We start from the raw sequence: 72,089 nt of genomic DNA on the forward strand, positions 1-72,089 counted from the left end.
AATTGGGGGGTAGCGGGGCCCGGGCGTTCTACCGCTGACAAGCGGCAGAACCCCGAAAGCGGCTTACCCCCTCAAGACCCTGCGTGAATAAGTGTGGTTAAAATTGTGGGTGGTGCAAAGTCGGGGGAGGACCCAGACCGCAGTTAAGTAGCCCGGACCCCCCACCTAGGCACCGCCCCACTGTTCCCTATTGTGGAGTAATATAAGGTGAGCTAAGGCAGGGAGGGTTCTGAGGGAGGGGGTCCCCCCGTCGCTAGGACCTTGGCCCAGCTGGACCCCCCGCGCTGCCCCACCCCACCCCCGAGCGGCCGGCCTAGGACCCGGGGAGCCACACCCCCCCCCCAACAAGGCGCCGTAAGGGGACCCGGGCAGAGAGCCCCCACCCCACCCAACGGCCAGACAGCAGAGTCTGAGACCCGCAGGGCCCAGTGCGAGCCCAGCCGGAGGCCAGTGGTCAGGGCACCCCCCCTCATTCGCCCACACAGCCCCACCCCCCAACACACACACACACACACACACACACACACACACACACACACACACACACACACACACACACACACACACACACACCAGGCCCTGGAGGTCACTCTCAGTCAACCGTCCATCATGCAGTTAGAACTCTTGTGGCCGTACGGAGGTACGATGGCAAAATGTAGCAGTTTGGTTGCTCCTTGTCTGTGTGTGTGAGCGTTTATCTAATCGCCATCGCTGAGGGTGACGAGTGTGTGCGTGCGGCGCGACGTTGGTAAAAGAGAGGAAAGGAGAGTTCTGATGAGAAAGTTCGGTTCTGATTCCCGGTTCCTTCACACAGAGATCGGAGTGGCTTTTGGGAGTTCACCTGGATCTCTGGTGTCTGAGGTGAAGAAACTGAGTTTCGTACTCGCGGTGGTGCAGGTGAACAAAGTTGACGTGCACGTGGGTCCACGTTGTGCTCTCTCTCCTCCGATGCGGCGGAGACGAGTGTCTCTCTGCGGTTCAGGGAAAGAGGCCCGGAGTGATAGCTGGAAGGGGGTTTCATCCAACTTTGAATTTCGGACACGCCAGGCTCTGTCTTCTGGACCGCTGGTCTCAGGTTCAGAGACAACCTCCTCCTCTAGGTGTGAGGAGTTGGTGAGGCCTCCTGGTGGTGAGGTGCAGGAGTGCAGCTTCCAGGAGGGGTCACGTGGCCAATGGCGTTTTTAACTATGTGGTCACCACTGTGTTTCCTTTGTTTTAGAAAAACAGGAGGGGGTGAACGATGGGGTTTTAGGCCCAACAGGTGCAGCTCTTCGAAAATGCTCCTACATCGCCATTGGGTAGAAGATGGAAACGTTGCTACTGCGCCTGCCCACCAGGGCAATAGTAAATAGTAGTTCTGCACATGCTCAGATGAGACAATCAGTATAAAGTTTCCTCCAGTGTCATGGCTCAGTCCATATTCTCCTGGACTTGGTAGTTTTATTTTGACAGTCACCATAATAACAATCCAACTTGGTAGTTTTATTTTGACAGTCCCCGTAATAGCAATCCAACCAGGTAGTTTTATTTTGACAGTCACTGTAATAACAGTCCAACTTTGTAGTTATATTTTGACAGTCACCGTAATAGCCATCCAACTTGGTAGTTTTATTTTGACAGTCACCGTAATAACAGTCCAACTTTGTAGTTTTATTTTGACAGTCACCGTAATAGCAATCCAACTTGGTAGTTTTATTTTGACAGTCACCATGCTAAAAATCCAACTTGGTGGTCTGTCCACTAGAATGTCCTGTTCTCCCAGTGTTATTGCATGTATTGTTCTCTGCGTGCATGTGTGTGTGGTTTCATTACAAAAACAAGAAGCAGCACCCACTACTGGCTCAACATGAACACTACATCATTTTCAGAACGTTGCAGTAAAAGTGCAAAACCATTTTTCTAATTTTCTGAAATGAAAAAGTCAGAACGCTGCGTTTCCACTTGAATGGTGTAAACGGGCCTCAGCCTCACCTCCTGCTGCAGAGGAGCTTCACATACATTTCTGTCTGGTACAGAAGTAATGAAACTCCTTCTTATCACCTGACACCTTTACAGCAGGAGAAAAGGTGATACGTTATAAAAAAATATTTTCCACACAAATATTTGTAACAGATCAAATAATGAAGAACACAGAAACAAGATATCAACTATTTTGTCTTCAAGCCTTAAAACACAAGAACAAGTTGGGCTGAAGTGAACCAGAGGAAAGAGAAGTGAGATTGTAACTGGATGTTTGAGGGTTCAAATCCAGTAAAACTACAATGGAAAGAAGAACGTTTCAACTCTGGAATCAGTCCGAGCTCAGGTGAGTTTTGTGTAGAAATCTCGATCTGGACTCTTCACACGGAAACAGGAAGCTGCTCTCATTCTGCTGCAGCTCCTGGGCCACGCGGTGGCGCTGTGCTCAGCGCTCTCGCCCTGGTTCAAATCCAGCGGGGCTCTTTCTGTGTGGAGTTTGCATGTTCAATAACACGAACCGTGGGGTCCTTGAGCAAGACGCTCGATCCCCAGCAGCTCCTCCCGGTGCTGCTCTGCGGCTGCTCCCTGCTCGTCCCCCCCCCCCCCCCCCCCCCCCCAACAAGGAGACCGAATTCAGAGGGATGCACATTTCAATTGCTTTTTCTTTCTTTCACTTTTAGGCCTTTTCTGTCTCACAATAAGTGTGAATGCACCTTTTCAGCAGGCAGGGCGGGTTTCAGATCTGGAGGATCGATGCACATGTTGTACAACCTGTTTATTCTCACTGCCACATTCACACTCGGAGTTTGGGAGGGATGCCTAATGGCACGTTGGAGACGTGCATGTTGTCGGGGAAAAAAATCATAAATGCACGAAATACACAATAAGAACATGCAAACGGCGCAGATCGAACTGGACGGCTGATGACGTCATTGCTAATTAAACCATTTGTTTTCTTTTCAAACTGATTTCCACTACAATTTCTAAGAAAACGTAAAAGATATGTACGATCCTGCAGCATGACGAGTCTCACTTTGTTCAGCGAACCACCGTCCTCACAATGTTTACTCGTTTTGCTTCCAGGAATAACTTTTCCTCCATAAAAACTTTGAATAAAATACAACAAACACGTTTATTTTCTTGCTTGGCAGAATTGAACTGTCCTGAGATCAGGTAGAGTCTCCCTACTTTCAAACAGGACAGGTATTTACTGTCCTCTTCTGGGGTTTTCCCTCTTAAACCTTCTTTCTCTCTCTGCGTGGCTGTTTTTGCCTTTCCCCCCGTTAGTTCTTTGCCTTGTTGCTGTTTCCGCTCTGGTGCGCACTTCCCCAGACCTTTGCGCTTTAATTGAAAACGCACTTCTCTGATATTCCTACAGAGACTCTCTCTCACACACCATGTAGTTGGATTACAAACTTACTGTGGGTTTTCCATCCCTTGTGTTTACTTGCTCCGTTTACTTCCTCACTTTTTCCCCTACTGACGGAATATAAATAAAAATATATAGACTACATATATACAGAGCGCAGCGGGCTGTAAATCACTGTGCGGAGCGCAGCACCGGGACAAATACACGTTTCTGTTTAAATCCACATCCCTGCGCGTAAAAACGTCTGTGCCTTTCATTTGAGCGCGACACCGGAACGCACGAGAGGAACAAGTCCAACCGGGTCGTAATGCGGATTATTACTATTATTCTATCAAATAAATCGCTGTTAATAAAAACAACTATAGTCCCGGAGCAGGAAAAAGAAAAAGTCCTTTTCTGTTCCTGCGCTGAGCAGCAGAAGAAACGAATCATCCTAAAACCTCCTCATCTCTGGACCTCACTTCATTATTGCCGCAGATTTTGAAGTCAAAGGTAAAAAAGGTCGGAGTGTTTTTATGTGACACATTCATGTGAAGAAATACTTTATTACTGCGTTTTCACCCAGGTCGCCATGTTTTTGGTTTTTGATTAGTCCATTCGAAACGAACAATAACATTGAAGGTAAATCTGGACTTTAAGGAAATCCTTCACCGTGGTTACTTCCCGTGATGTCGCTATACCAGTTGGCCCATTTGCTCTTTCGCTAAAGATGCTTTGGTCTTAAGATGAAAAACTGTGTTTAGATAACAACACTGTGCATTATTTATTCCCAAACACAAACCAAATAAGTCATATTAGTTGTATTAAAACGGTGTATGGATTCACATTGGTTGGTGTAAAAGCCACGTTTTCCATTGAAAATGAGGAATATGTGTGATTTTAGTCAGTTTTATGCGACATCAAAGTTTTGTAACTTATAATTGGGATTTAATTGTTTGTCTGCAGAGTCACCTTAAACTTTATAATATCCTTCAACAACACCTGCCGGCTCAAATGTTCTATTCTCAGGCCTCTAAAATTGCGCAGATCATGTAAAATCAGCATTTTTGTAATCAAACATTTTAAGTTGTGGTGCTCAAGTGGAGCTGATCAATTAATTGATGGTTTGATTGCTGAACTTGGAGATATTTTTGAAGCTTTAGAACATTTGACGTCATTATGGATGTAAATGTGAGTTGATTTCAGGGTGTTTGATTCGTGGGGGTGCGTTACATCTGGAGTGTGAAGGTTTTCTGCTGTGCAGGAGCTTCAATATAAAAACTGCACGTGTTTCACCTCCTTCACGTCTCCACCTTTCCTCCGACGCCGCACTTTTAGGCTGCTTAAGATCAGATCCGACTTCATGCTTGTGTCCTCCACCGCGTCTCTCTTCAGTCCTTTCAGCAACTCATTGCGATTTTTAAAATGACTTCCTTTGGCTTTCCAATAACGCGTGTTTTCCTGGAATATTGGACCCCAGATAAAAAGAAAGGCATAAAAAAACAGAAACAATATCTCTCCTTTTTACTCCTGGAGGCTGTAAAGGTTTCATCTGGGATGTTTTTCACACCTTATTATGAGATGATTGAAGCTCCAACCGAGAGCTGGAGATGTGGACAGCGTAACGCTCGTGTCTGCGCACAAAGGCTTTAAATGAACTCGTTCATTTTCTCTTTCTTTCGTGCCTCACTGCTGCATAGCGCAGGTCAGTTTTCACCCAGGCCAGGAATGCCTTCATAGTCATTATAATATTTAAATGGTAAATCTTACAATATCAAATGGATAATTAATCCTTATTGATCCCAAATAAATACTCTGCAAAGCATCCAGAGTGTATTATTGTAAGGCTACAACCAACGACATGGTTCGGCTAGTAAAACACGTTAAAACGTAACAGATGCATGTCAAATTGTTCCTTTTTTAAATTTTGAGTTTACCTACACTTTAACAGATACAGATTACAATTTTACAGGAAAAGCTTCCTTGTGAAAGAGCCTGTGACGTAAACAACTGTGACATTCTTAAGTCTTTATTTATTTCAATCCCTTTTAGTAAAAGTAATTTAATTTTAAAAAAGAAAAGAAAAACTCACATTTAGATAAAAAACAACAAAAAACAACAACAATTGGGTTCTTAAGTTTGAATTGGTTAATTTGGCTCCAGACAACATGTGGAAGTTAATCTGAAAAACTAAGAATCCAGATTGTTTATTTATATTTGAGCAGATTCTTCACTGTGCAAACAAATGGAACACGTGTTGGTTAATATTGCATTTCTGCTTGGAGTTAAAATACCCCACAGCGGTGAGATTTTAAATAATTTGTATTCTAGGTAAATAAAATAGACTGTTCCAAATAATAACTGTTGAAGGTTGAGTTGCTCCTTACAGGCACAGATCGAACATCCATGTCTTTGTTGGATAATAAAATAAAAAATGGCTGAATTTTGGAGACTCCATCAGGCCGCTATGTCTGACTCGATATGTCACTTAAATACAAGTTTTAATACATCCGAATAATTTTTTCTCAAATGATATGTTGTGTGGAGAATTTGTCTATAAAAACGAACAATTCACGAAATCCTGGAGGTGTAGTTTCTACAGAAGAACTCCCGGGAATTCTAAATAGATTGAATGCATTTTTTAAATATGTAAGAAGCTCCCTCGACATTGCGTCCTGATTTGATTTGATATATATTTTGACCATGACGCATCGTCTCCTGATGACCACTTGTTGGACTTCAAACGATGAACTCTGACCCTTGCTACACGTTGCCTCCTCGTTTCTGCTGTTGACTAAAATGTAAACGTCAGGTCAACTTTGGTTTCACCTTTTATTTTTCTTTCCAGTCACTTTGGCCCTCCGCACTATATTTAGCGCGGCGGCCCGCCGGCCTCCCTCCGCGGGTGACGCGCGCTCCTTGGCCTGCGCTGAGGCCGAGAGTCGCTGACTGTCAGCTTGGATGCTTTACTGCTCTCCGCGTGCTTCCTTCCCGAAGGTCAGGTGGAGGTCAAAAGCCTCTTTTACTAATTGAAAATTTAACGGCGCGTTTGACCGTTTCCACCTTGCGCGCATGAGACTGGGAGGGTGACGTGGAAACTGCAGGTTTCATGCCCGTTTTTACGCGCGGGGCTCTCCGTATCGCGATGAAGGCGAAATCTAAATAAAGGGGCAACTGCTTAATATTCTATTAATTAATAAACTGTTTACCAATAAATACGTTTAAAACGGTGCGATAGTATTGAAGAGAGACACGCGTGTTTCCTTCACGTCTCGGGTTTGTGTGAATGTGGCGCCATCGAGGCCATAGTGAGAACGTAAACAGCAAACACTTGGTTTTTAGCTTTCACTGCGGGTGTCAAACCGCGCGCACCGACACGCAAACACGCGGGGGATATCCACGTGTTTATACTGGACCAACTTTTACGCACCGAATCACCCGAAGAAAATACAGCAAAACAAAGAAAATACACACACTTTATGATAACTGTGGAGTTTTAACTCTCGGGCCATAACTGGACCTTTATTTGGATTTAAATCAAATACTTTCAGTCAGCTGTTTATCATTTAGAATGCAATAACTACATCAATTAGAAAATTATGGAAAATGCGATCTATCTATCTATCTATCTATCTATCTATCTATCTATCTATCTATCTATCTATCTATCTATCTATCTATCTATCTATCTATCTATCTATCTATCTATCTATCTATCTATCTATCTATCTATCTGGTCAGACGGGCCACCTTTCTCCCCTCTGTCACATTAAACCAGCTGCGACCATCTTCTCCTCGTTTCCCTCTGAGCGGCTGAAGGGTAAAGAGTGAAGTATTTCCCCGCCGAGGTGGAAGTTGATCAGCCCCTTTCTCCTCTCTGGCCTGTGCGCCTCTGCGGAGCATCACACTCGCAACCGACTTCTTTAAAAAGCAAGGTTTGATTAGAAACGGACACTTTATAAATATGTTATTCTTGGTTTTTTTTTTATGCTGTAAAATACAATTAGTAGACTGATTGTCAATTTAAGTTAAATGATGTGTAGACAAGTAAAATATAAATGTAGACGTTTTCTTGCAATCAGCCAAAATCTAAATATTTAATTTAAAACACCTCAATTAAAAATTAGACAGAAACAAATCAGTTTAAAATCATTTCAATGTCAATTAATTAACCATATAAATAATAAACAACTTTATCTGATGCATCATTTTTATTATCCAATTTCTGTGCGGAATAATACACATTCATATATATATATATATATATATATATATATATATATATATATATATATATATATATATATATATATAAAGTGTAAACAAAATACAGGTTGTAGATATCATTTTAAAACGGATCTTTAAATAAGACATGTTGTTAGTTTTTGAATTATAGTCCAACAATATAACCGTTAGGTGTGGATTATTTTTTGTGGCTGTAATGAAAAAGCTTTTTTTCTTTCTGTGCTACAGACCTGCAGAAGTGCTGAAATAAGCGGAGCGCGCTAATCTTCTGGTCCCACCACGCGGAGCCCACCTGTCCGGCCTCGGCTCGGCTCGGCTCGGCTCCGGCTCCTCAGCTGTCTGTCGGCTCGCGCTATGGAGCTGGAATGTGACTTTTCCTGCAAGTCCCTGGTAATGATGGACTCAGCGGCTCAGACACTTGGTGAAAGGAGAAATATTAAAATGAGTCCGGGGCGGCTGCGGGGAGGCCGCTGCACTCACACTCGTGAAAAAACAACCTGGACGCTCGAACCAACAAGCGAAGCTTGAGGGGAATCAGAACCACAGAGCGGCTGGTGAAGTCAGTAAAATGCATCGTTTGATTCATGTTTGTTTTGTTTTTTTGTTATATGATCAATCGAGCGCAGGAACTCTGCAGTCTAATTCAGAGCCTGGAAAAGGTGAGAGTAGGTTTCCATTATGGTTGATTGTGGAGTCACTTCATTAGGCTGCTGCGGCGCGAGCAATGGCCGCTCTTCCAGGACGCGCGTCTCCCTCCTGCTGCAATTGGATGAAAGGTTTCGTCTGGTTGTCTCTTCTTACGGCTGATTGGACGCGCCGGGGTGACAGAGCGCAGTGAGACCGCCCTCTGAGCCTGGAAAAAAAAGGAAACAAACTCCTCCAGAAGTGAGTATCAATCAGAGAGAAGTTCGGGGCGACAGAAAGAGAAAAAGAAAGAGACGGAGTGGAAGGACGAGGAGACGCGTGAAGCGGCAGCTAAACCATATCACCTCTCCAGGACTTGATTTGGTGCGCGTGCAGCCGGGATGGCACAGCCTGCCCACAAAACTTTGACGCGGCGTTACTAAGTCACAGTTGGGATTACTTTGGACACTTGGTGAGTTTTCGCCTCACTGTAAACACTGACTTGTGCGTTTTTATTTTTTTACTTTTTTATTTTTTTAAATTACTATTGTTTTGCTTCACCGCGTCGGACGGACTGAGTGGGTTTTTTGACGCGTCCCCTCCCACTTCGGGTGGATTTGAGAGAAATGAGTGAGAGGAGGCGATCTGCCGCAGCTCTGAGCTCGAGAGCCCACGCTTTTTCCGTGGAAGCCCTGATCGGCTCCAACAAGAAGAGGAAGCTCCGGGGCTGGGAGGAGAAGGAGCTGGAGTTGTCCATGGAGAGCCTCGCCACGGACGGAGAGGATCCGGCGCACTGTCTGGATATGGACCCGGGTCAGTGCGCAGACATGCACAACACCGCTCAAACCGCCCGGATCTCCGTTCTGTCACAACTGCGCGATGCAGACACACAAGTCTAGAGACAAACATGGCTCCACGATCAATGACGCGGCGTGTAAGAACTCAACAGTGTGCACGTGAACCCATGGCCTCTTTTCTTTAAAGCAAGCCACAGATCAATACGCACCATGAACGTGCGTCTTTCAGTTCCTAAACCTGCTTCCTGCAAGTCTCTGCAGTCATTTCTCAGACTGACTGACTCCGACCTGTCACGTCCCCCAAATCTAGTGACAAATAAACAAATCACACACTAAAAATAACAGTTAGGAACAAATTCAATATTTAGCTTTGGTATTTGGTTTGTCATGGCCAATTAGCACGTTTTGACTCCGTACTCGTGGGTTAGTCTGTTAAACAAAGTTTACACGAGTCACCAAACAACACACTAAAAACACAACCAAGCGTAAAGTTGTGCGGAAAGTTAAGAATGACTGCAGGCCTCCAGAGAGGCCCTGAAACACATCGCATCAAAACACTCCAGTCAATCTGACGTATTTCTTTCTCAAAGAGCATCGACTTTAACATAATTTCACTTCTATATATAATAAAAAACAAGTTTTGCTTTCTGTGCAGAAGTGCGCAAACAGCGCCCGCCGTGCGCCATGGCCGTTTCCCTGAGCGCATCCAGAGGCGGTGGTTGTTGTTGTTTTTTAACGCAGTGGCCAGAGGCTTGGATTTGTAAAAAGAAATAAATACATAAAAGTAACTGTAATACATGCCAACAATCACACAAGCTCTTCAATGTTACCACAAACGGCGGCGCAGAGGGAATTACAGGCTTCTCAATCTGAAAATATATGTGCAAAGACCGAAAATCTATTTTTATTGCAATTTATCGAAGTATTCCAAAAAATGACAATGAAACCGTTTTTTTCGCATCTAAAATAATTTGATATATACCACATTCAGTTTTTAAAAGCCTGTTAATTATTAACGTCAATTTTTTGGAATTTCTACTCCAGATTTGCCTTTTTCAGTTAAATCTCGCTCTTATCAGTTCCAATCTTTCCCCATTACTTGTGAAGCTCTTGTCTAGAAAATCACGATGTTTGCTTATATAGATAAATATCCAGGCTGACTCTTTGCATCGAGCGGATGGAGATCAACAAAACCGCTTCAGAAAATAACTTTACTGTCGGATCTTAGATTTTATTCTCTCAGTTCATACTTTACGTCTTTAAAAAAAATAATAATCAAAGATTATGGGTTGTGTCATATTTCACACCAACGTTGTTGGTAAATTAACATAAATGAATTTCAAACAAAATTCAAGCCATTTTTCATGTCACTCATCTTTTAAATGTTTTGGCTTTTGCGAATTGAATGATCTTTATAATTGGTAAAATCCATGAAATTGTAAAATCTTGATATTAAACATTCGTAGCACTGTAAATCTTCCTGGAGCGTTGGAGGCAGACAGGAGCGCTGCTGCTCAGGCGCTTTGAGGCCGACGCTGCTCCGCTGACCCCCGGGGCGCTGCGCCTTTACGCGCCGCTCCTCCCCGCTCTGGACAAACGTCCCACTTGATAGAAAAGCACAAGTGCGTAACAGAGAAGAGGGATAAGTGGATTACTTGGAGATTTTGAGGAGTGCGGTGGTTTTAACTTCAGGGAAGTCTCGCGTCGAGGTTGTTGTTAGTAAAATGGAGAACTTGTCTCCAGTGTGGTGAAACGAGGCGAAACTAAACGTTGATTACAATCAGCTCGTTTGAGGTTGTTTATTTAAAGGTTGGTGAAAATCAAAAGGTTGGACGCTGTTAAACAGGCATACTGTTTTCTGTAAAGTGGGAGAAAGTAGCACAGCGTTTCTTGCTTATAGTTTCTGGCTTCCTGGCTGCGCGTGTGTGAACCAGTTCCCGGGTCGTCTCTTTAGCAGGCAGGCTGCAGGCAGGTCCTGGTCCTGGTCCTGGTCCTGCTCGGGCACAGCTTTGGTGAGTCGGGTGGCGGTGACCGAGAACAGCGAGTTTGTGTGGTCAGATTATGTGGTTCTAGGAGGAATCCTGAGCGGAGTGATTTTATTTTTACTCGACGCTGGAAGCCGGCTGGTCGTATAACAGGTTTATTAGTCTCAAAGACGAGGGCAGGACTGAGAAACACACAGTCTGAACCAACCAGGCTCCTTTTCAACGGTTCACCAGGGCACAGAACTCCTGCTTCCACACACTTATGATATTTATCCAAGAGGAGCACAATTAACGAGTGAAATGACATCTCGTCTATATTTAGGTCTGGATATCAAAGGCCAAACATTTTTATAAGGCCACACTTTGACGCACTGGACTCATTCTGGTTGGCCGCCCTACTTTTCACTCTGCTAATTCAGATGTGTCAAGGCTTAACTAAACTTATCTCTTTCCTTCCCAACACATCTGTACGAAGTGATTCCTCGGTCTGGACATGCAGGCTGACAGAGAACCAGCGGGGCAGAAGGTTTTACTGCGTTCTTGGTGCTTCAGGCTCCATCAGTGAAACAGGTCCCCTCACTGTGTGTATATTAAGTTACTGCAATTTCATGGTTGGAACGTCGCTACTGTCAACTTCACCAATCTGCTGCAAGCTCAATTAAATGACAAAATCACAAAGACAACCTGTAGTCTTTCCCCACTTATTAGAATATTAAAGCTTAGATATTTTTTTTAATTAATTTTCTTTAACTGGGGTGTACAATGCAAACTGTATCTGCTATCTGATTTCCTAAAATTACACCAATTATTTACAAAAAAGAAATACAAATGTTTGAAACATTCAAGCTGGTGCTTTAAATCCCAGCATGATTTATTGATTTTATTTGGAAACCGTTTCGCTGTGAACTTTGGTACATTTCAAGCAATTGTGAGCTTTGAAATGCGATCAAGATCAAGTTAATCCTCTGAGTGACACATCTCGCATGAAAATGGCTGATATTTTACATTAAATTACAATTGTGTACTGAGCTGATTATTGTAGTATGTATTTCCCCCCGAAATGTTTCGCAAAAATCCTTATTTCACGCTCATTTATTGAGGCTTTTAAAGAAGAGAATACATAATTAAATATGCAGATTTATAAATAGAAATTATATAAACCACAAATGTTATGCATACATGATTTTGAAATGGAACATGATTAGACAATATCTATATATTTCAGTAAAAATAATGATGATTTGTCAGCCAGCTTTAGAGCTGCTCCACCTTAATGCCAGAGCAATAAAAAGTGTGAAACGTGACGTGACGCGCAGAGTTGATTAAATTCAGACCAATTAGTAACCAATTCTGCATGTTAGTCTAATTTCAATGAGGCCTGTGTGTGTGTGTGTGTGTGTGTGTGTGTGTGTGTGTGTGTGTGTGTGTGTGTGTGTGTGTGTGTGTGTGTGTGTGTGTGTGTGTGTGTGTGTGTGTGTGTGTGTGTGTGTGTGTGTGTGTGTGTGTGTGATGCTTCCAGCAGACATGATGTTGCTCAATGTGACTTTTCTGCTGCAAATATTCAACCAGTGTTCGGATGTTGATGCCAGAAGTTGCACATGAATTAAATTGTCGTCTTTTAGTGTGATTTTAAGTGCCTAAATATGTCATAATAAGTCCCCATATCTTGATAAGTACTTTTTAAGGAACATGCATTTCTTTGACCTAAAAGTAAACTCAATATTTGAAATAATCTCACATGCTCTTCACCCCACTATTAATCCCTGAAACCAATGATTTCTTGATGTTTGGAAATGTTCTAATGAGCATATGGGTATGATGTCTCCTGTCTGGTAATTCTAAATTAGTCAGAATTGCTCCATTTTAAAAAGCCGAAGAAAAGATACCGTTTAAAAGAAAGAGATGAGTGCAGACTTGGTCCCTTTGACCTCCTGAAGTTGGATTGTATGGACACAGTCACAGTTTGAAGATTTGTTGGGGTTCAGTTCCAAACACTAATAATTTTTACAATTGATAGTGATCCTATTTGTTAACTTCCATGCTTATTCTGTTTGTTTCAATTAATAATTGTGAATCCCCAACAGGCACAGGCATTGCAGATGAGTGCTGCTGGTCTCTGTTCCTGTTGTTGAATCGCAGCTTCATACTGCAGCAGCTTTTACATTTTACTTGTATGAAATGATTGTTATTTTTCTTTTTTTTTTTTAAAAAGGAACATAACACTATTGCTTGTGTCCCTTCTCAAAAAGTACTTTTAGAAAGTGATATTCAGGATTATTCTTTTGTAAATAATACTTTATGTAGCTGGGTAGTGGTATTCAATAGTGTGTCACTAATCTTTAACATTAAAATCATAATAGTATTTTCTACGTCAGAATCGGTGAATTTGTGTCATTCTGGTCAGTTAAACACGTTTCAAAAAGTTTTAATTTACTATAAATGGCACTAAATGTTTTTTAAAAAAGAGTAAAAAGACTTTTGAGGAGTGCCAGGAAACAAACCCCTGCAGAGAGAAAGAGAGTAAATAGTATTAGTCCACATCCCTGTTTCTTATAGAGCCTCTATCTTTCCTCAAGGAGGATCCAACCTGGCAGAGTCCAGCTGAAGAAGCTTTAAAACGCTGCCAGCTCAGATAGATGTTCAGGTTTATTTATTCTGCTCTGTCCTCTTTCTTTTACGTCAACAGCATTTGACAGCATGAGCAGGTAAAGGACGAGAAAGGGAAGCGTAATAACCAGTGGTCCATAGTGCTGCAGTGACACTGAGAAGATCTCCCAAGACGACGATGGAAAGACTCTGTGGTCATCACCCTCCTCCTCCTCCTCCTCCTCCTCCTCCTATCTCCCTCCCTCCCTCCCTCCTTCTTCCTCTTGTTTCCAGCGGGCTTGGCTCGGCCTGAGCTGCCGCGGTTTCGCCTGGGACGCTGTCCAGTCTCTCGGCAGCTCCACATTTGCATAACCATATTTGTGTGCCCTCAGTCTGCCAAGTCCACCTCCTTGTGTCAGGGCCCTCAATAAATAACACATTATTAGATTTTTCTTTTTCCTTTCAAACACATATATATTTTTGGGGTGTTGCTGCTTGGAGGGTTTGTCAGAGATTCAGTGATAAACTATTTCTGAGAGGTGAAATAGGAGCCAGTGTGTGCTGATCTTTTGAGGGTTTTATCTCCTGAAGTGCAGCCTTGAGCTGATATTTAACCTTGAACAGTCACGTCTCAGAAAAATGACATCACAAGTTGAATGACATTACGGATGAAACACAACGATTCTGTATGGAAACATCCTGCAAAATGTTATTTCATGGAAGTGGAGTAGAACAGAAAGCTTCGCACTTTAGGACATTAAAAGGGATAATATGTAAATGAGACACCGCACCTGGAGCTTCTTACTTTAAAAAACTAAAATAGAGATTCACCCTGGAGAGAACAAGCCTGAGACAGATAAATGTCCCTGTTTCCGATGACCTTTGAACTGCTGCTGTGAAACTCTGGACCAAAACAAAGGAAAGAAGTCGTGAAGTCTTCGCTGGTAGAAACCTCTCCTGTAGGTCTGGACCCGTTTCAGGGTGGAAGGAACGTTTTATCTACTCGAACATTGCGACTGCGCTGACGACTTTGAGTGGCCAGTCTATAAAAACTCGGTCCAGCAGCGGCTCTTATCCTGGCAGATTTCATTTGGTGAACGTTTCCCACCGGGATCCTTCATTGTGGTGCCTAATTTCAAATTTAATAATTTCTGCATGGCATTTCAAAGGCGTTACGCAGCATTTATTCTGCTTTTGACACCAGCCCAGAACTCCACGGCGAGCCAAGCTTCTCGGCAGAGCTGCAAGCGGCAGGTGATTTTGGAGTCAGACGGAGGGAACCACTGCTCTTCCTCACTGAGCCAAGTTTCCTGCGTAAAGCCTGAAGCGCATTAATTCCAGTTTCAAGCGCTGCCTTCTCATCTTGTCTTCCCTCATTTTCCCTCCTCAGACTCAGAGGCGAGTCCCGGCTCGGACGGAGAAGGTCTTGCCGAGAGGACGTCGTGTTCCTTCGGCTCGCCCGCCGACCTGGCCCCCGGCCCCTGTGAGCCGTCTCCTCCGGCCTCTATGGAGGAGATCCAGGTGGAGCTGCAGTGCGCGGACCTGTGGAAGCGCTTCCATGACATCGGCACAGAGATGATCATCACCAAGGCGGGCAGGTAGGCACGGGAATGCGCTCACTGTCAGGAACTCCAAGCTCCTGATTAATTTAATTTAATTTAATTTAATTTAGCCACAAAAAAAGAAAAGAAAAAAGAAACTGCGTAAAAAGACGCTTTGCCTGTGACCTGGTCACTGCAGGTTTTTTGGGACTGTGGGAGGAAACCCACGCACACACGGGGAGAACATCCACACAGGCCCCGGGCTGGATTTGAACCCACGACTTTCTTGCTGTGAGGCGAGAGCGCTAACCACTGGGCACTGGCTGTGCTCAGGCCTGAAAACATACGAATGATGCGCCATTTTTAAGGACACACACAGGCACGCACGCTGCACCTCTGTTCTCCGTTAGGACGGTGTTAATGTGTTGCACATGCGGGCCGCAGCGCTTATTCGGCCCGACGTGACTGCAGCTTGTTCCTACAAGGAGAGCTGCTTTTAATTAATCTCCCTAAACATGTTCGGGTGTTTTCTTGGCTCTCCCAGGCCAACAGTCCAAACCCAAAGCAAGCACAGAAGTTGACCTGCGGATCCTGGAGGAAAGAACTTCCCCCCCGGAGCATTCTCCGCTCTCCAATATCCACACTCTCTGTGCGCAACAGAAACCTCGACTTTACGCAAAAGCATCACGATCGCACATTGTCGTTTTTGTGTTGAATGTTTGAAGATTGCAGAAGGCGCATTTATTTCTTATTTAATTCTTATTAAAACACTGTCATGAAAATAGCGCGTTGCTGAATTAATTTCATGATTTTCTGTGGATCAGCGGTAAACAGGCGGTTTCATAATATGATTAATATGTGTCTTTGTACGCATTTGATCGTATCAAAACTATAGAGTAAAACTTTTTTTGTGTGTTTTGTTTAATTTTTTTCTGCATTTCTTGTGTTATGGTGTAGCGACAAACAACTGTATTCTTCAGTCCGAATCTCTTATCAAGCGAAAGAAAAAATAATACACTCATCAGAGGCTAAATACGCACAATTTGAAATATTATTCATATATTATTCTCTAAAGAAGATAGTTGGGCCTATTTACAGCGTATAAATGGCCATATTAGATGTATAACATCTGAAATGCACATTTGATTTCATTTTGTTGCCAAACTTCGTGTGTCAAACGAGGCCAAAGCCTGTTTTTCAGCTCTTCCTGTGAACTCTGACTTCAAATGTAGAATACAGTGTGACGTGGAGCTCCTCTAAACGTTATAGACTACAGTTGGCTGTTTTTATGAATTGGCTTTAAATTGTTAATCAGCTCATAAATAGCGCAACAATCGGTTTGCGCTGAAGCGCAGTGATGGCGGACACGACCATCACCGTGTGTATTTCACGGCCTGCTCATAATAAGCCCATAAATCCAGAAAGAGAGGAGAAGGGAAGCAAGAAAACAGCCCTCTATTCTCATTAGGGCAGGACCGGATTTACGACCTTTAAATGAAAAAAGGGAAAAAAAATACAGCGTTTGATGCGCAAAACGAGGAATTAGTTTGAAACGTTCCCTTCTCCACACACACAGACCATTATTTAATATAGCCAAGGTGCGTTTTATTTTCCTCTAAACGTTGGACTGTGAGTTTCAGGAGTGTCAGAACCCACTGAAGTCTCTCAGGCTGCAGCATCAGAGAGGAGGAGCTCCTTGTATTTTACCACAAAGGCTTTGCATCTTTTTAAATGGGCAAATAAAAGAGCCAAGAGGTCAGAGGTCACAATAACTTGAAGGCACAGTAATAAGCTCCTTAAGGAACAAAACAAGAACAGGGAAGAGAACCTTCAGAACACATTATTATTATTTTTATGTCTTCCTCTAGTATCATCAAACAGTTGAAATTAAATCAGTAAATCAGTGTTTTGCTTTCGAATTGTAGGCTTAAGTGTCGAGATTTAAGACTTGGATTAGACAAAATCCAGAAAATCCTCCAACAGAAAGGAAGTAAAGCTCCAGATGTCAGACCTTCAACTACATATACGGCGACAATGAACAAATCTAAGATGCAAAATGTGGAAAAATATAGGAATGTAAAAAAACGTTTTTACAACTATAACAATTTTTAAAATAGCCTACATCTTTTTTTGCAAAACCATAATTTTATGAAAAGTACCAAATTCGTTTTTTTTTTGTTTTGATCATTTGCATCAGACAGGAGTTGATCTTCAGCAAATAATTTTTCACAATTAGTAAATGCAGGTAATTTCTTTTAGCAGATTGTGAAATATCAGTGATTTGCTTGAAAATGACAATGAAGCGTTTGAAGTGTTTTTATGATCAGTACATGAAGGCAGAAGTAACAGTAATGATCAGTATTACACCATAATGAGGGACCTTATCTCAGAGCGCTCTGTCATTTTTTTTCAGCTTTTAAAATTCATGTAATTGTGATTTTCATTACTGCTCTACTAAAAAGCTCCGTGTGTAATGAAGAATCTATTTGAAAGTATTTTTTCCCCTTTGTCTTCTGAGTCCGCTGAAGTTGAAACATGTTGAAATATACCTTTAGCCATCAGGTCCATGAGCTGAAGATTAAACTGACATCAAATCAATTTTTTGTGATTTTATTTTTGTAAAAAAAAAACCTTGTGAGAGAATTAAAAGCTGATTATTGACTTCTGAATTCATGCTATGAGTCTTTTTTTCATTCATTATAATACGCCACGATGTCGTTAAGCATTATAGGTTTAGCTTTGAGGTTTTTATTCTCCTTGCACCAGAAACTGCATCTAATTTCATTCCCCTGTGCAGAGAAATAAGAATACTACTCCATTTGACTGTTTTAGTTTGTTTCCTGAGCTCCACTCATTTTCATGCCCGAGTTGATCCAGACTCCCCTTTAATCAACACGCCTGCCTTGTCTTCCCCTCAGGAGGATGTTTCCTGCCATGAGAGTGAAGATCGCCGGGCTGGACCCTCATCAGCAGTACTATATCGCCATGGACATCGTGCCTGTGGACAACAAGAGATACAGGTACAGTCACACTCCAGTCAGCCTTCACACTGCGGCTTGTGACAGAAGGCTCACAATACCAGCAGACCTCCACCCACAACTAGAAATCACTTTTCCCACACATTCATTCGTTCCATCAGAGCCACAGTTGAGTTGTGCCAAACATTATGTGTTTTTGGGATGTTTGAATCAGTGGAACTGTACAACTATTCAATAAACTGCTGTATTTCCCTTTTTGAAGAATTCATCTCTTGATCTCAGCTGATTGATGCTTTTTATTCAAAAATAGGAGAAAATCTTCCCTTGGTCCCGTTCAGGGTTCACATACAACTAGTGAGATGACTGTTGTTTATTTCAACATGTATAGCCAATACATACAAGTCATGCATGGATGGATAGACAGTTACAATATTTTGACATGGTACTATTTTTACGGTTCCTATTTGCAAATAAAAAGTCACATTGTAAGAAAACAATAACCCCCACTTGTGATTTCTACTCTAACTGGGGTTTGAATCTCAGTTTTAACAGGAAGAGCAAACAATCTAGATCGCAGTACAAGTTGCAACGACTTTATTAAAAACACTTTATTAAAGGACACGAGTAATCAGCAGTGAATCAGCAATCTTATACAAAATCCGTCTGAAAATATCCCATTTGAAGACATTTTTTTAAACTCAAAGTGGTAAATTCTGTTTTAATTTCAGCAGTTTAGAGCTTTTTTAAACAATATTGTAAACATATAAACCAATTCATTGATAATATGAGCCAAGGACTGAAGTCTTCAACAACACTACACAGCAAAACATAAAAATCCAGTGTTTATTTAACTTTCACAGAGTGGACTCGAACGCTTTTTCTACATTTCTGCAGCTCCACACTCTTCAGGGTGGAACCTTCTAAATAGTTCAGTGTTTAACATTCAGGGTCAGATTTTTAAAGCAGAAAACCAAGTTTACACCAACAAACACGAAGAGTCAGATTATTTTTTTTCACCTAGTAGTTATTAGTTTTACTCCTTAAATCAACACTGTGGGGTTGAAAGGTTCTTTTTCCAAGAATTTCAATTAAATTCTGTGTAAATGGGTGAAATAAAATTGCCTTTCCAAACACATCTTATTGTTTTATTTTCACTCAAAGGTCAAATGTGTAAATATTTCCTATTAAATGAAGATAAATATATATTTTTTATTTTGATAAGCTTAATGTGACGTATTCATCTAAATGCCAGTTTTATTTAGTTTTCAGCCACAGTTGGACTCAAACTGCAGGTATCACATGTTCATGTAAACAATGAAAAAACTTCCGAGCATTTTCAGCCATTGAAGGTTGTTTTTATTTAATGCACAGTCACAATATGGACATTCAAGGCCACAAATAGTATGAGCAGCTTCGTACTGCTGCTGCTGCTGCAGCCGAACAAAGAGCGCCACCACTCTGCTGGCCGAGTACAAACAGTTCCACCTTGCTGGACTCTTCCCACAGTCGTGTCATTTCTCATATTCTCGTTGAACCTAACAGAATTTCGATGAAACAAAGATATTGCGCTTCTTTTCCTATGTCAGATTTCTCATAACTGCTGCTAAAGGCCTTCCAAGCTTCTCCTTGGCAGCACAGAAATCCTAGTTTCTCCCATCATTTACATCAGTGAAGTGTAGCAGGAATGATTAAATCCTGCATGTGCTGGAGGAAGGCTGGCGTATGATGGATCTGCCTGTGGATGCAATAAGACCGATATCCTGGCCCGCAGCGCCAGTCCCTGAAGTCAGAGCCAGAGAGAGGAGATTGAAATGTATTCATCATCTCACTGGCTGAGCAGCGGAGCCAGAGGCTGCCTGTAAATAGGATAACTCTCAACATTCATGTCTAATGACGGAAATGAGGAGTGGGAGAAAAGAAAAAAAAAGAAAAAGGAGCTTCAGATGGAAAGAAAATACACTTTTACCTGCTGCTGGTAAAGTGTTTGTCTTTATGGCTAATGCAAATGAAAAAGTAAGACGAGGACGATGAGAAAAAGGCGGGATATTGTTTTGGCATAGTTGCAGTTTGTTGCCGATATGGACGGTTACTGTGTGATGAAGCGACAAAGTGGCTGATATTGAAGTTCCACTACAGAAACAGTAACCTGACTCCCGTGTTCATGGATCAAGTTTTTGTGCATGTATTTGCAATGGTGGTCATAAAGCCTATCAAGCAGCATTCATAAGGTCACTCAGGGCCTGGAGTCACACTCAGATCTACTTGTTGTGAGCCAATCACCACGACTCCACTGCCGCTACACACCAATGCAGCAAAAGTGATTAATTGTACAAAATGTCAAAGTTGAAAGCAGCCAAGCAGCAGCTCTGTGTAATGAGTCAGGAAACTGAGCCAGTGTTCAGCCGAGGGGCTGCCTTTTGAAATATAAGACCTCGTTTATACGACTTTTCAAGTCAAAATGCATCAGTTTGCACTGCAGCGTTTTGAAAGCGATTTCCGTTTCCATGGAAACAGCAGAAATGCTGAAAACGACGTACTTAGCATGCCAGGCTTCGAACATGTGCCGTTATTGGTTTTGGTAATGAAACTACACACACATGCAGCAGAGAACAATGAGCTCTAAACGTTAACACTGGGAGAACACGGCTGTCAAAATAAAAGTACCAAGTTGGATTGTTATTACGGTGACTGTCAAAATAAAAGTACCAAGTCCAGGAGAATATGGACTGGGAGTCATGACACCACGGAGGAAACTTTGTTCTGATAGGCTCTACTGAGCATGTGCAGAACTACCAGTTACTAAGGCTATGGTGTGCATGCGCAGTAGCAGCGTTTCAGAAAAGCAGCATTTTCCCTCGGTTACACAAAGTTCCACATTGGGAGCAGTTTTCAAAAGGTTGTCTTTTCAGTAGCTCTGAGCAGCGTTGCCGTGTGAAACAAAACACAACCAAAGTTTTCTGTTTTCACTTAAACGTTGTCGTTTAAATGGGGCCTAAGGCTCACATTTGAAATGATCAGGGGTTCTTGTACTGTTTCCCAAAGCAATTCCAGACATACTTTAAACTACAAACACAGTAGTTCAATCAAACTGTCCAGAATGAATCAGACCAGCACTCTCACCTCATGCAATCATTTATTTCCACCAACTTCTGTTCTGTAATGGTCTTTATCAAACAGTTGGGACATGATCTCCACCAACTTGGTTTGAAGTTTGAACCAGCTTCACAGAAATACACCAAACACAAGTGAAAAAACATGTAAGTAAGTAATATTGCAAATTAGCAGTAAGTCATTCTCACAACTGCTTCTCGAGCTGGTAAATGTCTGAACATTTTGGTTGTGAAAAGTGTGAAACAACCCAGCGATTCCCCTTTGAGCATACTTCCTACAATAATCATGTGGCGACGCAATTTTGGATTAAAGCTTTTAGAGAATTAACTTTGTGGGACTTTAAGAACAATCACACAAAATCCAGAGGATTAGCACTTTCATATGTGCCAATAAAATGTATTTATGTCAATGTAGAACAACCAAAGTGTCACAGAGTCCAGAAGCAGTGGAACCTTCTTGTACAACGACAGAGTTCAGTTTGAGAAGCATCAATTAGCAAGAAAGACAAATAAACACCAGGAACGCAGTCCAATTTAAAAACTGGCCAATCACTAATCGTTGCAATTAAAATTTCCAAGATTGCTTAAAGACTTGTTAAATTTATAAGTCAGCAATATAGAATTTGAATAAAACAGGTTTAGGGCTTTTAATGAAATCAGCATTTCTTTAGATACACATGTTTTGCACGGGCATAAAAACATTCAGAGCTTGGCTGCTTATCCCACAAAAGCATGGTCTTTACACACATGACTCCATTTAAAAAGACGAAACATGAATTATTACAACAACCACAAACAAAATCAAGCATTTAGAATTCCTCTCCTTTAGTGTGTTGGTTCTAACTTCTGGTATTGGAGAGCACGCCTTCGATTCGTCCTACGATGAAAGGTTCCTCTATGGTTTCAGGCATTTCAATAACTGGACACTTTCTCAAGGTTTTGCCACCTTTATTCAACCTTTGAATGAAAAACACAATACTCACCCTGTCAATAACTAAAAACCTTTATATGTTTCCCAAACATCCAGTAAATAATGTGTCTGTGAGGAATAGCATTCCCCTTTAAAGCTGCAGTGTGACAAGTTGAGCCCAGTCGTGTTTTCAGTCACGTATCAAGTGAATCAGAAGCGTTTTTAAAGTCCTGCTCGGCCACTTCTGGCAGCCGCCCAGCAGATTCTGAAGCAGAGACTTCAGCGACATAAAACATGATTGCAGGGAGTTCGTTTTGTTTCCATGTGTTGCCATGCGAGAGTGGATATTTGATTAAAGGCTGAGTGTGCCACAGATATACTCGCTCTCCACTTACAAAACAAATCGAAGTCGTCCACCAGCGAGACAGAGAGAAACCCTCCTCGTCCCCCCTCCTCACGTCAAACCACATTCACATAAAACAAGAGTCATGAGGAAGAAATTACTGTCTGCATGAAAACAAATGAATTAAAATGAAATGATCAGCGACCTTGCTGCATCTTGTGTTTCATGTCATTGTTTTATAAAGTGAAGTTTTCCACTCAGGCACAAAGCAGGCGTTCCGCCCCGTCGCCTATCTCCAGCCTCCCTATACAAGCGATCTGAGACATCTTGGAGGATTGTTTTAGAGGCCCAAAGACCTTTTAAAATAAAATAGGATTTTCTTCCTGGCTGGGAAAATTGGAGCTGTGAGCTGTCACTGGTGTGTCGCACCGTCCTGGAGAGTTTGGGGTCTGGTAATGCAGTCTTTATTGGAAGTGACATTCTTTACTTGGGCTCCCTGTCCCTCTTTAGGAATGTCTCATTTGTCCCAGCATCATTAAATCCACATATATTGCTCCTCTTTCATGTGGACTGTGGTTTTGCTTTTCTACGAGCTCAAGCTGCTGAAAACTAGTCGCTTGCCGCTGCTTTGCTTGAACACACACAGGTAACTAGCGTAGCTACCTTTAGAAAAACGGGTGAAACCGACACTGACATGGCCACAAGCTTGACAACCACCGGCCACAACATTGTGACCACAGACACTTCATCGTGGAGCCTGACGCTGGGATATCCGCCAGACACTGAGCGGACATTTTATCCTCGGAGGGTGAATGAGAGAGAGTGAGTGGTTGGTGGTGGTCAGAGGGTGAGAGAGTGAGAGAGTGAGTGGTTGGTGGTGGTCAGAGGGTGAGAGAGTGAGAGAGTGAGTGGTTGGTGGTGGTCAGAGGGTGAATGTAGTGTGACAGTGAGTGGTTGGTGGTGGTCAGAGGGTGAGAGAGTGAGAGAGTGAGTGGTTGGTGGTGGTCAGAGGGTGAGAGAGTGAGAGAGTGAGTGGTTGGTGGTGGTCAGAGGGTGAATGTAGTGTGACAGTGAGTGGTTGGTGGTGGTCATAGGGTGAGAGAGTGAGAGAGTGAGTGGTTGGCGGTGGTCAGAGGGTGGGAGAGTGAGAGAGTGAGTGGTTGGTGGTGGTCAGAGGGTGAGAGAGTGAGAGTGTGAGAGGTTAGTGGTGGTCAGATTGTGGGAGAGTGAGAGAGTGAGAGAGTGAGTGGTTGGTGGTGGTCAGAGGGCTGATGGTGCAGATTAGCAGCCTCTCCTCCGTCAGTCTGCTCCAGAGCAGCTGAGGCTACAGACGTAGTTCACCACCACCATCCAGTATGGAGGGAATGAATAATGTAATGTGTGTTGAAAAGTGCTTTATAAACCCTGCGCATTATTACTATTCTTATGATGTTTAATAATCAAGTAGGACCCATTTTATAGTGAAATGAGGCTGCAGTACCTTCTGTTTGGCTTGTGTCTCTTTCTTGGTAACTCTGGCATTTGCCAGCATGACGGCTGCGGAAATAGAGAAAAATAAATAAAATAAGGCGGCTGAACCCTTCTGGAAAAATCAAACTATCGACATGTCCTAAGGAGATGATTTGCGAACACACACACACACACACACACACACACACACACACACACACACACACACACACACACACACACACACACACACACACACACACACACACACACACACACACACACACACTTGGCACTACATTGACTTAAATTTGCATCCTGCAAATTTACTTAAACTCAGCCTCAATCCCAGGGGTCTGAAACATAAGGGCTCCAATCCAGCCAAACCACCAAGCAAATTGTAAAAATGTCCAATTTTTTTTAAATTATACTTCTTAAGTGTAACGGGCACGACACAACACTGAGACCCGAGCTGAGATATTGGTGATGCTGCCATGAAAGATAACCACCTAGAAAACCAGCCTCAAACCTGCTGTCAGGGGGAGTTTTTAAATACATGAGGAATGCAGCAGCGATAGGAAAAGGTTTTGGGACATTTCACTGTATTTTGCACCAGAAAATTGTATTAAAATTGGATTGTTTTTCCTGATTATTTTTATCACCACAGCAAAGAAAAATGTTAAAGTTTAAACTGAAAAGTTATTATGGCGGGATTTTACCAGTCGAGCCCACTCAGGAAGAAATTGGGATGCATGTGGCTCGTGAACTAAAATGAGTGTGATACCCTCAACCAAAACCAGAATATCATCTTAATCTAAGCTAAGATACATTCACCTAAGAATGAAAGGACTTGGCTCCCTGCAGCTCTAATAAAAGCATGTTCCTGCACACAAGCGGTTTTGCGCGCAGCGCTGCATTTCTGTTCGCTTTCTGTCAGCTGTGGTTTGCTGTTGGCCGAGAAAGCAAAAATAAGTCAGTTCAGTCAGACAGAAAGACAGAAAGACAGACAGACAGACAGACACACACACACACACAGTCAGTCAGACAGACAGACAGACAGACAGACAGACAGACAGACAGACAGACAGACAGACACACACACACACAGTCAGTCAGACATACAGACAGACAGACAGACAGACAGACACACAGACACACAGACACACAGTCAGACAGTCAGACAGACAGACAGACAGACAGACAGACAGACAGACAGACAGACAGACAGACAGACACACAGTCAGACAGACAGACAGACAGACAGACAGACAGACACTATAATGTAGAAATATTACCCACTACTGCAGCATTATTCAGCTTTTTTAAGATTTTAATCTTAATTTTCTTTCATCGCTGTGTATAACTCCACAAATCATCATTCACACCATCAAGATGCACAATGAATAAACATAAAGTCTTTTGACTAAGACTCAAACCAACAAGGAAAAAAGCTTCAGCAAACAAACTCTGGCTGTGTTATATTCTGCCTCTCCAGAGGGGGTTCATTTGGGGAAAGTGATTATTTACCTGTTTGGATATAACCTATAGTAGCCTCACAGCTTCCATCCTGTTGTTTTCAGTCCCAGCAGACAGCTGTTTTCTGCAAGAAATAAGTTTTTCAAACTCCCTGCACATTCCCTGCTGGGCACCAAATGACAAACAGATACAGATAAAGACAATCTGGTGGAAATAATAGTCAATTTAACAAGTGGAGTGCCAGATTTATTTTTCCCTTCAAGAGTCATTAGAGATCTAAAAGAAGTTACAGAGAGTAAATATTGAGATTCTCAACTCATCCAGCAACTGTGCCACAAACAAATGACGTGTAAAAAAGGAACCTATTGCAAACAAGTCTCCCATGTCAGGGTGAGTAATGACAGAGTGCTCATTTTACTTTCCCCATAGTTTTTTGTAAGGCCCGTTAAAAACCCCCAAAACAACCCACATTCTCACTGCTTTCTGAAGAACATTTACTGACGAGCCCATAAAGGAAAACTTTTCTAAGACCTGAATTTATAAAAATTGCAAAACATTATGAATATCCAGTTATGCTAATGAACACTGTTGAGCCTGAACTCCTTCAGTGAACGTTCATGAACTCGTTCATATTTTGGGTGAAGGTGACCAGAACGTTCTGTATTTCTGTCTGATGAACGTCACTATGAGCGGCGCTCATTCTGGTGTTAGTGAACGGCGCCCTCAGGTCAACGTTGTTTTACAGATTTGCCAGATTTCCATAGAGCCTTCCAGGGAAAACCCGGCTAAAGCTCACTGTAAACGGGCCTTATCATGGAGGAGGAAAACAGCCAATCTGGCAACAGCAGCCCCCAGAGTGGCTCCGCCGCCTACGTCATCAACATGTGAAGCATCACGACAAAAACAAGTAGAAGACAGCAGCTCTACCTCAGACTCTGTCTCACCATTAATACTGCATCTTCATATGGTTACTGTACTTTCTGGACGATAAGCCGCTTTTGTTTTCTTTTGTTTTTTTTTTACATGCTTTGCTTTGACGACTCGGCTTTTTAAGGGTTAACGAGCTTCATGCCGCTGATACTGGGTGATGCGTTCATGCGCATCACGTAACTCCGACATTTATTTTTCTTTTTTTTTCCTTTTTAAATTTGGTGGGTGCAGCTTATATTCCGGTGCTCAATACTCCGGAAATCCTGGTATTTAAAATAATTTTATGAAAAGGTCAGCGATGATCCAGGTGGAAAAATCTTACTATTTTGTATAAACTTTGCCTGCCGGGTTTCAAGAAGCAACTCAACTTCAACATCAAACCTGAGACAGGTCATTGAACCCGGCTGGCCTTTCAAGGGATGTGCCAGGAACTAAAGCATTCCTTGAGGGTTTTACTATTTTAAGTTGTAATTTGTTTGTAGAACCTGCCTGGTATATTTTCCTTTACACCTTAAGGACGACTGTCCGTTTTGTTTAGTTTTAATAATTCCTCATTCATAAAGACCATTCAAGCAGCAGGTTTGTCCTCATGGTTTCAGAATAAAGTGTCGGGGTGGGGAGCTGCAGCTGCTACTAGTGAGGACTGACTGGGTGGGGACAATGGAGACATGCCATTCAAAATTTGTGAACTGAACTTTGAACTGGTTCATGTAGAACCTGAACTTTCCCAACTCTGCTAATGAATTGCTGCTTTATGTTTCCATACTTTTAAAATGTCATTGTAGATTTCAGCAAGCAACAAAACAATACAAAATCATACATCATTACACAGAAACATATTGTGATGGATGGAGGCGGTAAAACAAACCAAAATGGGTTTGATAAGTGAACTCAACGTGCGGTTTGCTGCAAACTACTCAGAAGAAAAAAACTCTACCCAGGCTGAAAAGTGGATTCCTGTGATGATTGCCCTGTTAATTTTTTGCAAACAGCTCAGAGAAAAGAAAAGGAATATCAATAAAAGGTTTTAGTCGTGCAGTGCATTGAACATGAGCTTGTTTATAGAGATTGTTTGCAGATGGTGAGCGTTTTTCTCTTCTTGCGTTTGCCCCTTCCCTCCTATTGTCCAAACCACCCCAGAAAACCCCTGATTAAATGAATTGAAGGGGGTTCGAGTCGCCCAATATAACAACCCTCTTGAGGCTTCCTATACTCCTCCCTAACATGTGCTGTTGCTGCTGTAAACATGAACATAATAGGAAATAATAATCCACTGATGCACATCTGCCAATGGTGATGCAAAACATCAATGGATGATCAGCAGGAGTCCAAAGTTGATCTGCATTGCTGTACAGAAACTCTCCTCGCAGCCAAACGTTTCCTGAACTCCACCTTCCAAAACACTTTATCTTAAAAGCTGTTAGGGGATTATTTATTATTTCACTTCATCTTTGAGATTTTTGTTTGTCAAATTCTTCAAGAGTTCATTTTTGGTTTTGTATTTAATGCTGATAAAAATTATGATTTCAATGCCCATTAAACATCAGTACTTAAGTATAAATACAAAGCTCTTAAATGTAATCAAGTACGAAAATGGATTTTTAACTGTATTGATAATTTTTTTATGTGGTTGTGTTTCATGCGATGGGGTTCTGCCCACACACGTTCTATTATGACCGTAACACTTTGTTGGGTTGAGGTTAACTTTATAATAAAGATTACAGCTAAGAAAATAGTAGGTATTGTTGACGTTCGGGAGAGACGACAGGAAACGAATGCAAGTCAGACAAGTCATGTTTATGTACAGAATGCAGGATGCATACTTGTATGCACATGCCCACACACCAACTTCATCATTAAACTGCAAATCATTTGGATTCCTATCATAGTAATAAATTGGTATTTATTCTCGACTTAAAATACCGGGAATTCGATTCTATTCAATTCTATTTAACAGGATATTTGATGTGGAAACAGGACATTATTGATGTGACTCAATCAAGAATAAGGAAGGCGCCTGTTTGGAGAATGTGAGGAAGAGAAAATACAGATATTTGCCTTCAATGTGGGAAAGAAAAGTGTGGTAACAAAATACAAACGGAGTGAAAGCATGCAAGTGATTTTCCTAGCAAATTCTGAGAAAAACTAAATCTGTGAAATTGTAATTTTTGTAGGTTATCCTATCCCACTGAGAACTGAAGTACAGAATCCTGCAATCTGTATTTCCCCTGCCTGTAAGGTTGAGCTGTGATAAACTGAGCTAGAATGAGAATCTTTCCCACCGTGGGGTCGGGGCCACACTTTTTAGAAGTTGTCAAAATGAATTAATCTTCTGTCATATGATTGCATTAGGGTGTGCGTTGGCTTCACTAGAACAAAGAGGAGGTCCACAGCTCTTCTTACAGGCAAACTGGGAGATATGTTGTGAAGCTCTCAATAAATGATTTATTTCTCACAGCAGACATGTCAGAAACATGCTGTTTTGTGTGCCTCCACACTGACTTGATTCTTATTTTATTATGGCAGCCAGGAGGCACATATTCCAGGAACACCTGGGATGTATCTGTTTTAAATGCATGTACGTGGTTCCGGGGACCTGACTCTCTTTATACGCCCACATTATTATCTTTCTCCTATCGGAGCTCACTCAGGCAAAGACTCCACTTTGGCTTCAGCTGGGCCGAGGCAAGTCGTAGGTAGGGTGAAGCTCAGCAGTGACAGCAACAAATAAATGAGTCGAGGTGAGTGCATACATGTATGGAGACTTACTGTGTATGTGTTCCATTCCAGCTTCATTTATAAAGCACCTTGAAACAACTATGTGCTGTACATAAAATAAACAAAGCAATAAATCATCTGGAGAACAAATATCAAGTCATTTCTGGAGAAAAATAATTAAATACAAAACATAAGACACAGTTGGCAGTAAACACAGTGTGGTGTTTTAATCTAAGGACAAGAGAGGATTTGATAGGATTGCAGTGGTGGATTGTTTGTCTGTTTTTTCATATAAAAAAGGATCTTTTCATAAGAACCAGTTTAAATGTTTGACTACAATTAAGCTGAGGTTGATTTAGATGAGTAGTGGTTATGAGCAAGAAATAAATACATGTATTGGCAAAGTCTTCAGAAGGGACTGGAATGCAAATGTTGCCAAGAAATAAAGCACCTGTTAGGTGAAAACATGTGCCGAGGTTAGACTATGGTTGGGTGGAGGTAAGCTTTATAATGAATTTTACAACCAAGCAAATAGTAGCAGTGGCGGTTAGAGTGAGCTGATCGGACCTGAATGTAAGTCAGAGCGACGTCCCTCTGATGGTCAGAGAAGTCATGTTTATGTGCAGTACGTGTGTGTTTGGGAGGGAGACAGGGTGGTGCAGCCCTTGGAGGCAAAAACAAAAGGACCAAATGAGAGTTTGTCCATGTTTGAGCAGTGAGTGATGACTTTGGCTGAGACGCTGCAGATAAAACACTTTCAACTGAGTGCAGGGCAGAACTAAAGGCAAACAGCTGTGCTTCACACTCTCTCTCCTCTACTCAGCCTCAACCTCGCTCGCCCGTGGCGTGTTTCTCCCTCTCGCCTCGCTCCTACGGCACGTTGCCTTTCACCTTTATATCTCACTCAGTTTCTCCACCTTCTCTTTTCTTCTTTACTCCTTCTACTTTTCTTTTGGTCCCGTCTTGACTTGTCACTTTTCTTAAAGGAGGTTAAAAGTTGATTTCTGGCTTGCGTTCTTTCTTCTCTCTCTCCCTGCTGTTTTACGGGGCCGGACGCCCCATTTTGTACCCAAACTCACACAACATCATCAAATATTATGGCTGCGCTTAATTGAAACTATGTAGCCGAGCGTGCGACTGCATATGGAATATCTCATGTCGCTCTTGTTGGAAATTTCAAGCACAATGAAGAAACAACAGATGAGTTTTAACAGCCGGTGTTGTGGCAACGTGGTCCAGTGTTTGGAGTTTGTTTTCCAGAGTGGCGAGAAAAAGAAGAAGAAGAAAAAAATCACAGGCGCTCCAGGGTTTTTTTGAAATCCAAACGGGGCTTTTTAATAGCTCGTTCAACCCTGAAGTAACCTCAAATGAGTTTTTAAAAAACAGTGAGGAGATGAGGGAATATTTCTGTGAGACAAAAACATGATCAGCAAATGAACTTTATTCAAAACACCCAGGAACATGTGTAACAACAATAGATGCTTCTTCAGTTTCAGTGTAACTCGGCCTTTTGGCATTAAGACTCTTGAGGTCGATCTTCCTGCAAACTCATTTTTCAAATGAGTCCTTTGAAATGTGTTAAATCTACACTTTTCAAACTAAACTGAATCAACCTGTGGTCGGGCGAGGCGATTTGTCCTAAAAAAAAAATAAAGAAAAATTTGAGTTTTGATTCGATTTCCCATTTTATTTCTCAATGTGCTTAAAAATGCCTGCAGACATCAGATATATTGTCAAAAGTGCAACTTTATTGCTGTGATTGTCCTCAGAGTTAAAATGCCTCAAAACAATCCCAAAATAAAAAGTCAGTGAGGCTCGGTCATTCAACCAGTTCAAGCTTTAACCAGGTTTAACAGAAACAACGGAAACCCACAAGAAATGATAGAATGGAACGCGAAAAATGCTGAAAAACTGAGGGGAGGAAAAAACTCAAATTTGCAAAATAAAAGTCATTTTTATCTACAAATTCAATAAATCGACTGAGTCGATTTTTTTGCCCTAACCTGTGGTAACAGATCTGTTGTCACTGTTTGGTTCCTGTTCCACCCGGTGCTCAGGAAGCTCTCCTGTCTGCTCCTCCAGGTACGTGTATCACAGCTCCAAGTGGATGGTGGCAGGAAACGCCGACTCTCCAGTGCCGCCGCGCGTCTACATCCACCCCGACTCTCTGGCCTCAGGAGACACCTGGATGAGGCAGGTGGTCAGCTTCGACAAGCTCAAACTCACCAACAATGAGCTGGACGACCAGGGACACGTAAGACTAACTTCCTAACTGTTGCTTCAGAGAACCACGGAGAACCTCATTGTTTGTCTTTTCTGGTTAAGAAAGATTCGGAGTTAAAACGTTAGAAAGTCTCGGTTTTGTGTTTGTGATGCTGTGATTTCATGGGCTGTATTGGAGCCTCTTGTGGGCTGGTTTTGGCCTGCAGGCCTTATGTTTGACACCCCTGTTCTATCGGGACTTTACTCATTACGTGTTGTCAACTTTGCTATTTCTAAAATCATTGGAGTCATATATTAATTCACCCATAAATAATAATCTTTAAACTTTCAGACCTGGCCTTTAGTAGCCAATATGTTCATTATTTGAACTGAAAATGCAATTCCTGCTTTGTCTACATTTGTTTCCCATAGCGTCATTGTTATTTACTGTATTGTCCATTTGAGAATAACGCTTTGAGCATGAATATTTTATACAGGTAAAATATCAATATGCCGACAACTGACCCTGAAATTAATGGTGCTTAAAAAATAACCAATACTTTTTTTTTTTTTGTAACTTAATCACTTTTTTTGAGAAAGTCACAGTAGTACTTTATCAATTAATTTACATAAACTCACACTTGAGGTCGTGTTACTTTTGTTTCACCTTATAAATAATCGTGCAAAGATGTTTTTTTGCACCTGAAACCCTGTCGCTTCAACAACAAAAATATGAAACTTCTCTGGTGAATAGAAAAGTAGAATGAGAAATTTACAAAATGTGGCTTAAAAACACAACATATGAGGAATTCTTTCAAAAATACAACAAAGAAGTTCAATCATGATTCCCACCTTGTGCTCTTCAGCATCTCATATGTCTGAATGGTGAATATGTTGTTGCAGCCTGAAAGTAAATAAGTATGTTGTTGAAATGATGTTAAGTAAGTATAAGTATTGGTTGAGTATATGTGTCGTTATATAATCATATATCTTTCTGAGACTGAAATACTACAAACTGGCTGTGTGTACTCTTGAGTAGCGTCAGGACACAGTTCGAGCTGAAATGCTGTGCTACGTCCCTTCATGGTGACGTGGTTCTCCTGTGCTGTGAGGCGGCTGAACTCTTTCTGATGGAGGGAATAGTCGTGGCGGTTCTTCATGACCGTGAGACATTTGTTCATGAGAGTTGATCTTCTGTCTGCTCGGCCACAGGCCGCCCTCCTCCCACACTCTTCTTCTTGAAGACGGTCCACTCTGAATGAATATTCTTCACGCTTGTTGGTTAAAAACATTCTGAATACAATTGCTGGTCAGGGATTTGAACTTGTGCCCTTGTTTGAATATGTGATATTCATTTCCTCTGTGGCCCTGAAAAGGATTTCGTTCTGAATCGGGTTTGTTAAAACCGCCTAATGACTGAATTTGATTTGTAGTTTGGCCTCGCGGCCACACCACTGAGCTAAATTTGAACTCTGACCACAATCTCTCAGATTTACTGTCTCGCTTGTATCCAGTCGGTTACAGAGGTGGTGGACTAAAGTAAGAACAGGCTCCTGGCCACTTTAAATGTGTAATGTGGGATTCGTAGGCGAAATATTCTACAGTGATGCAAAAAGGTTGGTGGTAATTTCTGTGATTTACTGCCTCCCTCATGTGTGATCAGGAAGTGGGCACCAGGATGAAGTGAAGGCCTGTCTCTTTGCTCTTCAGGCTTCTCTAGAAGACATTGATTTCACGGGAAAATAGACAGAATAAATGATTGTTATTGTCTCGTGCGTGTGCAGAGGAACTATATTTACCACAGCCCTGGCGCTCATGTGCAGTGACGGCGTTTCCAGTGGCTCCGAGCGCTGTCGAGGAAACAAACCCCCAAACGCAAAGAAAGTTTTTTGTTTTCACTTGAAAACATTGTAAACGAGGCCCGACACTCTGGACTCTTCACTTAATAGTGAACTGTTCCAGGATGGACTCACTGCTCCACCTGTGACGTGCCACTAAAGTCCCTCATTTCTGTAATAATATGCAGAGTACAACTTGTCATTAAAGCTAAACAAGGGATGAAGAGTGATAACGTGACAGAAGGTAAAAAATATCAATTGTGAACCTTTACAACTCGTAAAAAAAACCAATATGGAATTGACGTAAAGCAGACAAAATGAGCTATGGGACCATAATGAATTATTATATCTGTCCAAACAAACATTGCTCATGAGTCAGCCATTAAAATTACAGATTATATTTTGAATTGAACCAAAATGTTTGATTTAAATTTCAAGTTAATCCAGTGAGTTTCACTCCTAAGGTGTGAGCAGTGACAGCTCTTCCTTATTTAGATTTAAAATACATCTCCATACATACACCAGCCGGCGAGGGAGCTGGATGGTTCATCATCCCTCCCTTTCCTGCTGCAAATGTCACCAAAAGACCTGCTGATCCTGTTAAAAGCCTTCTCCTCCTTGCTCGTCGTTGCCGTGATGTGATTCTTTCAAAAGAAGCGTAGAGTCGGCGCCATGAGAGATCTTCCCAGTCCCGCGACAAAATGGCGGCGTTGAGTTGCATGCAGTGCGTGGTGCGGCGCGTCAGGCGACAAACGAAACAACCAGTCGATGAGCATTCCCATGGAGTTCCCTCTTCCCTCCCCCGCCGCTCCGCCTCCCCCCGGAGAGCACCAAGGCCAGAGAAAATGACTGCGGGAGCTTCCTGTGTGGGGATCCTCACCACTTCTCGCTCGTCCGTCTTGACTTGCGGCGTGGAGAAACGTCGGGCTCATCAGAAACAGACGTGTCACGAATCATCTGAGCTCAAACAGGAGCAGAAAATCCACAGAATTCATTGTGTCTCATGTGGCACATCATCTGAACTACACTTTGGATTTTCGTTCGGAGGTTTGCAGGTTGCCACATTTTCACTATTTTAAACTCTAAACTAAAAGAGACGCCAAACACTTCAAACAACAACTGGAGCAGATAATTCTATTTTTGATGTCTTACTGTCTGAACTCTTCTCCAGTGTTCACATACAAAACTACGTGTTACTAGAAATGGTGACTGCTGCATTTATAACCACCATTTTTTCCCAATTGAATTTGCCAATAACTAGGTCAACCTAAAAACATCTAACGTAACTTAAGTTAACTTCACTTCCAAACAAACACACAGTAGAAACGAATAGATTCACAAAAATCACCATAAAAACAATAAGAGATCAGAAAACAATAATGCAGAAGTGTCATGTAGGGTTAAAACTCATGGAGTCAAATTGGCTTTCAGTGCAGTTTTAAAAACAGACCTTGAAAGATGTGGTTAAATGTGTAAAGGAAAGTTGTCCAACAGCTTCAGAGAAGCAACCAAAACGTTCCAGTTCAGGGTTGTCAGACAGATTTCAGTTCGGGGGCCACACCGGGCCGGACCAGTAAAGTCGTGCCACATAAAGGCAGTTTTTCTTTGCTGTGGCGCAGAGTATACATAATGAAAAGATCTATGTTTTTACAACGTCAAACAATTACGCCTGAAAATGACACCAATTTTAATGAAACATTCTAATGCAAAATACAGTGAAATATGAAAAAACCTTCAGATAAATGACTAAATAACCCCCCCCCCCCCCCCCCCCCCCCAAAACAAACTGCACCTCCGCGAAGTGCTGATTTGCCAAATCAAATCTGAAACCTGTGTGAATCTTAAAACTCTGTTCTGAAATGTTGCACGTTAACAGGATGAAGAAAACATGACTTTTCTAATCTTTTCTTTTAAATGTGATGAAGTTTGGAGGAAAGCAGGTTTTGACGTCGTCAACACAGAACAGAGGTGGACTGATAAAGACAAGGTCTGTCTTCTATTATAGAATAAAGCTGATATTCACTTCATTATGATGCTTATGTGCTTTTTTTTATAGTTGATACAGTTGGAATGGCTGTTTTTATCTCAGGATAAAAAGTATAATGTAGTTTCATATGGTTCCTTGGTTATTAATGGAATAAATATGACTAAACTCAAATAACATCAAAAGTCATTTAGTGCAGCAAAAACATTTTTATTGCACAAACGCTGGATTAGTGTTGCACTGCAGGGTGAGTTTCATATTAGAGGAGCAGCTGATCATTTCTTTATTACATAGTTCAGTTTGTTGAGCAGTTTCTGGAGTATGGTGGAGTCCAACTAAAAATGACCTCCTTGCAATTCTTTACATGAAAAGCGTAGAGTAGAAATGAAAATGTAGATTGTTTCAACGACCCACAATTTTTCTATAACAATCACAAATTATACAACAGTAATCATGTAAATTATGATGCAAGATGGATAAATCATAAAAGGTGTGATGGTTTGCACAGCTTTCTTTTACTTCCAAAGTAAGACAAAATGTCTTTTCTCTCTTATGGATTAACTGTTGACCTTGTCTTTTTTTAGCAAAAGTACAGGAAGTGTAAATTCTAACCATAATTCACTACTTTGTGCAACCTGAGTTTCTCTCAATGTATTATGGCAAAAGCGCTGCCTTGCTTAGATCCTAATATACATTCAGTTGTTGTGTCCAGTCTGCAGGTGAAGTGATCAATTCTCTATCAGATTGTGTGAATATGTTAAAATCCCTCACATATCAGAGCTGTCCAGACTGCAGCGCGCTGAAGGATTGTTCTTTCCTTTGTGGCCTGTCCATATTCGCAGTATAGCGATGAGACCAGACTGAGTTAACAGGGCTTCTGCTGCTCCTCTGGGCCTGAACAAACTCCTTCCCCTCCTCGTGGGTTCAGATCTGCCTCATGCTGTCACTCTCGCCTGTCGTCTATTTCCCGTCTCGAGGGTCTCTGGGAAAAACTCATAAAACCTTGCAGCAGGCTGGACGAGCCAAGCGACTCTCTTTTGTTGCTTTTATTTGTTCTTCATTTTTAATGACCCATCACATTTTTAATGTGTCAGTGCTGTTGTGTGTAATTTTCTAAAGCTGTGCAGAGACTTTTTACACCGTCTGCTTTGGATATATGTTGGTTTCTCTATAAAAAAAAAATAAAAATCCAAGCTTATTCAGAGACGTACCTTTCTTCTGTTCACTTTAGTTCTACTGTCACTCCCTCCTGGTCCTCAGCCCTGTGCACGTTTAGAGTGGATTTCACTACTATTACAGCTGTGTAATGCACCTCTTTAATTGATAATCCGTCATGCTCATGTAAAAAAATGAGAAGGGCGTCATTACCGACTACAAAAATGAAAACATCCCTTATTAACCTAATTGTATCTGAGCGTGAACGGCCGTCCCCTGGCTGCTCCAGTGAGTCCAGGGTGGGATCACCTCAGGCTGACGAGGCATGGAAAGCCGTGAGGCGGCTGTTTGTGTCTCCATTTTCAAACCACTATTGCTAAAACAGACCTGTAAATGGATTTTTGAGTATAATTTCACTTTCTCTTAGCGATAGTGATCTGACGTGCAGAAAGAGAAGCCGGGCCACGTGAGAGCAATGGATTTAAAACACGATGAAAGCAAACAGGTGTGAATGCCTACCCCGTCCTATATAACACCAAGGAACATCTAAAATATCAAAGTTTTTTTTAAACTTTCACCTCTAGCATGCTGCTTTACACCTGTTATTTCCATTTCCAACACTCTGCTTTACCAATTAAAACACATTTTGGCCAAAAACAACCTGCAGAGTGGGAACGTATTTCTTCCTTGGTGTAAAGCTGATGCAGAGACATGCACCGAGGAGACTTTTATTTCTTCGGGGGATGCAATCCACTGAGCGCCGAGTAAAAAGACACCACAGCGCCACCCACAGGGTTTGATTGACAGGTGATCTTCAGGCAAAGCATACCAAACACAACAATGCTGCAGATGGAGTTTTTAAAAGAAAAAAACAGGAGAGCAGCCTGAAGGATGCCATTTTTTCTTTGTGACTCAGTGTAGCAGCCTACTTAAAGTGTGTGTGTGTGTGTGTGTGTGTGTGTGTGTGTGTGTGTGTGTGTGTGTGTGTGTGTGTGTGTGTGTGTGTGTGTGTGTGTGTGTGTGTGTGTGTGTGTGTGTGTGTGTGTGTGTGTGTGTGTGTGTGTGCACGGGGTTGTGTGTTGGACTCGCTGTGTGATTTGAGGTCTGGAACATTGGATGTAATGTTTTTGATATTCAGAGGTGTTTTCCCCTGCGGCCCTGGTTTGAAATGACCCCCTCTGTTGTAGCGGAGTGGGGGCGTCAGGGGTGTGTGTTTGGCTCTGGGGAGGTTTTCTCACCCTCCGATTAATCAGGACCAGACCAAGGCCCTCAGGCAAAGCTGGGGCCAACACTGTCTGACGCCTCTACTCTGCAGGGAAAAAGAAAAAAATCGAGCCAGCGTCTTTTCAGTGTGAACTTAGTGTCCGCCTGATCAAATGAATTCACTGGGGCTAATTACTTTTTTTTATAGAAAAAACATGCAAGCAAAGACAATTTGATACGAGTATATTTTTAGCAGTATCGTCAGAAAGGCTCTCTTTCCTCTTCACAGATCATCCTCCACTCCATGCACAAATACCAGCCCCGTGTCCATGTCATCAGGAAGGATTTCAGCAGCGAACTCTCTCCGAACAAGCCGGTGCCCACTGGGGAGGGAGTGAAGACCTTCAGCTTCCCGGAGACGGTCTTCACCACCGTCACCGCCTACCAGAACCAGCAGGTATTCACCTCAACGTCACTTCTTCAGGATTAAAACTGTGCTAGTATAACAACTGAAGAAATTCTCAATTCAATTCTCATCAAGTACATTGGAAACGTTTCCACACTGCGCTGTATTTTTCATGAAAAACATTCCCTCATTGTATTCTTTTGGGGCAGATCACCAGATTAAAGATCGACCGCAACCCATTCGCTAAAGGATTTCGGGATTCGGGCAGAAACAGGTACGTGACCACGTCTTCAGGAAAACTATTCAGGATGCTCTCTCCAGCTATCCGGATCCATCCTTCGGTTTTCATACTGGATATTTATTTTCTCACCTAAACAATCATTACGCCACTTACTTATGCTCGGTTTACACAACGTTTTAAGTGAAAACCCATCGTGTGTTTTCTTTTCAGTAAAGTTTACAGTTAACACGGCACCATTCAGGAAACATGGCAACACTATAAACACTGAAACGATGTAGTGAGCATGCCAGGCCACAAGGTGGCACTGTTGTTTGTTTTTGTAATGGAACCACACACACATACGCACAGAGAACAAAGCACTATACACATTAACAATCGAGAGTACCCGACATTCGGGTACTATAAAACTATGACCTGGACTGGGAGTCGTGCCACTCTGGCGGCCGCCATGTTTGTTATTGTTCCTCTGCTCACAGTGCGGAGTCGCAACGCCTCCACCTTTTCAAAAACGTGTGTTGACAGCAGTGTTGGTCAACTTACTTGAAAATTGTAATTAGTTACTGATTTTTCCCTGAGAAAGTAATCCAGTTATTTTAACAATTACTTATTTTCAAAAGTAATTAGTTACTTTCAATACTTTTAGTTACTTTAAAAAAAAACATGATTCACAACAAGAATTTGCTATAAAGCAAAAGACCTTTCATTGTCGTTCTATTGGTTCTGCCGTTTCCATCATATGAAACTGAATCAAATGAAACATTTTTAAAACCGGTTTTGCTCATTTCAATATTTCAACTTCCTGCACATTGCATCAAGCAGAAGTTAAATGCTGCTCCTGCTCTCTGCTGCAGCTCCTGCTCTCTGCTGCTGCTGCAGCTCCTGCTCTCTGCTGCTGCTCCTGCTCCTGCTCTCTGCTGCTGCTCCTCCTCTCTGCTACTCCTGCTCTCTACTGCTGCTCCTCCTCTCTGCAGCTCCTCTCTCTACTGCTACTCCTGCTCTCTACTGCTGCTCCTCCTCTCTGCAGCTCCTCTCTCTACTGCTGCTCCTGCTCTCTGCTGCTCCTCCTCTCTACTGCAGCTCCTCTCTACTGCTGCTCCTCCTCTCTACTGCTACTCCTGCTCTCTGCAGCTCCTGCTCTCTGCTGCTGCTGCTCCTCTCTACTGCTGCTCCTCTCTCTACTGCAGCTCCTCTCTACTGCAGCTCCTCTCTACTGCTGCTCCTCCTCTCTACTGCAGCTCCTCTCTACTGCAGCTCCTCTCTACTGCTGCTCCTCCTCTCTACTGCTGCTCCTCTCTACTGCAGCTCCTGCTCTCTGCTGCTCCTCTCTCTACTGCTGCTCCTCTCTACTGCAGCTCCTCTCTACTGCTGTTCCTGTTCCTGCTCTCTGCTGCTGCTCCATGTTGTCTCTGGTTGTTCACTACACTCTGTTGTTGTCACTGCTGATATGTCAGCGATAGCACTGAAACTGATTTTGCATCATTGTGCTCAGATTATACATAAAGCTTTTGCACTTGCCTCCCACCATCACAATAATATCATAAAGCACAAGCAACACTGCCATGTCTTCATTTAGATCTACACTGCGTTATTTGTGCATCTCCATGTTCAGTTCTATTTATTGAAGAGGGTTGAGTTTGTGTCATGTTTGCCTTTATTTCTCTCATTCAGCCCAAAAGCGTTTGACCATTTAGTCACATTAACCCATAAACATTTCAACGCGTAGTTCAGCCCAGCTTCAGTCTAAAATGTCGTCGTAAAACAGTGTTCAAACAATGACTACATGTTCTGACTTCAGCCTAGACGTCTAGACATGTCTTGACCTGCAGCTCACTGTATCCCTGCATCCAGGGTTATTAACACCGTCTGAACGCAGGTTGTTTTATTATTTGTGTTATTTTATGCCACAAACTGTACTTACAAGGCCTCCGTCATTATAATGCTCAGAAACATTTGATTCGCCCTAGTCTGACTCAAACTAATGTGCACTAAGAGAGTTGAGATCATTTGTGTGAGTACACACACACACACACACACACACACACACACACACACACACACACACACACACACACACACACACACACACACACACACACACACACACACACACACACACACACACACACACACACACACACACACACACACACTGTTTTTGCTCTGGAAGCTCCTGCATTAGCTGCGTTTCCACTGCCAGCATCCAGATACCAACATCAGCCACTTCTACCAGGATTTCTATCAGTGGATTGACATTAAATTACCGCAACTTTCTCAGAATGTTAATGTTGTAGGCTGATCCAATACATTGAACATTTAAAACACTGCAAACTTCTATCTAGAGTTTTCACACATTCTAGAATGTTTAGATTCTGTAGTCTGACACACTCACATATTCTAAAGTGCACGTTTTAGAACAAATTCTAGAACTTGCACACATTCTAGAACTTTTACGCATTCACAAGCTTTCATAAATCTTAGAACTTTTACAAATTTACTCTTCCTACAGTGACACCTTCTAGAACCTTCACACATTACTAGACTGTAACAGATTCCAGAACTTTTAATCATAAATAGGAGACTATTTATTCCTGTATTCTGTACCTGTGAAACACTCTGCAGAAACAGAAAGACTTGTCGGGGGTTCATCCAGATGAACAGACTATCAGACTTTCGTCACTTCTTTCCTCTGGTTCTAGAGGTGGTGAGAACTCTGACATGTTTACTGAACTAGACCTTCAAATTGTTGTGCAAAACATCTCTGGTGAAAGTGAAGTGAAGTCCTTCACATCCACTTTAAGGAAATGTCTGAAAGGTTTATTCATTTCATGCTTTCTCTGTGGATACGTTACGTCGTCATCGCAGATGGTAAAACGAGAAGTAACAAGCCAGTTTGAAGAATGTAAGGAGGAGAAAGTACAGCTACATGTGGAAAAGCAGAGTACAAATACCTGGAAAGTATTTTTTACTTCATTACTTCCCACCTTTGCTTTATACTTCTTGTCTGTTTGTTGCTCTTTTTCTCACAGCCTCTGGATTATCATATATAAGATTAGAGCAGGAGGAGATGGAGGAGGAGGAGGAGCAGGAGGAGGAGGAGGAGAAGGAGGAGAGGAGGAGGAGGAGGACAAGGAGGAGGAGCAGGAGGAGAAGGAGGAGAGGAGGAGCAGGAGGAGAAGGATGAGAAGAGGAGGAGTAGGAGGAGGACAAGGAGTAGGAGCAGGAGGAGGAGGAGGAGGAGCAGGAGGAAGATGAGGAGGGGGACATGGAGGAGAAGCAGGAGGAGGAGAAGCAGGAGGAGGAGCAGCAGGAGGAGGAGCAGGAGGAGGAGGAGGAGGAGAGGAGGAGCAGCAGGAGGAGGAGGAGGAGGAGAGGAGGAGGTGCACTGAACCACCAGACTCCTCCACACATGAAAGCAGCCTCCTCATCTGGTCTGCATTATTGGCACACAGATATTCAAGACATCTTTTTTCGTTTTTCAAACAATAGACTATTTGATTTATGAACTGGCATTAGAATTTCATTGCCAAAACGCTACAGATGAAAAGATAACAGCGAATGAGAGATTCGTCCATTGAGGGAGAAAATGAATGTATCGTCACGTTCTGTTTGGGATTCCTTCCCTTTGTTTGGTTCCATTGGAAGCAGGACGCTCGTACCGAGGGCGCTCTGCTTCTGGAACCTGAAAAGCCCTTCCAGACAGAGTGACTCTGAATTTAATGCCTCATACTGAAGATGTTTTTTTTTTATCTTTGATCATTCAGGATTACTATTAGTGAGCTGCAGATCTGACCTCTGACCTTCATGCTGCTGTTTTGACATAATTATGGTGATTTAGGAGTTTAATTGGTTGCATGCTGTCAGTCACACTGGATTAGGAACATGCTGCGTTGATAGACATCCTGTCTTTTTCAAAGTCAGTGCACTTTAATATGAATTTCATTTCACAGATTAAAGTGTCTTTGATCAGAGTTTTGACTTTTGGTTTATTTTGATTCAATGAGAATCCATGAATATTGTTATAAACCGTGGTATTAGGTAGTAGTGATTAGTAGAGTATTATGTTGGTTTACAAATGTTGGTTTCAAAGAAAAGTAGAATAATATGTAGATATTTTAAATGAAACTGTGTTTTAACCCTTTATTGGACACATTTCCATTTTTGGTCAAATCCTCGTTTTTTACCGGTTTTTCCAAACTAACAATGGTAATAACAGAAGACAAAAAGACAGGTGTACTACACTTTGTAGTAGGTGTTGCTTGTGTAGGTCTTTAAAAATTAATAATATCAAAGCTTGTGATACTTGCGTAAAGACTGCTTAAATCCTATATGAAAATGAACTCCTTTGCCCAATTAATCAGACTTGTCAACAGATTGCTTTCATATTCCAAATCTGATCAAATATGACACCTTCCGAAAGAATTTTTGCCACAATACAAATAAAACAAGTGAAAGAAACATCTCCGTGGCCTGTTTACCAAACTGTTTTTTGGACAGAAGTATTGAAAAAGATGTGTCAATGAGATTTTATAACATCTTTCAGAACACCAGTGAATAAATTGTTTAAATGTAGAGATATTTTGTGCATTTTACAACAGATATTGCACATAAAATACATATTAGCTACATTTTAACTATTGTGACTTCAATAAGTCTCCGGTAAATATTCTCATTATATCTAATTATTGTCACGTTATTGGTTGTTATATACCTGTTGGACATATTAATTCAAATGTCTTCCATTCTGAATTATTGCATCATTTGTATTGCCAGAATTCCACTTCTTGCAGTTTTATTTCATTCTACAGTTATTTCACTTATTAAGAGAACTATTTCCACCCACTAACCATGCTTCATATTTTACTTCCATATTTCATTTGTCTTTATTATATTGAAAGTCTCGGGGGCTTTGAGCCGATCCGGTTGACTATAAATGGGCGAAGGCGATGTACATTTTTGACAGCTCACCACTCCATCACAGACAATCACACACAAATCGCTTGTCTTTTAATATTCAAAGGAAACCAGAGGACCCACACACAGGTAGAACATGCAAAACCACTCAACTGGATTGAAACGGAGGGTTTTCTTGCTGTGATATGACAGAACGAGCCACTACACCACCATTCTGCTCTTACTGCACTTTGAAAATGTGACTGGAGTCCACGCTTTAGTTGCAGCCGTATCCCATATGGAAAGCTTTATTGAGTGTTTGCTGTCTTGAATTGACCTCTGTGCAGTCGGTTCCTCCACAAGCTGAAGGTGTGAGGCTGCAGCTGCACATTCAAATCCTGGAAACAAGAAGTTGCAAATGTAAAAGCAGGTGTGACATATTCTGTTATTACTGCCACTTTTTAAACATTAGTCACTTTATATTAGGATCGGATGTGGGTTACATAAACAGTGTTAAAATAAAGACAACTGAGACACTTTTCTTTGGTTTGGCGCAGTAAAGTGAATGTTGTGCTGGTTCGCCGTGGAATAATTTCACATGCGGGGGAAATTCCAAATTAAGAGAAAGGGCAAACCGACACTGCTAATGCTCCACCTAAGCACCAATTTGTTTTCCTTCTTCTGAATTTCTTATTGCATCCTAATAAAGAAGACCCCAGAGCTTTACGGTTGGCCAGAGTGGTGTCGTCAGTTGTGTCTGGTGAGCTTTATGGCTTTATGACTCGGCTCATTTGTTGGGTTTTGGTCCCGCAGCAGCGTGGCGGGATGAATGAGCACAGTGATGGCCGATTAGTGTGGCACACTAACGAGCTGCCACGGCCGGGGGAGTTAGTGGCCCTAAAATAACAGGGCGCAGTGGACGGGGTGCTGGCTTTCTCCGAGACGGAGGCTGAGCGGCGTGCAGGGGAGTAAATCAAGCAGGAAGGGGAACCGTGTACAGATTCAAGATGAAACGTCACGTCAGATTTATGGGCACTGGAAAAAACAGCTTTTTTTTTTTCTAATGGCCTCAGTTTCCTCCGAGCAGGAGTCCGGTTTGTCCCGCCTCCCTGTCTCTCTGCCTGATCCCCTCTCTCATTGACACGTATTTTATGAATGAATAGTTTGGGAATTTTTTTCCTCAGTTTTATTTTTTCACCTCATACGATCACATCCCCCTGGTGGCACATCAGGTAAACGTTTTTCAGACTCCACAGGAATCCAGATATTTGTTTTCTCCCTCAGAGAAGAATGTCATTGTTCACTCACAGTTTGTTCTCAACACATCATCTGGAGAACTTTTTTCTTGTCTTGTGTCTGACAACCGTTGGTCAGAAGATTTGAGGTGGTTCATGCAGAAAAAGCCAACAAGCCCTATCTTCTCCCAAGAGTTCTGCACTTCAGTATGAAAATCTATCTTGAATGTTTTCGGATACATGGGTTTGAATCCTGGTTGTGGCAGGAAGAATTCCTTGTCTGTGGTGAAAGTTGCAATGATTTGCTGTGGCAACACCTATAAAAGGCAGGAGCTCAGTCACTGGTATTTTTCTTTCCATAAGATTAACCTTTATTTGTCCCACAATGGGGACATTTGCACTTTTGAAACAGTAAGTTGACAGTAGTAAACAAGTAGCCAAAGAATATGACTATTATTAGATATTAAAAACAATTACAGAAACAATAAAAAACAACATAAGAAATGTGACAAAATTTTACTTTCTTGCATGAAAATGAAGGGAGTGATTGGATTGAATGCCAGAGATTGTCATTATTGCACAGAATCAGTACATTAATAATTTATATTGCATACAGAGAACAGTGGTGGACATTAAAAAGTTAATTTCATAAAGCACAGGTATTAAAATGGTTGGAAATTCCCCTCAGTGACCACTACACTGGAAACACTCAGGGAACAATTAGGATAAACTAGAGACGAGACGTTTCCGACAAAGCAGTAGATTGAGGATAAAACTAGGTTTGAAATATGGAAATAATTTTCATTAACAAGGTGAATGTCGTGCTGTAATCAGTAGTAGTGGTGCAAAAAGACCCAAGGAAGGTGCAGACACAGATTTAATAGTTTCCTCAAAATTCCATCCGAAATCCTGACGCAAAACCAAATGTTACAACAGTAAACTGGGCAGGAAAAAAGCAGGTACTTTCACAAAAGAAGAGTAAACCAACAGGTTGGGTTAAACATACACACACAGAAGGAGAGGGGGAAACAAGACACAGCTGGCACAATCAGGGGCAGAGTTAATCCACATGAGGGAGCAAATCAGGAGCACATTGACTCACACAGAGGAATGGGAGGAGAAGGAGGAGGCAGATGTGTGGGGAAGAAACATCGTGATCAGAGAAGACATCGGACATGAACCAGGAACGGCCTCGACAGAAAAAACTTAAAACTGGACCGAGAATTTCAATCGGGAGGGACTTAAGACAGGACAACATGACGAGACAAGGATGTAACCAAGCATGACGTTGACATGAAACACGTGAAACCATCCAGGAAAACAAATGATTAAAACACCAAGGCCGTAACACAGGGAGGTAATTCCTCACGGGGCTACGTTAACCTTTGTCTGCTGATTCAGATTGCAGGTTGGGAAACTTTCTAACTTCTTACTAATTCTGCTGTAGAATACACATAAACCAAATGTGTCCATCTTTATGTGCAGCCAGCAACTGTCGCACCCGGCGAACTGCAGCTTATTTATGAACATATTGAATTAGTTTCATTTGACATTTTATTGTATTTTCTAAATGTATGTGATTGTGAAATCTCTCTTCTCCTCTGTTGGTCTGTCAGGACGGGCCTGGAGGCCATCATGGAGACTTATGCTTTCTGGAGACCTCCAGTGAGGACCCTCACATTTGAAGATTTCACCAACATGCAGAAACAGCAAGGTGTGTAAAAACGCATCACTATCTTGTATTCTGTTTACACGTGTACTGGCTTAACTGTATGTTTAATAAGAATACACAATCAGAGAAGGATTATAGATGGCAGTACACATTCTTCATGCTTTACCAGGCAACATCTGATCTTTTACGTCTAAAATACAGACAACTGGTACGGTGTCGGGTGCTCATTGAAGAACACACTTGTTCTGTTATCGGTCATTAATCTTCAACAGAAGAGGATCACGCACGCTAAAGGACTGTCAGGAGAAATAACGCTCGTTTGAGCTTAAAAAGACAACCTGCACAGGGGGTATCCTGTGTTTGACGAAATAGGGATTGACTCCCATGAGGTAGTATGACAGATGAATGTCTAGATCGGGGTTGTCAAACATAAGGCCCGTGGGCCTGAATGGGCCAGCCGGAGGCTCCAATCCTGTTTTCCAAACCATCAAGTCAATGATCAAATTAAAAAAAAAATAAATGATTTTATCAAACACATTTATCAAGAGTAGCAGACACACCACAGCACTGACACCTGGACTGAAATATCGGAGATGCTGCTTTGAAAGATAATTACCTCGTCGCAAAAATGTAAACTGGCATTAGCCTTGACGCCATACTGTCAAGGTGAGTTTGTAAAAACACCCAGAATGCAACAGCAACACAAGTTTTTTTTGGTCATTTCACTGTATTTTGCAACAAAAGATTCCTTTAAGATCAGCTTCAAGTCGAGATTAGAGTAATTTTTGGCAGTAATTGTTTAGTTTTGTGAAAATCTAGATTCTAATTTATAGCTTATTACGGCACTATTTTACTGGTACAGGCTGCTCAAGATGAAATTGGGCTGTATGTGGCCCATGAACTAAAATGTGTTTGACACCCCTGGTCTGCAGATCGTTTGGATCCCTCACATTCACACAGTCCTTCTGCAGCTCCAGCTGCCATGCAAAGTATTAACACACTTTGAGGATGAACTTGAATTTCACTGTTCTGCCCAGGGAGGCTTTGGCCGATGGACAGGGTGAGACGCTGCGACCAAATTAACCACTTCAGGAGTGTAAGACGACCTGCTCCAGCCAAATCTTACTACTTTTTAGTTTTAGCAAAAAGAAAATACTGTTAATAAAAATTCTGTTCAGTTTTATTGACGTTGAGCCAACAACTACAGTCATCTCATGGCACTCTTACAGAGTGAGTTGGAACTATCCCACATGAGCAAGAGAGGCAACGGTTGATCCCAAACCTCCCCTTTAACAGGAAGAAACCTGCAGAACCAGACTCGATGGCTTCCTGCTGTTCCAGTCGGGGTTAGAGGAGGAAATAAGATAATAGGAAAGTGCAGACACAGAGAGCAAACAAGCAAGTTGACATCAGACAGCAAGCTAATGCACTCGCCGCAGACAGGATTACCCTGATTCATTTTTAACAATGTTTCTGTGTATAAGGAGAAGAATCCAGCCTGAACCACTGCCGCTGCCTAGAACAATGTATAGATTCAGACCATGTTCAATTCTTGTCACCAGCTGGGCTCTATAGTTCCACTGATTGGTCACCTTGATTATTGTTTATGTGATTTCATTTTGTTTATTGGTTGCATTTCTTCACAACAATGTTGTTGTGATGGAATTTTAGTTTGTTCAGATTATCCACATGGCACAGTAAGAAATTCCTTCACTCAGTGGTGCACAGTGGTATTTAGCTTGACCTGGGTTCATTGCTGTCCCAACCTGAACTCTCCCTCCGCATATTTTTCCTGCTTATATCACCGCACGCTGCATCAGCTATGGTTGTCCTTCATTTGAGCTTGGCCATACGCTGCTCCTCTGGCAGACCTGCGTACGTCTGCTGAACTTTTCACATCACGCACAGCCCTCGAAAAATGAAATCGTTAAGCAAACCCTGTGGCTCTTGGACGGCTCCACGGTGCCAGTGAGCCTCAGCCGGGACGCCTCCCTCTTCTCTCAGCTCCGGTGTCGGCGACAAGGTCTTATTCGGGGCTCATATCAAGGGTCTGGCCACTTTGAAGCGACCGTTTCCCCGCTGACTGTATCTCTTGTTGGCTGTGGAGGTCAACATGACGCGATGCTCCATACTTTGTCTGAGTGGGCTGACATGTGGTTGTTATCTTTAAACTCCTCTGCAATGATTAGGATTTAATTAAAGTCCTTGCTCTGCCAGTGAACCCTGTGTCACCCCATAAGGAGACTGTGGGCTCCATATGCAATGTGTTGGAACGAGATGTTCATGTGCAGATCTGCCCCTTATGGCACCAGACACCCTTTTCCCCTTCAAGTAATCAAGCGATTTTCCCTCGGCGCTGAAGCACCTCGAACGCCTCCATCCAGAGGAAAAACATGACATCACCAAACTATCGTTCTCCCTCTCTTTTCTTTACATTTGTATCTTCCTTTAAATCCTCCCTCCTCCTCTCGAGCGGAGCGGAGTGCTCCAGTGATATTATCGAAGGCACATGCTGCAAAATCAGAACCCCAGCCAGGCGAGTCCTGGATTATTTAGTTATGCCTCCTCCTCATTCTTGTATTCGAACCAAATTTCTCCAACAGCCACGCCAATCCAGGCCAAATTCTTATTGATACAGAAGTATGTGATTGATATCCCACAGCTATCATTTCGCTCTGAAAGGATTGACTTGTGGGTTTTATTTGTGCCAGCAAAGTATACATATCTAATCTGGACCTGTTCTGCAGCCATAGTCACAACCAAATCCATATTTATCCTCACAGACCAGTGATATATTCTACAGTTTGGTTCCTGATCCTTATCCAGCGCCGTTTTCAGAGAGCAAAGCCTGTGATTAGTCTGAGGAGAGCTTGAAAACCTCCATGTGGCTCAAGAGTATAAATCAAACTGACGGCAGGTGAATCTGTCATGTAAATACTATATGTACACATGTTCACCCGATTGTCAGACTGCTTCACACACACACACACACACACACACACACACACACACACACACACACACACACACACACACACACACACACACACACACACACACACACACACACACACACACACACACATACACACACATAAGATATATATATATATAAGACTAAAGTAATCTCACAGCACTTATCGCCTTAATCGCACATGAGCAAGCATTGATGAGCACAGAAGTGGAAAACTGGCGATGGTGGCACCGCCGTCTTTCAACATGCTCACTCTTCATCAGACACATCTCGGGGTTCAGTGTCTTGCTTTAGCACACTTGGACTGCGTTCCAGTCCTCAGTGAACATGAAGACGATGGAATCTGAGTTAAAGGAACTTTTCTACATTATGTGCAGTGTTCAGCTGCGTCCTGCATTAATGAGGAACGCAAACATCTTCAATGAATTCTAAATCCACAACATGGTCCATCCAACTTCCACACCACTTTACCCGAATCAGGGTACCCAGACCATCAAATGACCATCAACTGACCAACACAGAAACACAGTCACACACACTCACATTTAGAGTCACAAATTAACTTCAGAACAAGTTTTAATACTGTGGAAGGATACTGTAGTATCCGGGGGAAAATACACTGTAAAAAACTCTGAATCCTTTCTGGATATGGTTTCTGCAGTGGTATTTCACTCTATGCGGACAATGTCAACAGGTGACAAAATGAACGGATTAACACAATTTCCACAAATATTGCAGAATTAAGCATATTTTTCAGAAAATACCATCGTGCCCTGATTCTGTGAATTCCATCTGCATTTCCCCCCTCATGGAAATTACATGTGATATGTGAGTCTGTAGCCTTATTTGTCCCTCAATGCCTGATCTGGATTTTCTCTTGTCCACTCAATGTGAAGTGATGTATTGTTCACTACACCATTTCACTACAGATTATTATGCACTGAACATGCTTTGCTTGAAATTTCACTGAAAATCGTCACAACACCTTTGCAGTCTACTTAACATGGAACTAAAGCGCAGTAGAAATGCACCCCTGACATCTAAATTCAGGGCTTGTATACTTCAAAGTGTTTTGATGACAGTACCTCAGAAGAATGTAAAGTTTAGTAAAGCTAAAGCAATGAAATAGTCTATGAGGCATTTCCAGACTCACAAGTCCTGCAAACTGTTATCAAAAGTACACCTAAATACATAGAGTATGACAGTTTGATCCTTTGTTGCATTGAAAAGGAAATTTAGATTTGTGGGCTTTGAAGAAACTGTTGTGCTGCAAGTGATTTCATCAGCCTTCATACCCAACAGCTAAAGGATGCAGCTCTAGTAAGGATTAGTCAGGGATATAACTTGAGCTCTAGTAAGGATTAGTCAGGGATATAACTTGAGCTCTAGTAAGGATTAGTCAGGGATATAACTTGAGCTCTAGTAAGGATTAGTCAGGGATATAACTTGAGCTCTAGTCAGGATTAGTCAAGGATATAACTTGAGCTCTAGTCAGGATTAGTCAGGGTTATAACTTGCGATCATGCAATGGACAGACGAACTGACTCTACTTAAACCACAGCTGCTTAGTGATTTCTTTAACTGACGCAATACTGTTACTGCGTTCGTAGAGTGAGGCAGAATTTCTGCTTCACGTTTTGTGCATAAGGTTTTCGAAATGCTCCACATGAAATTGCAGCCATACCAGCCGGCCGAGGAAAAGATTTCCTCTACGCCGCCTCGCCGTGGAACGGAAGTGAAAGTCTGGCAATCGGAGACTAATACCTCCCTACAGGGAAATCATGTTTGTTTCTCCATATCCCATAGGCAGGTCAAAGGTCGCCAGGCAGGGATTCACCTCTCTCTCTCTCTCTCTCTCTCTCTCTTTGTCTCTCCTTCTCCCTCTCTCTCCCTCTGTCACTCTCTCTCTCTCTCTCTCTCTCTCTCTCTCTCTCTCTTTCTTTCTGTCTCTCTCTCTCTTTTCTTTGCCTGTTTTCCGTGTCACGTTTCCTTCTGGAGTCTTGCATTGAGATTATCTTATTTGCATTTCCGTTTCTGAAAAGTTTCACGTTTACACCTAAAAATGATGTAGTGAGCATGTCAGGCCATGAGGTGGCGCTGCTGGTTGTTTTTGTAATGAAACCACACACAGAGAACAATACGCTCTAAACATCAACAGTGTTGTCGCGGCCTGTCTACAGTTTAGCGTTTGTTGGTTCAATCACCAGAGTCAGGGCATGAGAGCCGGCAACACTTTGCTTTCCAGAGAAATCTGAGAATCAACCACAAACAGAGCAAACACAGCCTTCATTAAACAAAGTTCATCTCATGTCTTCAAAGCTCTTGTTCAGCTCTGAACTCCCCTGGCTCTGTGTTTTCTGTGTTTTGCAGGCGGCAGCACCGGGACCTCTCCCACCACCTCCAGCACAGGAACCCCCTCACCCTCTGGCGCAGCACACCTCCTGTCCCCATCCTGCTCCCCTCCGACCTTCCACCTGGCTCCAAACACCTTCAATGTGGGCTGCAGAGAAAGTCAACTCTGCAACCTGGGCCTGTCCGAGTACCCAGCCTGCGCCCGCAGCAACATGGCGGCCCTGCAGGGCTACGGCGGCCTGGCCGATAGTTCCTACGGACGCCTGCAGGCCGCAGGGGGTGCTGTGGCCTCTGCTCAGCCCTCCGAATCCTTCCTGCCACAGAGGACTTCATCCTTGATCGCTGCTGGTATGCAGGGCGGCTCTCACGCCTCCCTGGCCGGCGGTGGAAGTGGCGGCAGCACGGGAGGCAAGATGGATGCCTACAGCGGCCAGCTAGGCTCATTCCCGGCGTCGCAGCTTCAGTATGTGATGCAGGCCAGCGGCGGGTCGAGCTCCGCCTCCTCCTCTTCATCCGGATCCTCCCCGTCCTCTGCCCACATGTTTAGCGGGAGCCACCACCACGTGCAGCAGGGCTCTTACAACGCTTTCTCCCTCCACAACCCCTACAACCTGTACGGATACAACTTCCCCACCTCTCCACGCCTGGCTGCCAGCCCCGAGAAGCCCCAGGGGGGGTTGCTCTGCTCATCCGCACCCGCCGGGGCCTTCGCTGAGCGCCAGTACTTGTCCAATGGAGGTATGGACACTATGCACATGATTGGCAACACCACCGGCGGCCAGCAAGGGAGCGGCTCCTGTGATGGACGTCAGTATGGCTCCTCTTCTCAGATGTCTATGCACATGGTGTAGGGAACTGGGACTGAATCTCACAGAGCTCCATTTAAAGCTGAAAAGCAAATCTCTGAAGCAGGTTTAGTTTGGATGGTAAAGCAGCATTTTTAAATGAAGTGTTAAAATACTGAGGTAGAAGAAGACTTTCAACGCAGACGTCATCTCGTGTGTCTGTTTTCACTCCACCACTCAAAAAACATTGTAGAGGGATTCAAGACCATTATTTATCTTTGTCATTAATAATAATAATAAAAAAAAGGCAGCAACTTGACCTCCTTGCTGTTTGATAGCAAACAAGCAAACTCAGCTTTGTGTAAATTCAGGAGGAGGAAGAGGAAGAGGAGGAGGAGGAGGAGGAGGAGGAGTGCACACGGTCTGGTCTGAAAGGGATTATCAGTTGTGAATGTTTCAGTGCAATAGTAGCAACAGCCCTCTTCTTCAATTGTCTCATTCTTGATTTCTATGGGACTGAAAAGGTTCATCCTTAAAACCAAAGAATCTTCACTGTGATCCACAAGTTTTCACTTCACAAAGCACTTCTCTGTTTGGGTTAGGAAGGTCCCAGGGTCTGCGTTTCACCGTTTCACCAACATGGTGGGAAGTTTTAACTGGACTGGAACAGACAAACTGGACATGATGGCTGTTTGACTCACTGCTCTGCGTCCATAGCAGAGATAAAGGATCAGGACGCTGCGTCGGGTGGTTGCTGTGCCAAACAGTAAAAAGGAAAATCACTCAGATCCCATATGTTTATCGGGAAACTGTCAGGTAATCCAAAAAACTCCACGTACTCGAGAGTTCAGGACGCCACCACACGACTTCAGCAACCCGTTTCCCTCGCAGGCCGGAGTCACGTCATGCTAGAGTGGATTATGTTTTCGACAAATATATAAAGACGGCGAAATGCAATCATAACATAAGCTTAAAAAGTTTTTGTGTGAAGAGAAGTAAGATAAGCAATAGCAGAACAGATTAAAGTATGTTGTGGTGTGTATTAGAGATGTGTATTTAAGTGCTGAGCAATATAGCAATTTTACAGGCCCATTTGTTGTTTAAAAAAAGTGTGAAAAACGGAAAATAGAAAAGTTACTTTTTGAGGCATTTTGAAAAAATGTAAATACAGGTGCCAAGCACGTAAAAAAACAACTCAATAAACATTTTAATTCATGGAAATGGATTGTATTTGCTTTTCTTTTTTTGCCTGATATAAACCAAACAGAGGTGTGGGATCTCCTTCAGGAGGCTTCAGAGACGATCAGGAAAATGTGATTTTGCCATGGTATTTCGTAGACCATGAGTCGTAGCTGTTTCTAGGGATGTCTCGATCCGATCCGTAGATATCGGATCGGGGCCGATATTAGTGATTTGTGAGTGATCGGGGATCGGCAAATCCAGCCGATCACCCTGCCGATCCAAAAAAAACAAAACGCGCTGTTTATGTGTAGAAGTCTACTTCTAAATTTCTATGTGGTCTGTCTTCTTCTGCTTTTTTTATTGTGTTTGGTGAGTCACAGCGCCCCTAAAGGCCTGGCATGTGTACTACATGCCCTGCAGCCTCGTGTTGAGCCGTGTTCATAGTGAGGTGTGGACGGCTTTTTTTGGGAGAAGGCCAGGGAGGAAAAAGATCGTTTTTTGGTCATGTGGATGTTCCCCCAGTTTACAACAACAACTAAAGAGAAAGAGAAGAATTTCGATTCAATAAGTGAGTTTTACAATAATTTCTCACTAAACAAAGCTTCTGCCAATAGTGCTTTTAGCTTCAGACATCTTAGTTGCTCCAAAAACAGACTATTGAGTATATTTGCATTAGCAATGTAAGTATCGGATCGGGTAAGTATCGGTATCGGCCGATACTCAATTCTGAAAAATCGGATCGGTATCGGGGGTAAAAAAGTGTGATTGGGACATCCCTAGCTGTTTCACACTTTCCAGGATCTGTAAAGCTGCTTTTCGGCTTCAGTGTAAAGTTTCAATAACTGAATGGTAGAATGCTGGAAAGAAAAAAAAATGGGAATTACCAAAATATAGTGCGATATGAGCAATTGTAACAATATCCGTGGCTAAAAATCTGTTCTTTATGTAGAATATCTGGAGGATATTAGGAATTTACAGGAGGCCTAAATGGTCATTACACTTTAAACAAAAGGCATTAAACTAATAAACATTTGCTGCATGAAACACTAAACAACGTGAGGTAGAATAATGTTGGCAACAACTTTCACAGAAAATTACACTTTCAAAAGAAAAGTGCTTTCCACGTCAAGAAAATGAAAAATGATGAGTGCCACAGTTTGATGTTTACAATGTGCCATCAACAAACATTTAAGCTTTGACACGCCAGACTTTTTGCATTTCAAAACTCTTTGCTCATTTTCTTTGGGAACTTTCTGAGAAAACATTAGTCAAGGAAACATGACATTTTGAATTGAGTTGGGGAGTTGGTTCACCCGTCGCAGCCTCTGGGATAAAAAAAACAACAACAAATGAGAAGAGTATTAATCACACAAGAGGCTTCTCTGCTTATGAAACATACACATCTGCTCCGGTCCACATCACAGGCTTCAAACACTGACGTAATGCATCAATCACAAAACAAACAGAGAGACAAAGACTTGAAAAAGACACATTTCCTCCCTGCTGTTTCTGTTTATTACGAAAATGACGGCTCAAGCTCTTGTGCCAACTGCACTCAGCCGCACGGCTGTTGTGGCTGATGCATATAAATGTGGCACCTGTTTAAAGAGACACAGAAATCCCCTTGTAATCATTCGAACGTTTAAGATGGGGAAAACATGCAGCATTTCTGATCCTTCCCTACTCCAGCTTTGTGGTTCCCCTTCTTGTTACGTGGGGGTAGACTCTGGGGATTTAGCAGGGGCCAATCAGCATCCATTACACGGATGTCTTCTGAACAGTTCTCCCCAATCACTTCCTATCAGGCTTACAGCTTCAGCCATGAAATATCATATCTGAACCATCATCAGAAAATGAAGGCGCTGCAGGACCGTGGAGACAGCCAGCCCACTATTGGAAACACCTGTTTTTGCAAGCATGACTTCAAATAATGAGCAGCGTGATGTACCGGAGAGACGTGCATGATTTCATAATTTGGCTCAGCTCCATCTATCTGGACATTATTTCCAATAATTATTCACATTATTTGTCTGATATGCACTCCCTTCCACGTACTCTTGTTCCAGCCACATTTAAAATGGCCCTCCCAAAGCCCCCACCCATCTTCCTCACAAACTTACCTCAGGCCCATTAAACTGGGGGATGTATTTGTAGCAGAGCGGTGGATTCACAGAGGATGGGATGACATAATGCACAGCAGGTCTGTTTTTATACCATAAAGTGTCCATCAGGTTCCTAAGTGGAAAAGAATGGCCGCGCTTGAGTGAGAGCCACTCTCTCTTTCATCGTGCCGTCTTTCATTAGGAACAAAAACTGGCTCCACTGATTGATAAATGGTGGTAAGTGGCCGGCTCGCCCAGCTGGAGGAGCTGGGGATACAGAACCGGTTTATTTTAACAAGGTCCTCTGACGGAGATGCAGCTCTGAGCCCGTTTTGACTGACAGCATGTCGACTGGACGGTATCCCATAATCCCTGCTGTCACAGGCATTAATGTGTCCCTCCAAACACACTGGGGACTCTTTAAAAGACCCACAGACTGCTCTCCGGGGGTCTCCGTCTCCACTGTATGCAAAGAAGAAGAAGAAGAAGAAAACATTGCATTGAATTCTGTAATCTGTGAGTCTGGTTTTGATTGGACAGTATGAGTTTATATCACTTCAATCACAAAGTTCTAGTAAACTGTTGCCCTCTGGTGTTTATTCGTCTCTTATGCTTGAGATTCCTGTGCTTGCCTCATCTTCACAGTAAATTATTGCTGACAGCGGACGCAGACCCACTTTTCGGAGGTGTTACAGTGTGCCTGACATGCGTATTGAAGCACTAAATCACTGTTGGGGTTTTTTTTGGTCTTCTGCTGCACGGGGCTCGCACATACCTTCAGCCGCCTTACACCAGTCTTCTTTTCAGCTTCGAGGAACATCTTGAAACTATTTCAGGACCGATAAAGTCATGATACAGATGTCAACCTAAAGAAAAAAAGACACATGCATGTGCAGAGGATGTGGCTACAATTCGTGCAGCCACAGCAGGGAGGATCTCTGGAGAAGAGCCAGGCAATGTCCTGTATTTATCTAATATCAGTATCTATTTAATGATCTACAGCAACTTAAAACACAAATATGGATCGATAGCGTTTCTGTTTCCTTGAACGAATAAGCAAAGTGCAGGTTTTTTCCAGGCACAATAACCTGCTGTCATTGTTCAACTGAATATTTCCAGAGAGTGAGAATCTGTGTGACGCACCATGTGACCTGTCCAAAAGGTATCCTGCTTCCACCAATAGCCAGCAGGGATCAGCTTCTGTGTCCCGCGGCTCTAATAAAGTGCTCTAAATGGCGACAACATGGACTTAGAGATGCAACATACTGTATATATGTAAAATGAATATATCACCAAGTTAATAGCAAGAGTAAGACATAACAGTCTTGATGTGGTTGAAAAGACTCCTTGCAATGTGCTGCTGGTGGATCAACCGGTTTACAGTACAAGTTTCCACCACAAGCATCCAGGCTGATGCTCTTTCTAATTCACTGCACCCAATCAGAACCGCGACAACGACCAACCAGGAAGACGAGACAAAGAGCCAAAACTTCAAAAGTCAGATGAAAGACAGACGGGTGCTGCAAAGATTCAACACTGCCACCTAGTGTGAAACAACAACCCCCTTTACACCGCCACGCTTTCAAGTCAAAACCGAAAGCTTTCGTTGTGTTTTTGGCATCCATGTACACGACCACGGTGCTTGAAGAAAATAAACACAAAACAGCTCCCAAAGTGGAACTTTTAGAAAACCCTCCTACTCTGTTCTGCACATGTACAAATAAATAGACAATAACATTAATGTTTCCTCCGGAGTGTCATGACTCCCAGTCCTTATTCTCCTGGACTTGGTGGTTTTGATTTGACAGTCACCGTGATAACAATGCAACTTGGTAGTTTTATTTTGACAGTTACCGTAATAACAATCCAACTTGGTGGTTTTATTTTGACAGTCACCGTAATAACAATCCAACTTGGTGGTTTTATTTTGACAGTCACCGTAATAACAATCCAACTTGGTGGTTTTATTTTGACAGTCACCGTAATAACAATTCAACTTGGTGGTCTGTCCATTGATATAAAACCTCGATACCCATGGCCTATCAGCGCCTGTTGATGATTTTAAAGCTGAGGAAAAGCTCTATCCCGTGGAAACCAATGGAGGAATTATTGGGAGAGGGGAAGTCTTTTCCTCAGCTCTAAAATGAGGGATTATTTGTGTTGATACGTGGACTAGCAAGCGAGCTAAGAATGTTTTTGTGGGTTTTCTTGCCTGGGATCTATACGTTCAGCACAAACAGGAGACCGCCCCAAGATGGCGGCGCTGCAGGCATGCCTCAGGCAGCGGCGTGAGTCTTCTCGTGTTTTAAATCTATGGGTCTGTCCACTAGAATGTTCATCATGTTCATTGTTCTCTGCTGCATGTGTGTGTGTGTGATTTTATTGCAAAAACAAACAACAGTGCCAACTAGTGGCAGAAAATGAACATTCCATAATTTTCAGCATTTCTTCCATTTCTGTGTAAATGGAATTTGTTTTTGAGATGCAAAAACGATACAACCTCTTCCTATCGTTGTCTTATTGGTTTATGTTGCTCTCCACCCTCGTGCAAAAGTGAAGAGCGGTGGAGTTTGATTTTAAATGAAGTATTTGTTTGTGTTAATTAAGTCTTCAAAAGATGTTTTTAATCTCTGTGGGATTTTCCTGGTTTTAAAACATGCTTTAAAGCAGGATGAGAAAAGAGTGCAGGCGGTGCGCTCAAAGTACCTGCGATCGGTCCAAAAGACCAAGTGGGAGGACAAGATACCAAATACAGAAGTATGCAATACGGCGGGATGCGAACAAGACGACCTAATGTGGAGGATCAGGGAGCGGAAAGCGGAGCGGGCTGGACATGTTTGTTGGCTGGACCCTGACAGGATGCCGAGACTGGCTCTGGAGGAGATGATGCAACCCAGACTGAAATGGTGGAGTAACATCAGCGACGGTTACGGGCTGGAAAACCAACAGCTGAAAGATCTGGTGGAGGACAGAACTGGTCTGATGCGAATGCTACGGGACAAAACAACATGATGGCAACAACAACAGCAGCCGACACAGAGATACAACTTGAGAAAGAGAGAGGCCACGGGCCTGGCACTATGCTGAACTGTAAACTGTAAACTTTAAAGCAAATATAATACCACATATCCTTACCTCTGTTCGGAGTGGAGCGACATGTTTCTGAGCTCAGAGCTCCACACAGCCTGATGTTGGGATCTGACAAGACCACAGAAAGTTGGTTCATTTCTAATGAAAAACAATCTTCATTTGTCCCTGAGCATCTCACCGCAGGGGGTCCTGCAGACGCTGCAGTCCCATGAACAACCTCCCCCCTTTCTGCACAAAGGAGCCTGTCTGATCTCAACCAGGGAAAGCATCACAGACCCGAGCGACCAGCTCCTCCGGTCTGGACCGGTCTGGACCAGGATGCTGCAAAGAAAGACTCTCCTGAATCATCAACTTGGTCTTCTTCTCCTGAATCATCAAGGAAGTGGTAATGTTGGGCTGAAGATTCCATTGAACTCCTCCAAGAAGTTTCTCCCCCAGAGGAAAATCACCAGGAACAATAAACAGGCCATAAAACTGCAGAGGAGCAAGCCAGAGACCTGAGGAAGTTTTAAACCCCCCAGGTTGATAACCAATGAGGATGGTCGAATCCGACCCGAACACCACAGGGGTCCGAAATACAAGCTTGATGAAGCTTTTTCCTACCAACACTCTCTGTTTCTCAATAAAACCTTCGAGGGAGACACATGTCTCTGCCTCAGGATGATGAAGAGAGCACCCAGTTGGTCCAAAAGAAACACCGAGGCCAGCCCGCTGGATGAGCAGGACCCGGTTTGGAATACATCTTCTGTTTCCTCTATTTTTCCTTTTTTGGGGGGATTCTGGAGACCAGAACTAGCGTCTCCTCTCCTCCTTCAACTGCCTTGCTGTCCACTCCTGCAGCTGAAGCCAGGCCTCTGAATTAAGGACGCTGAAGTCAGACCCGGTAAAAACCAGTTACCACAGCCTCCCAGAACCAACAGCACCACGGACGGTGCTGTCCAACAAAACCACGGACGGTGAGAGCTTTTGTCTGGGCAGATATAGTGTTAGATTAGCGTGAAGCTAACACGCAATGTGTTTCAATGTGCCGCTGATAAGGCCGCAGCATCTCATATGTTTGTGTACGCACGTTCACGCGCACCAACCAAGTCCGGGAATCGGGTTTTCCACCTCAGAATCAGAGGTCCAAGTGAGTTCCAGTCCACTGGAAGTTCTGTGTGGAGGAACCAGGGTTCAGAACCGAGCGTCGCCAGAATTCTCTGTCTTTCTCTCTCATCCACCCCCCTCCTCCTACTAATCCTAATCTGCCTGTGATCCCCGCAACTACGTGCCCCCCTTACCTGATCAAGATAAGCTCACACACACAACTGCATGTAACACCCAACTGTTATCTGCTGCAGGAGCACATCTGCCTCGATCACAAGAGTTTTAACTGCATGTCCCGAACCTCCACTTAGGACTCCGGCGCTCAGAACCGGGCCAACGGAACCGCCCGTTTGTTACGCCCTCGGTAGACTGGCTCGCTCCGAGACCGCCCTTGCGCATGCGCGCTCGACGGACGTCTTGTTTATCTGGCCGCTAAGCAACCGCCGCGTCCCCAGAAAGAGCGAGTCAAACACCTCTAGTGGTCACTTGGGTCATCGCAATCCCTCTTGACGTCCACCTGGTGGACACATCAAGCCATTGCGCTCTCCCTCTGCGCGCACGCCCCTAGTGGTCGTCGCGGTCACCACACCCACTCACACTCATCACTCCAGACCACACACACACACACACACACACACACACACACACACACCTACACACTCTTTGTACATAGTGTTTGCTGTTTAATATGTCGTTTGCTATTTGAATGTGTTGATTTATGAGATGATTTCAGAATTATTTATGAATTAATGCATTTTGTTAATAAACGCCTGTTAGCTGAATTGAACGATTCTTGGTGATTATTGTGTATTTATTGTTGACAATTCACTGGTTTGTAACAGTCTGTGCTCGAATCTCACACCTTCTATTCTATTTAAGATTGTTATATTTTATGCAGAAATATTAACTAACTTAAATAAACTTTTTACAAACGAGACTGATATTTTGGTGTTAGCTATTTCCAGTTTATCTGGTGGTGCCCCAAGGGCTGCAGAACAGTAACAACCAACTGGGTAAATACCTGAGATCAGTTAATCCTGATGTTCTGCATAGAACTGTTTAACTTTGATGAAGATGTGCTGATTCTATTACAGTGATTGAGTTCTATTGATAATGATATTAGATTCTATTACAGTGACTGAGTTCTATTGATAATGATATCAGGAGTAGTTTTCAACCTGTAAACCAACATTAGCTCTGCCACACACACACACACACACACACACACACACACACACACACACACACACACACACACACACACACACACACACACACACACACACCAAGCTGTATATAGGTAGTTAGAATCAGTGTTTAATTTGTTTTCTTTGTAAATAAATATAATTTTTAGATTTATTCTTGCTGTCTTTTTAATGAGCACAAAGACAAATGAAATGTCGCCCTCTTCTGTGTTAAGAACTCCATAGTCCTTCAAGCTTTACTGTTAATTGTGGTAATTGTAATTAATTTAACTATTAATTGAAATTCCTAATTAACTGTTTAGTATATCTTATGAGACTGATGGAAATGAATTGGCTATCATTTCCTGTTACACAGGTGGTGCTTCCGAGGTATCTGTTATAGATCAGGTTATATTTTCAATAACATAATAACTATCTTTGATAATTATTAATCATTACCGATAGCCAAACTATCAAAACGCAACATAAATGGTGACTCGTGAGTGGACTGCACTACATGAATGTACCATTCTACCATTCTACCATTGTACCACACTAGTGATTATTATGAGGTAAGGAATCCCTACAGTGAGGTACTGGAGGAAAACAAAGCATATGAATATTATCACACTCTCAGAGCAGGGCCTCAGCTGTGGCATGCAGGTCAACAGGAAAACAGCCTAAATGATTCTGCTTCTTCCTCAGGAGGGAAAAAAAGATGTTTGAGATATGGTGGACCCTTTCAGACAGGTGGTTCTGATAAAGCCCCCAGGCCCAGATGGAGACAGGCCCGTTGCAGGCCGGCCCATGGTGCCATGCCTGCTGAGAACAAAGACGCCCCGCAGGAAAGCCCCCGTGCCTAAATGAGACAGGTCCGGTGCAGCGCAGTCAGATCCTCAGAGATCCAGCAGATTGGGTGACTGGCCTGGCGGGTGACCCGGATATTGAACCCCCTGAGGAGGGCTGATTTTAGAGTATGAGAACTTAAGTGGTGGAGCGTTAGAAGGCTGTGCAGTGGCAAAGGTAAGTGTGGACATTCATCTGTTACAACACTGTTGTATTGATTTAACAACATGGAGTAATTTAACTAGAAAACAACTTTGTGTTGTCAAATTGTGAGTAAAAGGAATTCCAAACTCTCTTACAAATCCACTTTCAGAAAAGGGAATATACTTAAAGTTACTACCACAAAGAATCTTTAAATCCTATTTCCCATAAAAGGTCTCACTTCTGCACAGAGCATAAAGCATTACACAAAAACAAGACCATTTCCACTCGTTTCCATAAATCGATCACCATTCTGCCTGTTTGTTAATGAACAAACAGGCATTCGTAGCCAAACTTTGGGAATGTTTCGCTAACTGACGTTGTCCTGGGAAACCTGCCGCAAGGGTTTCTGGGAAATCAAAGACAACTTTTGGAAAAACATTTAGAACAAGCTCGGTCTCCATGGAAATAGGCAGAAAACCTTTCAGACGTTTCAGAAAAGTAAACTTTAAAGTAAAAAAAAAACTTTCAGAAAAAGTTTACCTCCATCTCCATGGAAACGGTAAATGGTCTTCACTTATATAACACTTTTTAAATCTGTGAGCAGCTCCAAAGCATTTTATATTGTTCATCACATTCATTGTGAAAAAAACAGTGACGGCCTCCAGAGTGGCAGGACTGCCAGCGCAGAGCTTCATCCATACGAATGTCCAGGAAGTTTTCTTCATGTTTATCACGTATTGTTCTCTTTGCACATGGATGTGGTTTCTATACAAAAACAAACAACAGCACCAACTTGTGGCAAGGAATGCCAACAACTGAATTTTTAGTATCACAAGTATGGTTGGGACTGGACTGTGGATGTGGGATGTGCGTTTGCAGGTCGGATGATTGGTGGGATGAAGGGTGGAGGGACACGAAGAGCTGGTTGGGTGGAGATTCAGATACTGTGAAACGGGTGTCCTCAAGCCTCAAGCGCACAAAAGACGAGAATCAAGAACTCTGGCTTCTTTTATTTCCCTTTGGAAATCCACTCACTCTGTCAAACGCTGGCAGTAAAATCTGAGAGGTTTGGATTTCACACGTCTTCAGAATAAAATCCTTTCTTTGTTTTGTCATTTTAGTCTAAATCATCATCAGAGCGCTTAAAAGTTTTAGTTCTCAATAAAAACCAGCCCAAACCTCAGCCTGTGTGGGAACCATGTTAAAATTATCAAACTATTATATGTGTAATAAAGAACAAAACACAAACACACAAATGTACACAATAAACTAAGTTAAAAGGTAAGAGAGTTTGGCTCCTCAATTGGGGGATACCTCCATATCTGGCAACGCTGCTCAGCCTGTAGATCCATTTTGAAGTGGTTGTTAAATACGAGCGACAGAATCTAGACGACATGAGGAGGAAAGAAGAAGAATGAGGAAAAAAGGAGAGCACAGCTTTTAACAGCTTTTAACATTTTGGCGGAGCCGCTTTCTTATCAGTGACGGAGCAGTCGCATGTAGAAAAATATGAGGATTGGTACCACATACGGTATATCGGTTTCACACGGCCACAAAATATGATATGATATGAGTCACTGTGAGCCAAAAATCAGAATTGGGTCTCATTTCCCTGCAGTGTGAACGAGGCCTTTGGCCTGCTGCTGAATGAGTTGTGATCTGCAACTGTCTACATGTATCCCAGACTCACGTCATGAGTTTAGCTGCATGAAACATTCTTAAAGCCACATTTTGTGTTTCACCCGTCAGGAGGAAAAATATTAATCATTGTATCAGTCCCCGAAAATTTGTACTTGATTGTGTTTCCCGTTAGGGATTAGCGTCCTCAAGAGTAAAGTACTTCATTTAGCATCTTCATTTGTATAAGTCCGGAATTAGATTTAATTGTCTCTCGTAATTATGATTATGATGTCTTCATTACTGAATGAAAGCATAGCTACGTGACACATCAGCGAAGCTGTCAGTTCTGTGTCCGTCAGTCTAATGACTGATTCTCTGTTCAGGTCCAGCAGGAAAAAGATGCTCTATAATTTGGATTTGAATGCTTCTTGAACACGTAGATTGATGAGTTAATGACAACAAGAAGAAACAACAACAAAACAGCTGTGATGAACTCATGACTCGCAGACAGCGGCAGACAGAGCGGCTCTGGCTCAATTGCTTTGAGCACGTTGGCTTCTAATTTCAGCATCGGCAATTCAATCCCCCATCTCACCCTGTCCATGTGTCAAAGTGTCTTTGGGCAAGACGCTGAACCCCAGGTTCCTCCCAGTGGTGTGCAAACACCATGAATAGCAGCCATTGCATGGGTGTGTGGGTGTATGTGAATGTGATTGATAATGTAAAGCAGATTCAATCTACTCAAGCAGTCAAATTCACTATATAGGTCGGTGCTGGTAATACGTCACAGGTGTTGTAGAGGCCTGTGATGTCCAACTGGGATGTAATATCGCTCAGTCACACCTTTCAGCTCTGCAGCAGTATTGTTATGCATAATAAAGGTTAGGAGCAACAATGAATGCTTTTACATACTAGTAATCGGTTACTGGCTAGTTGTTCTAAATAATAATGGCATCAATTGCAAATCAGCAAGTAAATAGCATCACTTTTTCTCAGTGTAGAAATTAAACACTGCAAAGTTAATACATATCAAACTTTTAACGTTTCTCAGTTTTATTATCAAAGATATTGTACGTGCTCTGTTTCTTATCACCCTGCACATTATTAGCTGACATGGCCAACAGTAAATTATCTGTTAATAATGTAATAATTTTAAACGTGATAAAGCCAATAAGGTCATAATGACAAAAATACAAATCAAGAATTTGAGTGAATATCATGACAGATTACCTATAATTTACGTTTTTACAATGTTGATGAAGCAATACAAAAATCCTTTGGAAATGTAATAACTGCAGATAATAATTTAATATTACATGAACAGAACTATATTTATTGAAAATATTATTTTTTGCAGCCTTTGTACAGTTCGGTTGTCTGAAAGATATTGTGAGTATCATAGTTGTATTATTCGTTTTACATTATTGGCTTCATTACATTTAAAATGCCCAAAAGTTTTGGCAAATATTAGATTGTTATTTTGCGTCAATGTCTGTTCATGAAATAGATCTAATGACCAACATCAAATCAGAGGTCAGTTTCACACAGTAAAGACAATCTTGTAAAAAGACAATCACTCTTTTCTTCACATTTGCGATGCTCGTTATTCTCACAGGAAGTTTGCTGAACATTCACTTCAACAATGTGAGTAACCAGGCAGATTTGAAAATATAGACCTAAAGATCCCCAGCTACACATTCAGATAAACTTCCACACATGCGCTCTATAAATCACCTTTATAATGCATGTCACGTAAAATGTTACTCCGACTGCAGGCTGGAGAGCGTGTCCGCGGCGTTAAAGCTGGCCTGATTTCAGAACAGCCCCCCCCCTTCATCAATCTATCTATGGGGACCATGCATGCCTGCTGGTGCGTGTCTGAATGCAAGTTTGAGCATGGCAGCTGCGCTCGCCCATGGACCTCACCTGCACTGGCTGGGCTCAGGCCAGGAACAGATTCAGGGAAATTTCACGGTGACATTTCTGAGGCCGTCAGTGAGCAAAGAGTCTGACTTATTACTCTGATAAAACAACATACTATTGTGGTCCGGATATCGCTATTAAACAACGCCGGGGTAATCCCTGGTAACAGGCCTGTTGAAAGCTGAATCACACCCGGGCTCACTGTGCCCAACAGCAGCTTGGCCCCGCTCGCATTGCGACGTGCGTGGAGAGGGGGAAACAGGAAGCCAGGGTCCCTTTCTCTTTCGCCTTGGTGGAATTTGGAGTGGTTGCACATGTTCAGTGGGCTCCTAAAACCTGTGTCAAAAACATACACTGGACAACTGCTCGCACTCTGCCAAACCCGTTTTTAAGTCCCTGAAATGTGCAGCTGGAAGACAAAGGCGGGCCGTGGATGTGTGTGCTGTGTGAGAGGCTTCAGTCTTTAGTTACACTCTTCAAACACCGAAACACAGAACCGAAAAACTGCAAAAAGTGGAATGACTCAAGAACCATGGGTGTGTATGACTGCGCAGAGACTTGCAAAAGTATTCACTGTCCTTGAAATATTCCACATTTTGTCACATTACAACCACAAGTGTAAATTATTTTGTTGGTAATTATGTGGATAGTCCAACACAATGTACTGCATGTACTGCATACTTCTGACACTTAAAACAAATGATGCATGTTTTTCCCAGTTTTTCACAAACAAAACACAGAAAAGTTTGTCATGCAAAAGTTTTCTCCCTGATGAGTCAGTACTCTGGAGAGCCACCTTGAGCTGCAATCACAGCTGCAAGTCTTTTGAGGTTTGTTTCTACCAGCTCTGAACATCTACTGACTGAATTTTTTCCACATTCTTCTTTGCAAAATAACTGAAGCTCAGTCAGATTGGATGAAGAGCGTCACTGAACGGCAAATTCCAAATCATGCCAGAAGTGTTTAGTTAGTTGAAGGTCTGGTCTTTGACTTGTCCATTCTAACACATGAACATGCTTTGATCCAAACCTTTCCATTGTTCCTCGGCTGAACGTTTCAGGGCGGTGTTCTACTGGAAAGTGAACCTCCGCCTCAGTTTCAAGTCTGAGGCTTCATTTACCCGACAGTGTTTACAAGGGAAAATAGAGCACTTTGTGCTTATGTGTTCTTTTACCAAACAACGGTGCTTGGAACCACTGAAAAGGCTATTTTTTGAAGGCCATAGAGGCCATAGAGCACAAAGATAACGAAGGGGGTTCGGGAACGAAATGAGACGGTCCAACACAGACAACAGAAGAACGGCCATAGTGCCTTGGTGATCCCTGATCCCCGGCAGATCTGGGAAGCTAAGTGAGTCAGGGCCTGGTCAGTACCTGGATGGAGGACCGTGAGGGAACACCAGGACACCTGCATGAATGTAATGAGAGAGTGAGTGGTTGGTGGTGGTCAGATGGTGAATGAGTGAGAGGGTAAGTGGTTGGTGGTGGTCAGATGGTGAATGTAGTGCGAGAGTGAGTGGATGGTAGTGGTTACAGGGTGAATGAGTGAGAAAGTGAGTGGTTGGTGGTGGTCAGAGGGTGAATGAGTGAGAGAGTGAGTGGTTGGTGGTGGTCAGAGGGTGAATGAGTGAGAGAGTGAGTGGTTGGTTGTAGTCAGAGGGTGAGAGAGTGAGTGGTCTATAGTGCCTAGAGGGTGAATGTAGTGAGATAGTGAGTGGTTGGTGGTGGTCAGAGGGTGAATATATTGAGAGAGTGAGTGATTGGTGGTGGTCAGATGGTGAGAGAGTGAGTGGTTGGTGGTGGTTACAGGGTGAATGAGTGAGAGAGTGAGTGGTTGGTTATAGTCAGAGGGTGAGAGAGTGAGTGGTCTGTAGTGCCTAGAGGGTGAATGTAGTGGGATAGTGAGTGGTTGGTGGTGGTCAGAGGGTGAATGTAGTGAGAGAGTGAGTGGTTGGTGGCTGTCAGAGGATAAATGAGTGAGAGAATGAGTGGTTGGTGGCTGTCAGAGGGTAAATGAGTGAGAGAGTGAGTGGTTGGTGGTGGTCAGAGGGTGAATGTAGTGAGAGAGTGAGTGGTTGTTGGTGGTCAGAGGGTGAATATAGTGAGAGATTGAGTGGTTGGTAGTGGTCAGAGGGTGAATGTAGTGAGAGTGAGTGGTTGGCAGTGGTCAGAGGGTGAGAGAGTGAGAGAGTGAGTGGTTGGTGGTGGTCAGAGGGTGAATGGAGTGAATGGATAATGCAATGTAAAGCGTCTTTGAGTGTCCTAGAAAAACACGCCATATAAAACCTATGCATTTTAAATACACTGAGAAGGAAGTGAGACAAGTGAACTCTTGAGCAGTTGGCACAAGGAGGACTAGACAAGACACACAGGAGCAGAAGTCTGCATGTTGTCCCTGTGTGCAGGAACTCCCAGTCTGAAACATGAATTCTAGGTCACTGGGTGTCTCTAAATTCCTTGTCGGTCCTGATGTGAGTGATGAGTGTGGCTGTCTGGCTTCAGGGTATTCTGCCTTTGCCTGTACTTGGGTGGGATTGGTTCTAATTCCCTGTGAACTTCGGTTTGACAAAGCGTGTTTGCTGGTACATTGCTGGTCTTTAAAGCCCTACTACACTTTTAAGCCTTCCAAGCATCTTCTACTTTAATCATTTTCTCAATATAGGCTGCCATCAGTGATGTGTGATGCATTGATCTCCGTTCTGATACCGAGCTGTAGCTGTTCTCTGTGATATCGAAAAGATACTGATATTTTGCACAAAAGCCTAATCTGAGTGTGTAACCTGAGAAAGGTGTCAAATATATTCACTTTTAAAATGTGGTTATTAAAAAAAGACCAAGTGTTCTTTGTTATTATTCAACTTGGCTCCAAACATGACTGTATTAGTGGTCAGCCTTCACTTGAACACACCTGAGCTTCTGACATGACGATCCTGATCCTCAGCATGTGCTCAGCATTAATACAGTTGTGTTAGCATCACTAATCACTAGTAGAAGCATTTAGGCTCATCAGCAGGAAATAGGAACAACGAAGAATAATAGCTTTTAATTATGATGAAAAGTGTCTAGTTTTAAATATATATATATATATACGTGTATATATATATATATATATATATATATATATATATATATATATATATATATATATTTATTTATTTTATTTTTTAAGAAATTGAACCAAACTTAAATTTCACCATGAATGAAATGCTTTCCTTTATTCTTAACTGATCTTAATATTCAGACTCTTATTTTCTTAATCTGTTTTTCGAGTAGAAAAAAAGTGTAAATCAACAACAGCTGGTAATTAAATGTCAACATTGCCTGGGTGAAACCTGATAATCTGATTTTTGAAACACAAGTATGCTGCTTCTTCTGGAAACAACACGTTCAAAGACAGTTGGTTGGACAATGCTTTCAATGCTGCGTGGCGTGCAATAAAACCTCCTGAGCTTGTTTGTGAGGTGCTTGTATTGCATCATTTCACAAGACACATTCTTGTTTGTAATGCTGATGCATCTGAATCAAATTTAACATTTAATATGTGATAAAGTTGTATTCTTCAATGAGTATACACTGTTTGCTGAGGGACAAATAATGTGCTATAATATATGACAAACCTGTGTCATTGTATTTCAGTAGCTCTTCTTTATTGATTGAAAAAAGACAGATATCTATCCTTCTTTTTTTTTAACCATTTTATCCAACTCATGGGGTGCTGAGCTGATCCCAGCTGCATATGAGCGAATTCAGTGTCCTTCTCGTCGTATATCATGATACGTAATCTTTATGTGCAGTATCTTGACTGTTTCAGACTCCTAGTTGTACAACAGTGGGATCCTATTGTATTAAAATGGCCATCGTGAGTTTCTAGAGCATTTCAGAGACACAAACGGCTCCCAGCACATGTTCCTGTTGTCATTAGGTGGATGCTGCGACAGGTGCACAATCAGCTGCAGCTTTCCTTTTACTGCCTAAGATCTTCTTTAAAGGAAACTATAAATGCTTTAGCACACAGGAGGTCTTTACCATCATTTCAGTTCTCAGTCGAGGTTTCAGATGGTGAGAGCGCCTCGAGTTAACACTCCTGTCTTCAGTTTCCTGAACCATCCAGCGCTGTGTGAAATCTTTTTGAACAACTTCTGATGCCATGGCGCTGCCCAGCTGCCACTTCTTCCACTGTATGTGCCCTCCATAATCACAAGTACAGCGTATAACATAATTTATAACCTCCTCTGGTCCTCACTCACATCACAATGTGAATCAATCTCTGTGTGAAAGAGTTGAAGTTCAGATGTCTCACAACATGTCGAGTTTGCAAACCCTCCCCCTCTCAGGCTAATCCCTCACACCTGCTACACAAAGGAATGCCAAGTTAAATTTACAGCCACGGGTAAAGACCCAGTGGAAAGAAGATTTTAATTGGGGCAGGCTCTGTGACGTTTGGGCTGCATAACACAGTGGTATGAATTACTGTAGATTATACTAAATGAAGTGTGGATCTTTGCAGTTTATTAATTCGGTTCCCGTTGGCGGGACAGCTGGATTGAGAATGAGATGTGAGCGCATGCTAACGCTCACAATAAAGGCTCTGCAAGTCCCAATACTTATACTTTCTCCTTATAATGTCACACAGCACTGTTTCATTGATGGAGACCTTTGTTAGTTTGAGTTGGCTGTTAGTTCTTTGTGATGTTTGCATGTTTTCCTTGTGCGTCAGTGGGTTTTACGACAGAAACTACAGTTTCCTTCCACAGTCCAAAAACATGCATGTGAGGTTGGTCTCGGGTTAAATCCACCATGAGTATGAATGGAATTGTCCATGACCGTCTGTGTTTTTGGACCATGATGGATGGGTAACCTGCATTCTAACACAGGGCTGATCCACTGATGGTTTACACATAGAAAAGCTGGTCATACATGAGCCATACCGCACAACGTTGCCCCCAGAGGGCATCAGTGGTATCACTCCTTCCGCAAGGCACCGGTAAGCTCCCTGGATACATGAAGCATTATTCATGTAATGAACACAGATGACAGACAGAAGGCTGCGTCCGTATCCTGCTTTAATTAGTTAGGATAATTGGGCCTGTTGCCCATATTGTACACATACTGGGAGAAGTTTATACTTACATATTAATGTAAAACACACAACATGAGTTAATTCCTTTGAAAATGCTTGTACTGTTTGTTCCTACGCCTGTTTGGGTGGTGATGACTGATCCATCAACAGTAAGTGTGATCAAACACATTTTCTTTTTTCCCAGCATCTGACAGTTCTTTATTATTACAGTTTTTGAAGATACTGAGAATAATGTTATGAATTTGTGACACAGTAGTCCATTTATGTCTGTGCGTTCATACTGTCAAAGTCCCAGGAGGGCATTGCCATGACTCATATGTACAAAAAGCAAACTTCCCGTACTTTTTGGTAGGGTTTTACATTTTCTAGAATATTCATAAGTGATCCAGGAGTTATGGTTATGAGAAGTATGCATGCCAAATCAGTGATGACAGGATGAGAGTGAACGGTTAAGAATGTAATTCACGAAAGGTGGGAATTGGTTGATCATGTTTGCACCTTCTGCAAGAGAGAAACTATGCTGGACATTACATGGAGGGCACGGTATGCACACCTGCTGAGCTGCAATACACTGCGTCTGGATTCAGCAACTGAATTTAGTTGTTTACCACTCTTGATATCTCTTCCATATGTTCACATTAACTGCTAACATTCAATGCCAATAATCTGTAAGAGTGTATTTCAGGTTTTGTACTTCACCTTAATATGATAAAGATTTCATATTCAGCGTGGCAAGACTAAACCCCTTTTCCTGTATTTAGCATTTAGAAAAGTGGCTCCATCAGCACTAAATTGGTTAGAATGGCCTGTTATTGACTTTGTTTATCTTCTGTTCTAATGTCCTAACCCTGACCTAAATAAGACCTCAACAGAGTGATTGCTATGAAATGCCTCAGTAAACTGTCAGTTTTATGGTCGCAGGTGTGCGACTGCTGTTTGTATTTTCACCCTGAGTTACGGATGTGATTCAGTCAGTCAGACGCATGGACTGGGGTATACGTCCTGTAATGAACAGCGACGGGGGAATCACTCCCCGAGCGGCCATGTCTGTTGTCCAGATTGAGACCTCACACTCAGCCATGGTCTGGCCAACAGGTTGTATTTGGACTGCACATTTCTGGCCCGAGCAGCTCTGCCCTCCCTGGCACCTAATCCACTTAAAGCCAATTACAAGACTATTACTGCGATCGCCTTCCTGAAAATGACAATGGAGCCAGTTGTGGAGGGAGCCAAAGAGCAGGGCGAGCCCTCCACTCTGGTCCTCTCCCCCCCGTCTGTCTGCACTGGCTCTGGGCTTAGTTCTTTCTCCCCCTGTGTGGCTGTTATTTCCATTCGTCACAGCGGCAGTGATTGATATGATCACTGTTTTGGCTACAGAGAGCTAAAAGGTGTTGAAGGAAAAGTTCCGACTTTCGCCAAATGAGTTTTAGAAGTGGTTTTGATGGGACTGCTCTCAGGTTGAAGGGCAGACACTCTGACACATGGAGGCATTTCCACACTGACCGTTTAATTCATTTCCTAAACATTGGGTTTGTGGTGAGAACAATGTTAAATCATGTTTTGCTCAAAGTTGAAACAAAAGCAAACAATCCAGAGTGTTTCAGCAGGGTTGTCAAACTCATTTTGGTTTCACCACATACAGGCCAGTACAATCTCAATGGGACAAGACCAGGAACCCTTAAATATTGACAACTGCAAACTTTCCCACACAATATTTAGCAAAACTATGACAGCATTCTGACAATGATCACTTTAGAACCAAACTTAATATGAAAAATCTGTTGTTTTATTGCTCAATCCCAAAACCAAATCCAGATTGTCACACATTTGGCATTGACCTGTTTGGCTGAATATAACCTCAGCAAGTCGTCAAGACGATCCCATACAGCCAACTGAG

At 42.5% G+C, this 72,089-nt stretch overlaps 1 protein-coding gene across 2 annotated transcripts; it reads left to right on the top strand.

The window, feature by feature from the left end:
• Window positions 1-8,434: 8,434 nt before the first annotated feature.
• On the top strand, window positions 8,435-53,160 carry tbx15 (T-box transcription factor 15). 2 transcript variants are annotated; one of them, XM_080477938.1, is made up of 9 exons: window positions 8,964-8,989; window positions 13,645-13,759; window positions 14,935-15,142; window positions 18,004-18,105; window positions 31,082-31,253; window positions 37,671-37,838; window positions 37,997-38,061; window positions 45,770-45,867; window positions 51,170-53,159. In XM_080477938.1, exons 2-9 carry the CDS (start codon window positions 13,744-13,746, stop codon window positions 52,000-52,002), a joined length of 1,662 nt encoding a protein of 553 aa, XP_080334064.1. In that variant the 5' UTR covers window positions 8,964-8,989; window positions 13,645-13,743; the 3' UTR covers window positions 52,003-53,159. The 2 variants fall into 2 exon arrangements, with proteins under 2 accessions (XP_080334063.1, XP_080334064.1); XM_080477937.1 differs by lacking the exon at window positions 13,645-13,759 and having other exon boundaries at window positions 8,435-8,989; window positions 51,170-53,160.
• Window positions 53,161-72,089: the final 18,929 nt, after the last annotated feature.

This window comes from Lipophrys pholis (assembly GCF_963383615.2).
Source record: "Lipophrys pholis genome assembly, chromosome: 13".
NCBI classification, from domain to species: Eukaryota; Metazoa; Chordata; class Actinopteri; order Blenniiformes; family Blenniidae; genus Lipophrys; species Lipophrys pholis.

Bases quoted from the DNA above. Each gene is read 5' to 3' on its own strand.
- tbx15 (XM_080477937.1), top strand. From the start codon at position 8,803: ATGAGTGAGAGGAGGCGATCTGCCGCAGCTCTGAGCTCGAGAGCCCAC. The intron at 15,143-18,003 runs GTAGGCACGGGA...TCTTCCCCTCAG, and splicing joins ATCATCACCAAGGCGGGCAG to GAGGATGTTTCCTGCCATGA. The intron at 38,062-45,769 runs GTACGTGACCAC...TTGGTCTGTCAG, and splicing joins CGGGATTCGGGCAGAAACAG to GACGGGCCTGGAGGCCATCA.